This window comes from Marmota flaviventris, chromosome 14 (genome assembly GCF_047511675.1).
Source record: "Marmota flaviventris isolate mMarFla1 chromosome 14, mMarFla1.hap1, whole genome shotgun sequence".
Lineage (NCBI taxonomy): Eukaryota > Metazoa > Chordata > Mammalia > Rodentia > Sciuridae > Marmota > Marmota flaviventris.
Window position 1 is genome coordinate 83,253,673 of NC_092511.1, and position 70,283 is coordinate 83,323,955.

The 70,283-nt window shown below is 47.5% G+C and overlaps 3 protein-coding genes across 3 annotated transcripts in view; 2 read left to right on the top strand and 1 right to left on the bottom strand.

The window, feature by feature from the left end:
• The first annotated feature begins 10,185 nt into the window (after positions 1-10,185).
• Il1a (interleukin 1 alpha) lies at positions 10,186-18,930 on the top strand. Its single transcript, XM_027952103.2, has 7 exons — positions 10,186-10,248; positions 10,805-10,859; positions 12,234-12,282; positions 13,293-13,515; positions 14,656-14,829; positions 16,015-16,139; positions 18,118-18,930. Exons 2-7 carry the CDS (start codon positions 10,813-10,815, stop codon positions 18,304-18,306), a joined length of 807 nt encoding a protein of 268 aa, XP_027807904.1. The 5' UTR covers positions 10,186-10,248; positions 10,805-10,812; the 3' UTR covers positions 18,307-18,930.
• Positions 18,931-30,250: 11,320 nt separating this feature from the next.
• Positions 30,251-52,328, top strand: Ckap2l (cytoskeleton associated protein 2 like). Its single transcript, XM_071601282.1, has 9 exons — positions 30,251-30,333; positions 32,117-32,183; positions 33,874-33,925; positions 35,955-37,156; positions 39,286-39,493; positions 45,825-45,980; positions 48,757-48,820; positions 50,153-50,339; positions 51,542-52,328. The coding sequence occupies exons 1-9, from the start codon at positions 30,291-30,293 to the stop codon at positions 51,765-51,767; spliced, it is 2,205 nt and encodes a 734-aa protein (XP_071457383.1). The 5' UTR covers positions 30,251-30,290; the 3' UTR covers positions 51,768-52,328.
• Positions 52,329-63,596: 11,268 nt separating this feature from the next.
• Nt5dc4 (5'-nucleotidase domain containing 4) overlaps positions 63,597-70,283 on the bottom strand; it is an 8,661-nt gene continuing 1,974 nt past the window's right edge. The window contains 11 exon segments of the mRNA XM_071601261.1: positions 63,597-63,665; positions 64,565-64,642; positions 67,244-67,304; positions 67,375-67,429; positions 67,623-67,697; positions 68,327-68,497; positions 68,603-68,669; positions 68,910-69,035; positions 69,632-69,664; positions 69,845-69,928; positions 70,138-70,182. Of these exon segments, the coding sequence (XP_071457362.1) occupies positions 63,597-63,665; positions 64,565-64,642; positions 67,244-67,304; positions 67,375-67,429; positions 67,623-67,697; positions 68,327-68,497; positions 68,603-68,669; positions 68,910-69,035; positions 69,632-69,664; positions 69,845-69,928; positions 70,138-70,182 (864 nt within the window).

Sequence of the window (70,283 nt, forward strand, 5' to 3'; positions counted from 1 at the left end):
CAGGATGAACTATACACTACTCCCCAAGGTCTCCTCCTGCCCCTGGGGAATCCCTCCCTGTCCCCAACACCAGATCATTACCAATGCATTCTGTCACTCGTGGATTCATTTGATTTTCTAGAATTTCATATAAATGAAATCATATGTACCCTCTTGGGTCTGGCCTCTGTCAGCATACTTATCCTGAGATTCTCCCATGTTGCCGTGTGTCTCTATATCCTGTTCCCTTTTATTGCTGAGTACTATTCCATTGTATGGCCACTCAGTCTCTTGTTCATTCACTTATCAATGGCCCAGCATTGTTTCTGTTTTCAGCAATGATAAATAGCACTGTTATGAACACTCCCTTTGTGTGAGCACATGCTTTCATTTCCCTTGGGTAAAGAGAGATCTAGGAGTGGAAGGGTTGGGTCACATGGTAATTCCTTGTGACTTTTTAAGAAGCTGTCAAATTGTTTCCCAAAGCAGTTGTACCATTTACATCCCTTCAGCGCTGTCTGACTGGTCCAGCTCTTCCCCATGCTCACTAACACTTGATGTGGTGAGTCTTAAATTTTAGATACACTAATAGCTTGTATAATTATGCATTCACATCCTCCTTGGCCCTCAAAACTGCATCATCCCTGAAGGAAATACTATCACTGATTAACCCTGTTTTACAGTTCCACTAGGATACAGTGTGTCATGTGCCAAGGTCATGGGCCCATACCCAGGGTACAGTGAGATATAGGGACAAAGTAAGGGACCCATGAGGAGGTGATTTTGGCCCTGTTTTGGCCCAGGACCTAGTAAAATATTGGTGAAGCAACTCTGGGCAACTCACTCATTTCCCAGGGGCTCAACATTCTTATCTGTATTATGGGAAACTGAGATAGCTCATTTGTCAAAATCACATAGACAGGTGACATTGCTACAAGAACAGCCAATTTCCAGACTTTTTAAGAAATACATCAGACATGTAGGAAAGAAATCTGAGTATTACCAAATCTTTCTTTTTGGCTAAGAAATTTACTTTGTTTGATTTTCACAGCTCTTGTGAGGGAAGGAGGGTTGCCCCCGCCCCCTTCAGGATGATGGAAAACTCCAATCTGTCTGACTCTGAAGTCCAGGTTCCTCTTATTATTGTGAGATGAACAACTAACTCCCTCCAGATGCAGTAACCCCTCAGGGCCCTGCACATGGGAATTCTGTCCCCATAACTGAGTAGAGTGACGGCTTCATGACACCCCCGTCTTCCTTGAGCCAATCTCGAACGTAAATGGTTTAGCCAGGCCTTGCTTCTGCAGACAAAATCGTAGAGCATTTAAATGGAGAAAAATGTGGTTCACTGTGAGAGTTGCCTCTGCTCGGTTGCAGCGTGACTAAAACCCACACCGGGAATCAGAGCCAACACCCAGCGGGGTCTGAGGAACAAGCTCTGGAAGGGGCTGTGGAGAGGGCTTGGGGGCCCAGGGAGAGCCCACCCAATTCCCAAGTGCTCTCCTGAAGCATCAGACCCTGTGCCCATCTTCAAGGGCATACCCAGCATAAACAGCAGGACTCACTGAGCACCTCACCGGCACCGGTGCAGCAGAGGGAAGGACGTCCTAGTAACAGAGCTGTCCACTGCAGAGCAGGCTGATGCCCAAGCGGCAAATGCCCCAGCTCTGGAGTCACCCCCAACTTCATGAGAATGCAGCGGAAGTTCTTCCTCCTCGGCAGAAGAGGTTGGACTAGAGGAACAGCTCCACAAAACCTCAACAGAGGCAACTACAGGCCTGGTCCCTCCATTTTCTCAAGTCTGTGTAATGCAAAGAAAGGTAGATGAAATGGGACCTGATTGGGGGGACTTTCTAAATCTGACAGCTAGGCTTTCATTTACGAGCACCAAGGTCCTCCCTGGGTGTTCAGGCAGAGCAAGAATGTGCTACAGAAGGTTCTGGAGCAGGCTGGCATGGGTGAGTGAGGAGGTGGGGCCAGGGATCAGCAGGGGCCCCTGGGTAGTACAGGAAGCAGGGAGACCAAGGAGGCCATCCCAGTGTGCAGGACCGCTGACCAGGACCCCAGAATGACATGGAGATCTTGAGTCTGGACAACAGAAAGAGAGAAGTCGGGAGAAAGTGCTGATTCTCCTCTGGACATGCTGAGTCACGGTGCAGGGTGGGCTTAGCTCAACAGACAAGCGTTTCCCAGGTTTCTCCACAAGTTAGTTCTGCTTTTTCTGTGGTCTGGGAATTTCTAGAGCTGAGCCAGTGGCTTTACAGGGTATGGAAAGACAGAGTTCGTAGAAACCAAGTGGGGCAAGGGGATGTGACATACTCATTGTGCCTTTAAGGAAGGAAATTGAGCATCTGACTCCCGGTCTCTGATTTCCTCAAAGGTTGCCCGAAAGATAAAGAATTGCGTTGAGATGCCAGACTTTCAGAATTTCCAGAGGGGGAGTGTGTCTCAACCTGTGAGTGGCGTTTGGGAACCAGCAAACCGTTTAAACGAAACAAAAAGTAAGATTCTCTTCCTCCTACCCAATTAAATTCCTAATAAACTAAAGCTTTAATGTTAAAAAAAAAAAAGTTAAACTATAAAATTACCAGAAGAAAATAAAGGTGCCTATTTATATAATCCTGGGGTGAACTCCCTTGGGATGAAGCTCTAAAAGTGAAATTCAGGGTCAAGGTCTGTCCACATGGAAGCATTTGGGTGTTCTGCTGACAAATGGCCACAGGGCCCCTTTAGCCTGTCTCACCTGAGGCTGCCGCCTCCACATAGCAATCCTCCAGGGCTCCACCTGTGTCATTCACACTGCCAGGGACATGAAGCTCTGTCCCTGTCGGTCTACACCTCCATCCTTCCCATTATAGTGCTTCCTTGGGGGCTTTCTTGCTATGGACTGAAGGTTTGCATCCCCCCAAATTCAAATGTTGAAATGAATCCCAAATGTGAGGGTGTCAGGAGATGGGCTTTGGGAGGTGATTGGGTCAGGAGGTAGTGCCCTTGTAGAAGAAACCCCCGGAGAGCTTCTCTGCCCACTTCTGCCACGTGAGATACCATGAGAAGGTGCCCTCTGTGAGCCAGAGGTGGACTCTCAGCAGCCACCGCCTCAGTGAGCACCCTAATCTGGAACTTGCAGCCTCCAGAACTGTGGGAAATAAATCCTGTTGTTCATAAGCCACCAAGTTTGTGGTATTTTGTTATGGCGACGTGAACCGACTGAGATGCCACCGCAACTGAGAATGACAAGGCATCTCTGCTGGCAGACGCCCTCCGTGAGGTGAGGGACCATGAGGGTCTTATTTACCACTGGGTCCTCACCTCAGCAACACTCGTAAAGCGACGACCTCCCCGTCTGTGAATGAAGGAGCGAGTGGGCCAGTGGACGGCTGAACCCATAACTGAAGACCCTCCTGGCCTGCTGCTGTCCCTGCCACAGACAAGTGGCTGTACCTCCAACATCTTCGACTGTGACTGGATGTTTGGCTAGCCACCTTTGACATGCCCTGCAGAAAGCCCGTCCTTCCCCGCCTGTGACAAGGAGCGGCCTGCACTGGGGCCAGTAAGGAAAGATCTAAATCCCACCTGTGAAGGAAGGGGAGGAGGGAAGATGCAGAGATGGGGATGCTGGGCATCCGGAGACAAGGGACAGGAAACCAACACTGCCCAGAACATTCTGGAAAACACATTCTGATGTAATCCCCTGGAGCCCTGTGAGTGAGGCTGGCCGCCCCAGATTCACGGATGAGGCCACCAAAGCCCTAGAAGCCAAGCCACTCGCCCATGGCCACGGGGTGGAGAGGGGAAACGTGAGCCATACGCCTCCCTCATCCTGTTTCCTCAGCCTGGAGTGTCCACTCTCCACGATGCAAATCCAACCCCTCAAGCAAACACCCAGCTGAACGTGGCCTCCGCGACGGCACCCCATGCTAACACCCAGCTCCTGCGACCCCCTCTCCACCGTGCTCTGGTACAGCCTCCTTGCCCTCTGCTTGCGTCTGAGTGGTCTTCACATGACTTCCCCACAAGCTCAACAGCCCTGGGCAGCTGGAGGGCTGGCTCCACCCAGGGCTGCTCTGCAGACAGCTCCCAGAGGCAGGTTGAGGCAGGCTCAGGCCCGTTGCTCCCCTGCCCAGCTCCGCTCCCAAGCCCAGGGCCTCCCATCTGTGGCTTCTCTCCCAGGGGAGTCTCAGCACCTGTCCCAGCCCTGCCGGGGACAGGATAACCATGAAAGGATGAACATCTCCCTAGGATGATCATTTTCCTATCAAAACCCTCCAAAATTTGTTAGACTTTCAGTCTCAGAAAGCTAAACTTCCTTTTCTTGTGGCCAGGAGGGCCCAGATGGTCTTCTGTGGATACCAAACTTTCTAGAAAACAAGGCTGAGTCAGCCTCGCTCCACAGATGTGGCAAAGTGGCCATTTCCTTCTAATTCATCAGCAACGATTACACATTTCTATACTAGAAAAGGAACTTATTTCTATTTATACTCACAGTAACAATCCAAAGTTGCCTTTGAAGTAATGGGAAAAGAAAAGCAGAAAGTTTAGCCTGAATCTATTTGTGACTCAACTATCCAAGACCCAGAGAAAGACTAGAGAAGGACCGGAAGGAATGAGTCTAGTAACCAAACGTAACAGTTCACAGGGAGGCCATGAAGCCGGACATGGTCATAGTTGGGGTGTTCATGAAATCTGGAGAGCCCCGGAAGCCATCCCATCTCCTCCCTCTCTCAATGAGGAAACCCAGAGACAGGTGGAGACTGCCAAGGCCACACCACCAATTAGCATCAGGGCCAGGATGAAGATCTGGTCTCTTTCCTCTCCAGTCACTGCACCACACCTGCCAGTCCCTCCCACACCTCCACTGCTCTGGTCAGGCCTCACCTTCTCCTGCAGCCAGGAGTTCCCAGCAGGAGGAGTAGGGAGAGGACCACAGGCCGGGTGTAGGTATTGATTATCTGTGGGCATCGAATGCTTATGTTAATTTTATAAAATATGCTCTGCAAATTTTGCAAGCACCGTATAAGCACTAGATCACTGATGTAACTATTATGTCAATTCTCTGGCACGTTGACTCAGCCTTACTCTATTACCCGCCATTCCATTTCCATAGCTGATTTTTCTTCGTATCTAGAATCTGAACTGGGCCAAAATGAAAATGTCTGTTTAGGATCTTGATTGGCCTTACTGGAAAATTCCTCTCCCAGAGGGTAGGGAGCATGACAAAGGAACCTAATCTAGACTCAATTCTGTCCAAGAAGAAAGTGATGGCTGAATGAAGAATTGGGAGGCAATGTCCGCCATGTAGGCGGGTAGTGAGGAGGGAGGGGGATGTTGCTCTGAGTTAGATGATGGAGGTGTATGGCTCACGCAGCATGGGTCAGTTGCTCTGAGTGAGTTGGGTACACCACCAACTCTCAAGTCTTGGTGACTTATAATTACAGATGCGTTTCTCACGGGTGCAAAGTCTCAAACGGGTCCCATGCATGGCAGGCCCACCTCACCACTGGCAGCCATCAGGGGAAGTCATTCCTGACCCAGGCCAGGCTGGCCCAGAGTGCACCCACAGAGAAGCATCACGCACAGGTCACTCACTGCTCCCAGTTATTGGCCAGAGCTTACCAGGTCTCCTCAGCTTCACCGCAGGTGAGACCAGAAGACTAAGATGTCATCCTCAAGCCGCCCCACAGATGAGCGCAGATGGGGGCTTGGTGAGCGCTGTCTACCCCATCTATTCCCCAGACAGCAAATTTAAAGAATGCAGAGTATCCTGGTGGTCTGAAAAGAAATCTCTATGGGCCAAGGAGAGTCGTAGTGATTCTCTCTAGTTATTAAATTGCTGGCAGATTTTACGTTCTTCTTTATATTTTTGCATTTCCCCAGCCTAGCAATATTGAATACGTTTTTCAGAATCGAAAAAAGTAATGCAAGTTATTTTTTTGAAGTTGAGAACCAAGTTCAGACCAGAGGTAACCATGACTCCAATGAGGAGAACGACTCCAAAGAAAAGAAGAATTCTTTAAAAATGCACTTCTGACTGGATAACCATAGCTGGGCAGGAAGGCAGGTAAGAGATAGGCCCAGACAGGACGGTTGCCACCCAGGAAGCTCCCGGTAAACTCATTTTTAAAGGGCATCCGCAGAGAGGGCGAAGAGGGGGCCGGGCTCTATGAATCACCATCTCCAGAGAAGAGGGAAAGGGAATTTAGAAGCCAAACGGCTCATAAATTAGGGGACAAAGGAACAAAGGGTGTCGGCTAAGGGGGGATTTGCCATCCACTGCTGCCAGCTTCTGCCACCTTCTAAGTCTCCCCCGCCCCCTGCACAGCCGCCCTCTGAACGCGCAGAGCCCTGAGGTCGTGGTCACTCAAGCTTGAGCCACGGTGGCAGGACTGGTTTCCAAGTACATGTTACGGAAACGGTCTCGTTCTCTATGGAGCCCCCGTCACCATCTACTGCCCTGCATCCTCCAATTTGCTTTTGAAGGCAGAGGTGTCCTTTAAAAGCTCACCTGTGACCCACATGGCTCCCCATGAAGCCCTGGGCAGACGTCCTGCCCATCTGCCCCGCTGTCCTCCCCACCAGCCTTGCTCACCCCGGCCTCAGTGACCTCCATCCACTCATCCCCCACAGTCTTGCTGGGCCTGGAACGTTCCCTCGTCCCTCCCCATTGAATAAGCCTCTGGTCACGACCTCAGTGTTTATCCCTCGCTGTCAGCTCTCAGGAAAGCAGAGAGCACAGCTGTTTGCTCCCTGTCCTTGTGCATCCCACCCCCGTGGAGTGTCCCATGTCCCTTCATGCTCTGTAACCCCTTCTGATCTGAGTGAGAAGTCGTGATGGAGATCATTTCTTCTCCCTCCCTCTTCCTGAGGAGCCTGTGTCCCTTTGCAGTCCCGTGTTTTGAGCAAGAATTCAATAAACAGCTGCAAGTTTTCCCCTCACTCTCTTTTGAATTCTCTGTGTGGTCTTGGGACAGGGCTTCCCTCCAAGCCCTTTCTTCTTGCATAAAGGGAAGTGTTTAAACGACATGGTCTCCGAGGCGCATCCTCCTCTCACCCAGAATTCTAGGACCCTCAAAGACTCCGGCAAAGCACAAGATGTAAAAATGAAGAAAGCAGGTCGGGCCGGGGGAGGCTGCGCTGAGGAAGAGAGCTGGCCCTGTGGTTTGGTGGGGCCCGCCTGGTGTCTGGATCCCATTTCCGCAACTTGGTGGCCTCGAAGCCGCACTGGTTGCTTCATTCCTCTAGACCTTGACTTCCTCTTCTCTAAAGTGAGATAAGAATACCCACCTCGCAGGTCTGATGAGCGGATTAAGTGAGATCATGCGCTCCAACACTGCAACGGAGCAGGCTTCGGTTAAATCCTCTTCTCCTCCCTAACTGTCATGGGATTCAAAAGCAGAAGGTAACGAAATAGGGCAGGAAATAGGGCTTTCAGACGAAAGCCTCAGTTGCCCCAACGTGTGACTGCTCATGTGTGCTCTAGTCCCTGGAGAGGCCACCAGATAAAGAAAATATCCACAGGGAACTCGTTCCAGGACCACCAGCCCATGTGCACACCAACAGCATCCATAGTCACTGAAGTCCCCGCGTGAGATGGCTTAGTATCCCATGGACCCCTGCAATCCTCCTGTAGGCTCTGAACACTCCCTGGATATCGTACCCTACTGGCCACAGGGAAACCACCACGTGACTGCTTGTTGTACTGCTTCGTTTCAGGAATGGCGTGAAGAAGAAGCTATCTGCACGTGCTTGGTACGGAGACTTTTTTCAAATATTTCTCATCATACCTACTTTGGGGGGTCACGGAAGAAAAACACTGGTGCCTGTTAAACCCTGTGGCCCAGAACAAATGCACAACCAACTTTTTCTGAATGATTTTGGTGACAATGAGTCAAGGAGGGGTTTTTGAGGCCTCCTCTGAGAGTCAAAAGGTGCAGACATGAAGCCACCCCAAGTCCCTGTCAGAGGCCAGCCCCACACATAGCCTATCACAGGGAAGCCCCACCCAGTGCCATTCTCTCTCCTTCCCCAGAACAGGTGGTCTGGGCACACTGGCAGAGAAGCTCCTCCCAAGAAAGTGAGGCCCCCCTCACTCCGGCCTTCACCACCCCACCTTTCACTTACAAACTGCTTCTAAGGCCAGGCATAGTGACCTACCCCTGCCATCCCAGCAGCTTGGGAGGCTGAAGCAGGAGGATAGCAAGTTCAAGGCCAGCCTCAGTAACTTAGCGTGGCCCTTAGTAACTTAGTGAGAATTTGTCTCAAAATAAAAAATAAAATGAGCTGTGAATGTGGCTCAATGGTTGAGCACCCTTGGGTTCAATCTCCAGTGCCCCCACCCCCCGCAAAAAAAATAAAACTGCTTATAAGAAGGTCATGTGAAGGGTAAGCTGGGCTCTATGCTACACAAGCCTGCTATTTCTCAACCAGACTCTCCTTGAGAAACTCAACAACCACATCTGGGGAATTCTCAGCAACCGAGGGATGAAGATGGGGCCAGGCTGGGTGTGCCCGCAGATGGCACCTCGGGTATTTTCCTGGATTACCAAAGAGGTGCCTGCTCTGTTCCCGGAAACCAGATAGCTCCTGGGCCTCCATGGCGGCCTCCACTTGACTGTGCCCTCTATGTTATAGTTTTCAAACCGACGTATTTCCAGGAGAACTCTTATCTTCTCCAGCGACCTGAGGCACACCATAATGACTATGCAGGTTCCCCAGTGACAGAAGCCATCATTAGCATTGTTATTATTTTTGTTGTCTTATATCTCCATAGCAGCCCACAGTCACAGTGTGCCCTGCAATCGGTCTTGATCATTGTCCTCAAACGATGCCCGAGGCAGGGGTGACCAGGGTGAGCATCTCTGTGCAGCCCCACGGGGAGACAAGGTAAGGACACGTGTGAAGTCCACAGCCATCGCTGTCCACACGGGGTCCGTCCCTAGCCACCAAGCCTCTGCCCATTACTGTCCTTCTCTCCCTTCCTGTGCCCATCCAAGGTGCCGCTCATCCCTGTGGCTCTGTTCATAACTATCAGGACACAGGTACACTGGCAGCAGAATCAGAGATTTCACACATGGAATAGACCTTGGTATCATCTAAGACCCTCCCCGTCATTTACGGTTGAGCGGGACCAAAAGGGTACCGAATACCACTCGTACCAGCCGCCGGGTCCTGACTCTGTGCTTCGACACCCCATTTCTGTGTCTCCCCTTTCCTTTGCCTTTTCTCTTTACCTTTCTCTCTCCCTTTCCTTCCATCCCCTTCCTTTATTTGAAATGTACGTGGTTTAAACTCCAACGGGAACCTGAGTGTTGATTTGCTAAGTGTCTGATGTTCTGCCACCTGAGCTGGGCTGGCCTTGGGACACTGAAAAAGCCTTTAATAACAAGAACCAGGGAACCCCGAGGTCGAGCCTCCCTTTCCCTGCCCTCCGTCCCACATGGAGCCACTTGTTCAGCCTGGGCCACTCCGCACCTCCCCATCCAGTGGCACACGGCATGGCCTCACCCCAGGGAAAACCAGCCTGTCCCCCGGCTCTGCAAGGGCCACTGTGCCTTCATGTGGCTGGGGCTGAGGGTTCTCTCCCAAAGCTCTGTCACTTCTGTGGGACACATGTTGACAAAATTTACATTGGTATAAGGATCATTACTCTTGTGATAAATATCACTTTCTCTACCCTAACGCAGCCCTGAGGCTGCCCCTCCATACTCAAGAGATTCATGTCTGATTCAAGCAAACCTCCCTCTTCAGAAAAAAAAATGGTTCGTTTTCCCTCAAATGCCACCTTGTAGCTGCCAGTGGCTGCCAGCTCCCCTGCCAGTTCACATTCATCCCGGGGACCCGGAGAACAAATTAAATCAAAACACCAAGTACAGCTACCAAGCTCCCTGCCATTCCAGTTTTCTATATTTGTGATTTGGGGATTTTTTTATTCTTCCTCCCCATGATTTATTTTTAGAAAGTTGATAAGCTTCCTGCCCTCCTTCCCTTTTTCTCAGGCTACTTGTTTATAATCGCAGGGAGCAAGCAATAAATAAAGGAACCAAGTCAACTTCCAGCCTTGGACGTTTTGCAAACTACCATTGGATTCTGGAGCACATCAACTTGAATGAACATGGACACACAAGGCCAGTTGAGTTCCTGTAAATTTCCCATGACGCAATGAGAGGAGTCCACACCTACTCAAAGGAGTCAATTATAAAAGGCCAAGGGAGCCTGACTCAGGACTGAGCTTCCAGGCAGAGAGGGAGTCATTTGGCGTTTGAGTCGGCAAAGGTACTGTCCTTCCTCCACCTCTGGCTTGGGCTGCTGACGCTCAGACTAACTTCTATAAAACTCGGGCCTCTTCCTTCCTTCTTTTCTTGTCCTTCCCTGGTTTGGTATGAGGGCTAGAATCACAGTCAGGTTCCAGGAAAAGACTCTTGTTTTACTGATGGGGAACTGAGGGGCAGCCAAACTGATCCCTGGGAGGGCGTCTGAGACACAGCTGTGTCTTCCTCCAGGAACCTCAGCTCTCAAAAACTATAGGAGAAAACTGGAAAGTTTTCCACTCTGTCTCTGCCCTGGATTTGCATTTCATCCTCAGGGGTTTTTTGTCTTAATCCATCTGAGCACTGAGTGTCTATCCTGGGCCGTGCACTGGGTTGGGGACAATAGGAATACCAAGAGGAATAGGACATTCTCCAGGGAGCTTCCCGTTGAGTAGAGGAGGCAGGGGCGTAGAAAAGGATGCAGGAGACTGAGAAGAACGGGGGAAACCTGGCGGCCAGCTCCCCACCCAGGGCCAGGGCCGGAGGCTGGTTGGCTGACAGCACCCTGTTCTCTGTTGCAGAAGTCAGCATGGCCAAAGTCCCTGACCTGTTCGAAGACCTGAAGGACTGCTACAGGTAAGAAGCAGGTCCCGGGAGCACCACGCTCCCAGGAGATGAGTCGGACTCAGAAGGTCAGGGTTGTGGGTTTTCCCCGATGTGTGGAAGCTAGAGAGGAAAGAGGAAAAGAAAGTGGGTGGAGGATCTCATGAAAATCAAAGGGGGATCAGACAAGCATAGGAAAGAGAATGAGGGAGGAAGGAGGAGAGAAAAAGGAAGCACTGGAGTGATACTGGCCAAATATTATAGTTATATTGTGTGCATTTAAGAATATGTAACAGCAACTCCCGTCATTATACATACCAATAAAAAAACAGGAAAAAAAATATGTCCTACCTCTTGTGATTTAATGAGGGGTTCAAGGCTTACTAGACTCCAGGTAGGTGTTACATGGGGCCAACAGACAGAGGCTATGGAGAGGCACTCTGGCCCTGAACTCAGAGCAGATTCAGAGAAGACCCAGGGAAACTAAGCATCCAGCGTGTTAAACTAAAATTACATGGGCTGGCAGACGGACACTTTAGAAAAGTTATCTTTAGCTGGGTGCCGTGGTGCACACCTGTAATCCCGGAGGCTCAGGAGGCTGAGGCAGGAAGATCTCCAGTTTGAAGCCAGCCTCAGCAATTCAGCGACACTCTAAGCAACTTAGTGAGACCCTGTGTCAAAATATAAAAATACAAAGGGCTAGGGATGTGGCTCAGTGTGGTAAAGTACCCCTGGGTTCCATCCTGGTACCAAAAAAGAAGTCAGCTTTGAGGCACGCTGGGTCCTACTCGGGGTCAGCATCAACTTAGTTCTGGCCTCAGCTGAGCCCTGATACAGTGCACTGTCTGAGAGAGAACCCATTCTCAGGGATTTTGATCTTGATCAGGAGGAGGAGGAAATGGCTGCCCGGCCATTCAAGCACCTGAAGGCACACAGCCAAACCTCATTCCAACACAGAAGAAAGATCTCGGTGATCAGAAAGTTAAAATGACGGAGTGTTTCATGATGTTCCCATTACCCAGGGTAAATACTAACACAAACTGGGCTATCAGGTTGTTGCCTGGATGTTTTGCCAAGTTTACATCGTGGAATCTGTTTTAGCAAATACACCAAAGCAGAGGACCTACCTGCTGTTGCAAAAGTTGCTCTTTTCTCTCCAGGAGCTTAAGTTCAACAAAGCTCTCCAAGTCGTTAGCCGAGCCATGTTCATAGGTGAGGCCTAAATCAAGTACGAGGCCTGTTCTAAAGATGATTAATTCCAAATTAGTAAGTAGGGATTGCTGTGTATAGGAGCCCGTAGAGAACTCCTGATTTTCACGGTAGCGGTCACGGCCGCGTGCGTGTCCTGTTAAAAGAGGATGCCCAGTGAGCACAGTGAAACGACTGACTGCCTCTTTTTCTCGACAGTGAAGATGAAGACTACAGCTCCACCATGGACCATCTGTCTCTGCATCAGGTGAGCCAGGGCTGTGGTCCTTAGAGCCGACTGTCACCCAGCACTTCCTCCACCTCGGGAGCTCAGCCCTTGCCTGGCTCTACTGGTGGTTGCTGGCATTCTTCACTTTCTCCGGCTTTTCCAGAACAGAGCAGAACTATCCTGAAGCCCTGAGCACAAGAGCTCCGGGGCCAGTCTTTAGGCAGTTAGCTGGGCCATCCTGAGATGGCCCCTCTGGCCACTCCACCGGGGGTCTGTCTCCTGACCTGACCTGGTGTGGTCACCCTCTCTCCTGCCAGCTCCAGAGGTGAGGGGCAGCCCCCCGCCTCCCGGCAGCCGGGTGGATAAGCAGACCGACTGAGAGAGAAATCTCAAACCCTCGCCCAGAGGTGCTATTTTGTGTGTTGTGGCACCGGCTTTAAAAGCTGTTCCCAGAGGAGTTTGGCCATCCCTGGGCATCTGCGCAGCATGGGTTCCAGGACCCTGCAATCCCAGCATCTTCAGATGTTCAGGACCCTGACAGGGGACAGCTAGTATTTGCGAATCACCTCCACAAATCATCCTCCTGGGTACTTTAAATCATCTCTAAGTTACTTGAAACCCTGACACAATGCAATTGCTATGTAAATCATTGCTAGAGTGCATAGTTTAGGAAATAAAGACGAGGAGAACGTCTATTTCTTGTCCAAATCTTCTCCACGTGAGGTTGGTTGGCTCTGAGAATACGGAACCCTTGGAAACAGAGGTGACTGTATTTCAAGCACTAACAAGTAGAGGCTTCCCCCCAAGGGGCACCGGCTGGTAAGGCTGCCCCCTACTGAGATCATTTATTAATGTAGCACGTGACAACATCTCGTTTTCAAGCTGTCAGAGGGATGCAAATCTTCCCAAGACACAGAGAAAGGAGGTAGGGAGGGAAAAGTCCGCGTGGCGTCCCAGACCCACCTGGAGAGCCCCCTCACCAAGTCTGCAGAACGTAGCTCTCCACGGCCATCCATAGCCACTCAGTGGCCATTTTTCCTTCTTCAAAGAAATCCTTCTACACCACGAGCTACCACTCACTTGGTGAGACCTGTGTGGACAAGCTGATGTCTCGGAGCACCTCAGAAACCTCAAAGACATCCAAGCTCACCTTCAAGGAGAGCCTGGTGCTGGTGTCTGCCAACGGGAAGACCCTGAAGAAGAGGCGGCTGAGCTTCAATCAGCCCATCTCCGATGACGACCTGGAGGCCATTGCCTACGACCTAGAAGAAGGTAAGGACCCCCCAAAAGGTGTCCTCAGCCTCCAGCTCTTAAGAGGTCTGAGTCAATAACCAGAGGCAGCCAGGGTTCAGCCTGCTGACCTCCAAAGGAGGGGTAACTGGTCATTCTCCAGGGGGAGAGATCAGCAGTGGCCTGAGGCTGGAATCGTCACTCCTGGGCTCCTTTCTTGGCCTGTTGTAAACGTCAGGTGACTTTTAGAGTGTTGGGAGAAAGTAGTTCTGTACTGTTAGTGGGTAACCTCTCCTTACCAGCTCTGCCTCCTTACTCTCTGGTACTTACTCTCCCCTGGAGTTCCTACCTCATTTGATTGTAAAGATTAAGTGAGTCATCACTCTCAAACTTCTGGACTAGAATAACGTGTGGTGTAGAGTAACCACCCAAGAAATGCTAGCAGTTGTTACTGTCACCACTATTACTACTGCTACCTCTATTAATATGACCAACACCACTCATTTATTAATGTTGCACTCTCTCCTTGCCCTGCAACAACCTCACACCCTCCTTTTACATAGGAGAAAACAGCTCACGGAGATGTGTAGTCTGCCCACACACCTGTACACGGGAAGCCCTCACATCTAACTCAGTTGACTAACATCATCCTGGGTTTCCCCCATGCCTTAATGAAACATAAACAGGATATATATGTTTTTAAGATCATTCCTAAGCAATGATACATGTTCACCTTAGAAGGCTTAAAAATACAAGAAAATAGAAGAAAGAACATGAAAATAACTCACTTCTGCTGCTCAGAATTTATAACTTTGATCTCAGAATGCACTCATTTGAAAACATAGATAGGGACACTGGTGGTCTTCCTGGCCACTTAGAAACCTCCCGACAACCAAAAATGAGAAAGTCACACAAATAACCTCTTTAAAAAAAAAAAAAAAACACCACAACTATTGCCTGAGAAATCAGTTTTAAAAAGAAACAAATAAGTAGTCACAAGGCTACTCTTAGAATGAAGTCTAGCGCTGACTGACTTCGCATCTCTCTGTTTCCTCCCCTGGACTCAACTAGGTCTGATGCCCTTCCAGCACCGCTGGCTAGGCTCGTGTTAGCATGTTAAGGTGCATGTGTCCTCTGCGTTCATATGTAGACATTATTCTGAAATTGCACTAATGGTTTCAGAGCCCATCAAGCCCCGGTCCGCATCTCGCCTCCTCCAGAGCAATGTGAGTTACACCTACAAGAGGATCATCCAAAAGGAGTTTGCCCTGAATGACCCCCTCCATCAGAGTATAATCCAAGACCCGACATCTCAGTACCTCAAGGCTACGTCATTAACTGACCAGGACCAGGAAGGTAACAGGCCAACTTGGCTCCTCCCTTCCTCTTCTTTCTTTCAAGCTTTCTGCTTTAAAAAAAAAAAAAAAAACAACTCTCTAGATCCTGGTTGGCACAGATCCTCTAGAACAGGAGAAAGTGTATCACCCTCGTAAAAAGCTTAGGCAGGACCGACGTGCCTTTTCCTCAAGGTCGGGGGTCGAGGAGGGGAGCACACAGCCTTCTGAAGTGCTCTCTTCTTGGTTCTTACAAATATTCTTCCCCCCTGACTTTAAAGATGAGGAAACTGAGTTTCAGAGTTTTAATGACTTACTCAGATTGAGCCAGACACCCGTGAGGCACAGTCATTCTCCACAGAAAGCCTGACCATCGATTAGGACGCGTCCTGCTGTCTTTGATAACACAGTTTTGGGGCAAAACAGCCACTAGGCTGTAACTGTGGTCTCAAGAATGAAATTCAAGTGTCCAAAAATTTTTGTCACACAGATCCAAATTCCATGCTAAGCCTGTTTTTGTCACAGGATGTGTCCTCAGTGTACAAAACTATTTTCAAAGATCCAGAGAGGTGAGTTTGCAATAGACATGCAGGGCTCTTTCTGATTGGAAGCACTTTGGTGAACAAGCTTTGGATCTGTGACATTTACAGAGTATTTTGCATTCTGTTTTTTCTACTTAACATTACTCCAATATTTGCACATTTGGGCGCAGTCTATGTATTTGCCATTTTAGTGGCACCGGGGTATGCAACAGTGCTGCTCTGCGGGGCCAGGGTTGGCTCAGTAGCTCTGTTGCCAGCACCGTCATATCTATTACTGACTTCCCCCACCAGGTTATACCCCAAAGTGGGACGCCCAGACCAGAAGGCACAGTGACAGCCCTTACTACACATTGATCGCAGGAAAACTGGACTGCTTTTCATATGGTCCAGCTTCCTAAACCCCTCCATTGTAGGTCGTGATGAACTCATGAACTCAGAACTTGCAGGGTCTCATTCCACTAATGTAACATCTACACGGGGGCCTACAAATGCTCATGGAGTCCCTGAGCAGTGTGTTGACATAGAAAATTCTAAAAACATTAAATATTGACCTGCCTGGAGACCTAATTTCTCTCCCCACCCCCACCCCCAATAAACACATGATCTTATACAAAAACAATAAATACAATGGATTGATTTTCTGTTTTGGCTCTTTTCTCTACCAGTGAAATTCGACATGGGTGCCTACATTTCAACAAAAGAGGATTCCAAATTTCCAGTGACGCTAAGAATCTCTAAAACGCATCTCTTCGTGAGTGCCCAAGAAGAAGACGAACCTGTGTTGCTCAAGGTCAGTTGTCTTTGTCCGGCTTTGCCCCCTTGACCTCCTGTGGTTTGTAAAGGATCCCAACAGGCAGACACCCCCAGCAGCGTGGCCTGGTCCTCTTTCCTTCCTCCCACAGTTCCTATCTCTCTCGGACTTCTTATCTGTCCTCAGAGGCAACCCCAGCAGCATCTGAGAGAGAGAATAGAGGAGGTCAATTGCCTTCTGGCTTCCTGTTCCTCTGTCTGGCTGACCCTTCTCTGCTCCCAGCCCCGGGCATCCGTTTACTCCATCCACCCTTACTGACAGCCACGGTCCATCCTACATGGTCCTCAGCATAGAGACAGTGGGGTCTGAGGAACTGAAGGAAGCAACTGAGGTCAGGGAGGACCCATCACCTGCTAAGAGCATGAAGCAGACCGTGACCTTCTGAGTCCTCCAGTGCCTCTCTATTCCTGGGTGGCACCATCATCCCTTACCCTATCCCCCTCATCCCTGCCACCCCCCACCCCTAGAGAGAACAGACGTATATACCCAGCCCACTGCAGCCACAGAGCTGCTCTCTACTGATAAGTAGGCAAAGGTCAAATCCAGCACCTCCTATCCCCGGCTAGAACTCCTGCCATAGGATCCATTCTAATGAAAACGGTCTCCACAGCCGAGGGCAGCAGCTTCGTCCTTTTTTGTATTCAACAAGTATTGCTTACGGAGCCTTCTGTTTGTTCAGACATAGCACCAGCAGCTATGGAGACAGGGTGTGTCAGAGTCCTCAGCCTTTTAGACCTTAGTCTTCTGAGGATCCGAAGAAGCTTAGGTCCCTTGGAGCTGGTGCACTGTGAGAAAGAGGAAGGACCTTCAGAAGCCAGCGCTTGTAGAGCTTGGATTTGGATTTCATTTCAGGGACAGCGAAGGGCCACTGGAGGCGGGTTCAGACAGTGCAGTGGCCCGACCTCACTTAGATCTCTTACGTGAAGAAGAGACCGGAAGGCAGGCAGAGGAGAAGGCAAAGAGCCCAGTTTGGAGGCTATGACTGTGGTCAAGCAGTAGAGCGAAAGAGAGGCTGCGAAGAATTAGAATGGGTCCTAGTTAGAGAGATGCCCAACAGGAAATAGAAGAGGAACTCTATTTGCTGAGATGGCAAAAGTAGGAGAGGAATAAGTTTGAGAAATAAAATCTTTGCCTACATTGAAAACCCCAAGGGAACCTCAGAGGAATACTTATTTCTTTTAGATTTAAAAGAGTAGGGAAGCTGGGTGTGGTAATCCCGGCAGCTCAGGAGACTGAGGCAGGAGGATCAAAGCCAGCCACTGCAAAAGCAAGGCGCTAAGCAACTCAGGGAGACCCTGCCTCTAAATAAAATTCAAAACAGGGCTGGGATGTGGCTCAGTGGCCAAGTGCCCCTGAGTTCAATCCCTGGTACCCAATAAATAAATAAGAGAGTAGGGGAAAAGTGTCTCAACTCGAAAAGTGAAATTCATTTTTCCATAAAAGTACTGCCAGTGTCGGTTCACTCACAGGAGGAGCTCAGTCTAAAGAGATCCTTTTCAAAGGATTGTGTTCCTGGAATAACTGGGAAGGTGTTTGTGTATGTTTAACCTTTAATTTTTTGACTTAAATATGGAAATAAATGTCATCTAAATGCTAAATGGCCCCCCTAAGGTGTGACTTACACTATTCGAGGTCACCATGCTCAGAGGGCTAAGAATCCCCGCCGTAGGCTTTTGGTGAAGACAGCAATCAATGCTTCTCCCCAGTTCCCCGGACACAGTGAGACACCGGTGTCATTGGCGGTCATGACTAATTAAAATTTCTTTCCAATTAACTAAGAAAATCAACTCCTGTGAATAAGTGGGGCCAGGCCTCCGAGAGGCATGTGGAAATGCCTGACTCACGAGCAAATGAATGAAGAAACCGCATGGTCACGTTGGAGTCACCGTCCTAGAGGGTTGCTCCCCGGGGAAGCATCTTCCTGTCCTCTAACAGAATTCGGTTCTCTTTATCACAGGAGATGCCAGAGACACCAAAAACCATCACAGGGAGCGACACCAACCTCATCTTCTTCTGGGAAAGTCACAGTGACATGAACTACTTCACTTCGGCCGCCCATCCCGAGCTGCTTATTGCCACAAAGGAGGACAGTGTGGTGCACATGGCCAGGGGCCTCCCCTCGATGACAGAATTCCAGATTTCGTAAAACCAGCCTCCAAGGTGGGGTGCACTCCTCTGTGAGGTGGTGACAGTCCGTATGTACCGTGTACATGAAGGAGTCAAATTCTTTACTCTCAGTCACGTGCTGAGAATGGGCTGAGCCTTTGTAATTCTAAATGAATGTTTACCCTCTTTGTAAGAGAAGCACTGACATAGGAGGCTATTTGTTAGTTAGAGAACACCCTATACTTTGCAGAGTACCAATCATTTTAATTATTCTTCTTCATAACATTCTTAAGGAGAGCCACAGGGCTACTGACTATGGCTACCAAAAAAGATTCTACCCACATTACAGTTGGGTTAACTAAGGCAGAAAAAAACACAGCAGCACTTGGAATTAGAAGCCACAGACCCAGGACTTCATTCCCTCTATGTCCCTTCTGCTTCCAAGTTGTTCTTGGACCCTTAATCAAATAGGATAAGTTTCTGGGACCTCAGTTTTGTTGTTTTCAAGAGAGTGGGAATAGATAGGCACAGGGGCGCACCCCGGTAATCTCAGCCATTCAGGAGGCTGAGGCAGAAGGATCTCTAGTTCAAGGGCAGCCTCAGCAACTTAGCAAGACCCTGTCTCAAAATGAAACACAAAAGGCTGAGCATGTGGCTCAGTAGTTCAATCTCCAGTACCCTCCCCACCAAAAAAATAGTTAATTAATTAAAAGGTTTTTTAAAGGGGAGGAATAATACCTTTATCTTTCTGCCTCAATGGCTTTTTTTAATACGAATCAGTGAGTGAGGTCTTTTTTAGTAAACTACCTCTTGAAGCTGGGCTTAAGAAAGAGAGACCTTGGAATGTTATTTATGAAATATTATTTATATATATGTATGTGTCTATTTATTAACATATTTAAGATAATTATAAGTTATTATTATATTTATGGCCACTCCCTGCTTCCTCGAGGTATCCTCGGCAGCAGCGAAGGTCCTCAGTCTGAGTTAGGTGTGGTTACATCAGGACGCGCTGGTCCCGGCTGTGCTTTTCATAGCCACACAGCCCTGCATTCTAGTACCTGGGAGCCCTGTAATTATGGTAATAAATTTATATTTATTATCCTGTGTGTGTGAGCTAATAATTAGGCCGGTCTTTCACTCCTCTGCCCTTCGCCTTGCCTGAGCATTCTCTATCTTTCAACCTCACCTGTCATCAAGTCTCACTACGTAAAACAGGAGGAACTCAGCTTTGGCAACCACAAACCCAATGTTACCTAAACTTTATTTTCAGGACTACAATTGACATTTCTATTGGATTCTAAAAATTGTCATCAAATTATCACCATGCTACTACACTATTATCCCTAAGGACGATTGATAGCTTATTATCAATCATAATTCAATAAAGCATCAAATTTGATCTGAGACATAGTTGTTATCTTTTTTGTTTTGGTTTTGGGGGACTTTTTTTGGGGGGTTGCTTTATTGTTTTCACTACTGTTTTTCTGCAAGGTAATTAGGGGCAAATAATAAAGTTTCATGTAAATAACTATATGTAGCGTTACATTTAAAAAAACCAAAGCAAGATTCTATAGTTTTTCTCTCCCCTTTGTACATAAATGGCATCAGTCAGGCTAGGGTGTGGCACCGTGGTTGAGCACTTGCCTAGAGTGTAAAAGTCCCTAAATTCAATCCCCAGAACCTCAAAAAAAAGCAACAATAAGGGACTGGGATTGTGATTCAGGGGTACAGCGCTCGCCTAGCACATGCAAGTCGCTGGGTTCGATCCTCAGCACCACATAAAAATAAATGGATAAAATAAAGTTGTGTCCAACTACAACTAAGGAAAAATTATTTTTAAAAAGCCACAATAATACTCCTAGTTTTTTTTTTAAACTCACATTTCACTATGCAAATGTTCATGCCCATACAAACTCATACCTATAGAGCCCTATTTACAATAATTAAAGGATTCATTTGAAAAGCTTGACACAAGGTACATTGAGCTGGAAAGGTTAAAATCAAGGGAACTTGATTTAATGTGGACCATGATGAGGAAGGAGAGTCCAAAAGGGGCGGTCTCTCAGGACTGGACACTGGATGACCACTGCTGTCTTCAGTGATATTTCTGGTGGACGAATGGAGCTCTCCACTCCAGGGTGAAGTAGGATGCAGGTAATCATAGTGTCATTGGAGCCGCTGACGGACACCCAAGTGCAGATGTACAATGGGTGGGTGACAAGCACCCGGAACTCAGGAGAAGTCAGAGCTAGACAGGAATGGGCTGGGAAAATACCATTAGCTGTGAAATAAGCCCATGTGCCCTGCCCTAAAGAATGAATCCAACTGGGTTAGGTCCAGGTTTAGGCTGCCCTCACATGACTAAGCCATGTTGACTTCCTTCTGTGTAGTAAGATGTCAAGCCAGTGGGGCAACTTCCCGGAAAAGATTTTCAACCCAGACAAAAGAGAGAGCCACGTGGAAGAGGTCCTTTTTCCTTCCTGCCTGAGACACCTTCCATGAGGATCCGGAGGTTGGAGTTGCGTAACCAACTTGAAAAAATGCAGAGAAGGCAGAGTGGCAAACTTATCTCCATCTCCACATCATTAGCCTGAGAACCTCCCTCTAGACCTGGAGAAAACTTTTGCATTCTAGGCAAGTGCTCTCCCACGGTGCTACACCCCAGCCTGACTGATGAAAACAAAAATATCCTTGTCCGTAAGCCATTTCACTTGATTTGCTATTGCTGGCAGAGAAAATCAGCAGGCTTGATACAGAGCACCACCAGGACTGGGTCTCTTGTTTGTTTCATTTGTTATTTTATTTTATTTTATTGGAGGTGGGGGTAATTGGAGATTGAATTGAACCTCGGGTTGCTCTACCACAGAGACACATCCCCAGCCCTTTTTATTTTTATTTTTTTTTATTTTGAGAAAGGTCCTCACTAATTTGCAGAGGCTGGACTTGAACTTGTGATCCTTCTGCCTCACCTGGTTCTATCTGGCAGCCACAACTGTCCTCAAGTTTCCTTACCCCAATCTGGCAAGGGTTAAGACTAAGTAAAACCTGCTTTCTTGCTTTCCCTTGGTTTGAAGAAACATTTAAGAACTATTCTAATGTTAACCTCTCTTTAATTTTAAGAAATAGGAAAATTAAAAAAACAGAGCAAGCAACACAAATTCAAGAGGCCTTAGCTGGGCATAGTGGGCACACATCTGTAATCCCAGTGGCTCAGGAGGCTGAAGCAGGAGGATCACAAGTTTGAGACCAGCCTCAGCAACTTAGCGAGGCCCTTGGCAACTTAGCAAGACCCTGTCTCAAAAAATAAAAAAGGGCAAATAAATAAATAAATAAAAATAAAAAATAATGTGGCTCAGTGGTTAAGCACCCCTGGGTTTAATCCCTGCTACGGAGGAGGAGGAGGAGGAGGAGGAAGAGGAGGAGGAGAGCTTAAAAAAAATATAATAGCTGTTGAGTCTCTGATCAATAGTGAAAATCAAACGTTTGTAGGAATGGTCAGAAGCATTTTTCTCCGGGGGCCAGCCCTCTGTAGCCTGTGCCCCACCTCCCTGACCATCTATAGCCAGAGTCACCATGATGAGCTTCAACGTCTTAGCACTAAACGCTCAGTTCCTTTTACTAAGTCTTATACATCAGTTTCCAAATTGATGTAAAGGCAAATCCCTCCATTCAGTTCTAGGCACAGAAGCCAAAAGGCCTCTCTTAACAATTAAAAGTACCTGCCCTTGATCTCTTAGGAGCGACCAACTGAGGGGACTGGGATAGCTCCTACAGTGGGCTTAAGATGTCCTGTGGACCCATGGTTGATCCTCAACTGTGAGGGGGTCTCAGCTGAATGCACTCACCAGTCTTGACTGACTTTGGTGTCAATCTTTCATGAATTTGGTTGCGTCGGATTGAAAATAATACTTGGCATGGTCAGCTCAGCACAGCGCAGAGTGGGATCTTTGTTTAGACGCCTCGGCATTAGTCTTTTGAACACTAAATGACATTGTTTACTGGTAAGGTATTTGTAGACAACTAAGACCTGTGGCTTTCCAACCTAACTTCAGAACTGTAAATGTATCCCAATTACATTTAACCTGGTTAACTTGGCTCCAAGAGGTGTTTAGATTGCTCTGAATTCTGATTCTCTTATCTAATACCCTAGTTCTCCCTCTTAGCTTGTGACATCTACAATTTAAAAAGCATGTTTTAATTTTGCTCAAAGTATATTATAAAGTCAAAAGATAAGTTACAAACATTTTTACCAGGTGGTTCTGTTTTATTTAAAATTATTTATATCTAAAAAGATTATGGAAGGCTATATATACATCAAAATGTTAACAGTTCTTCTTTATGAATGATTGAATAATTTATAAATTTTCTGGGCTTTTGCTTATATATTTTCATGATTTTAAGTGCATGTATGATTACATGACAAAACACCAACAAACAATTTTTGTTGTTTGAAAACATCTCATTGAACTATACATACGATGAATGAATTTCAAGGTATGCAAATTATACCCCAGTAAAGAAGTCTTTTGTAATTTATAAGAAAAAGAGAGGCGTCCCTATTCCATTCCCCACTTAGTGTAATGAGAGTGGTCTTTTCTGGAGTCCTCTCTCAGCAGCCCTGGCATGAGAGGTTTACTTAAGCTCTTATGAGTTAATTTATCTTTCAGGTGATAAATTCCCTTTCCTATCCTCCACTCTCACTGACCAAGAGTACCCATGCTTCCTTTTTTTCAAAAACTTATATCCTGGCCTGGGGATATAGCTCAGTTTGTAGAGCAGCACTTGCCTCATATGCACAAGGCCCCAGGTTCAATCTGCAACATCAAAAAAAAAAAAAAAAATTATCCTTCCTGTTTTTCCATCAGAGTAGCTGATGGATAAACAATAAACGGTCCCATAAGACCTTATGAACAAAGAGGCTGAGCCCCCAGAGTGCGTTAAATGAAGGCCTTAGCGTGTGTAGGCTTCTCTAACACTGACCTTTTCAAAAGTGTCCCTGCCCAGGCCTCTGATTCAGTCGTTCTGGAATGGGGCTTTGAGCAGACCCACCCCTCCTGCTCCCCCGCCTACCCCTCCCTGTGCTCTCTCTTCAGTTCCAAAGGCAACGCTCATGCTTCCCCCTGGCTAGGAACTTCTGGATGAAGGTGTTCCCAGAGTCAAACATAGTCCCATGACCAGGCTAACAGCAGCTTCCACCCGGGCAAGCCAATCCAGGGCTGGGAGAGGTGAGGATGCACATCTTATCAATTCAGCAGAGGCCTTCCAACAGCCACGGGGACACTAGGGCAGCCCATCGGCAAACAGGTTGCTCAGCAGACAGCGCCCCGTTTTACATACATACCTGTGCCTTTCTCAGAAACTGTGGGCCTGGCAGGTGGACACAGTGGGCCTGGCAGGGGGACACTGCCTTGGGATTTCCTCTTCGGACAGATATGTGTTGCACTTCTCAAATGAGAGAGGCCTATGGAAAGGAGAACACAAGTGGGCTGTTTCTGGCTTATCCTCCCATCTTTCCACGCCTCCAAACCAACTCTGGCCACTAGCAAGATAAGAGGCCTTGATTTCCAGAGGAGCCCTCCTCTCTCCTCCCACCAAGAATTGGAACTTGTTTCCTTCCACACAGCCCCTATTCCCTGATTAATAGGTGACAGAGCCATTTCTTCCTCTCATGGAGAAAAATACTGTTGCTAAACTGAAGAGAGGATTTGCGGAGATTACGGTCATTCCTGACATGGGCCTATTGCAATGATTTGGAAGAGACTTTCCACAGATGTCTTTAAAGCACTGCAGGCACAAGGTCTCCGCCTCAGATCAGGAGGGGCAAGTCATGCCAAGACTTGTCTCCATCTTTGCCAGGACTACTTGTTTGGTGCCACGGCAAGGCTATCTCTGTGGTGGCCATGGTGGGTTGTGGGTTGTAAAGTCATGGGCATTCAGATCAGATAGAGGACTCCTCCTGTTCTGACCCATATAGCTAAAGGAACTCCTGACCATCAGCTAGTGTCCGGGAAGAGAACATCCTGGCAAGAGGATGTGACCTGCCACCCCAGCCCTGCTGGAAATTAAAATTCACTATCTCCTAATTCACACTCTTGTGAATCTAGGATAACGTAGAGGGAAAGAACCACCTTGGGAATCACTACTGAGCTCTAATCTCATGGACTGTGTTGCTTTTCGGCTACTCTCTTCCTCTGTCATTCTGTTTTTCTTCGCCCAGAATCCTGAACCCACAGAGCAGAGGCACGGACCCTGGGTGAAGGCAGACATTCTAGAAACCATCAGGTAGATTCTCTTGGCCAGCTGGTCAGCCATCCTTGCTGACTTCAAGCTGACCATGCTTATTGATTTCCAACTTCTACATTATATTGTGTTCTGAAATTTGTCATAGTGTTTAGCAAAGACTCTAACGATAAGTCTAGAGGCAGACAAAACGGAGACACACGTGCTGGAAGAACCAGCGGACATCGTGTGGCCTCATAGCCACTGTACATAGCACAGTTACTGTACTGAAAGAGTCTTCAAAGGGAGAAAGCCTTACTCATTCAATCGATATTTGCTGGGTTTCTATTTCATGCCATGCACAATGGACATATCGCCCTCAGCTCACAGACCAGAAGAGAGAAAGATAAACAATCAAGCTAATCCCAAAGTGGGTCTTGGGAAACCTTCCTTGAGAAAGGATGCCTTGCCTGAGACTGAGGGATGGGTAAGGGCTAATTAAGAATGTTCCATCATAAAAGACAAATGATTGCTGCCCGGCACGGTGGCACACACCTGTCATCCCAGCAGCTCAGGCAGTGAGGCAGGAGGATCATGAGTTCAAAATCAGCCTCAGCAAAAGCGAGGCACTAAACAACTCAGTGAGACCCTGTCTCTGAATAAAATACAAAATAGGGCTGGGGATGTGGCTCAGTGGTAGAGTGCCCCTGAGTTCAATCTCTAATCATCCAGAAAGAGAAAAAGGAAAAGATTATGACTGCTATGATTTGACTGTGTTCACGTGTTGGAAACTTAATTCCCAATGCACCAGGGTTTTGGAGGTGGGACTGGTTATGAGGGGTGGCAAGATCATGAGGGATCTGCCCTCATGAATGGACTAACATTGTTATTTCAGGTGACAAAAGAATGAGTTCAATCCCTCTTCTCTCTTCCTCTTCTCTCTGCTCTTTCTCTCTCTCCTCTCCCCTCCTTTTCTCTTCTCTCCCTCTCCCTCCCTCCTGCATGTGCATGTGCACAACTTTCTCTCACCCTTCCACCTTCTGCCATGGGATGATGCAGCAAGACAGCACTTGTCAGATGTGGGCCCAGGACCTTGAACTTCCCAGCCTCCAGGACTGTAAGAATATGTCTCTGGTTTTTTGTTTGATTGTTTTTACAAGTTACATAGTCTGGAGTAATTCTGTTTCAGCTGCACAAAACAATGACCTATTTTTAAAACAGGCAAAGGAGCAGAATAGACACATTTTCTAAGAAGACATAAAATGACTAATAAGAACAGGAAAAGATATTCAACATTTTTAGCCATCAAGGAAATACAAATGAAATCCACACCAGGAGACCACGCATGTCACACACACCAGGGTGGTTATAATAAAAAAGATGGACAATAGCAAGTTTACTGAGAAGGTGGAGAAGCTGGAACTTTCTTCACTGCTGGTGGGAGTGAAAAACAGCACAGCTGCTTTGGGAAAATGGTCCAGCCGTTCCTCAAAAGGCTACGTATAGACTTACCATAGGTCCTGGTAATCCCACTCAAATGTTTGTCTTGGTCTATTTTCTGTTGCTGTAACAGAATATCTGAGACTGGGAAATTTACAAAGGAAAGAGTTTCATGTTGGCTCAATTCTGGAGGCTGAGAAGTCAAGATGCAGCCGCATCTGGTGGGGATCTCATGCTTCTTCATCAAAATGGCAGAAGTCAGAAGGGGAGGCAGGCGCCTTCAGAAGAGCAGCAAGAGGGCTGGGCTCATTTTATAATGACCACTGTCCTGGTTACTAATCCAGACCCTCAAGAGTTAACCCAGTACCACCAGAAAAAGATGAATCCTTCTCAACTGCCACACTGGCAATTAAACTTCAGTATGAGTTAAAGGGACAAATGATAGCAGGCATGCACCCATGAGCTTTGAAACATGTCCAAGCAAAAACTCGTAGATGAATGTTCAAAGCAGAATTCGTCACAAGAGGCAAAAAGTGGAAGTGAGCTAAATGTCCATCAACTGGTGAAAGGCAAATAAAAGGTGGTATTTCCATACAATGGAATATTATCCAGCCATAATAAAGAATAGAGCACTACATGGAAAAGCCTTGAAAACACTGAGCTAAGTGAAAGAAGCTCATGATGGGTAATATATTATGCAATTTCATGTGTATTAAATGTCCGTAACAAGCAGATCCATAAATAAAAAGTTGATGAGTGGTTTGCTGATGCTGGGAGGAGGCGGGAATGGGGGCTAACTGCTAATGGGGAAAGGGTTTCCTTAGGGGCTGATGAAAATGTTCTAAACTTGAACTTTACATTGTAATTATGGTACATAATATCTCAATAAAGCTGATACAGTAAAAAATAATCATAACCAACTAGGAGAAAGGAGGAACAGGGGTTGAGTTCCCTATAGAAAAGGATGGAAAGGAACTGAAGGAAAAGCCTTGCCTGTACAGCAGCGAGCAGGAGGGGAGTAGTGGGACCCAAGGCTGAAGCAGCAGACCAAGCTGCGGCCCTGCGAGGGCTTGTGCGTCTGTCTCCTGAGAGCAATGGTAAGCTGTTCCACCCACCAGGATTATCTTGAGACCTACTATGGATACTTCACTGGATGCCTTCAGCATTTTTAAACCCTCCTGGCTTTTCCTTCCCATCTTTTCCCCCCACATTTTGTGTCCCACAGATAACTAATGGAAGGGAAAGTGGGTGCGGAGCTGACCTATGGTGCTCTAAAGGAGCACCGATGAGCAAGAAGGTTTATCTCACTTGATGGAACATTTTATAACAGGCAGTGCTCTTCAATAACAAGCCCGGAGGATTGAAACTCCTAGACTGAATCCTGTTTCCTGATGAGACGTTATCTGGCACACACATAGTAGCTCATTTAATACTTTTGTCCCTATGAGGGAGGTCCAGCAATTATCTCCACCTTACATACGAGGACAAGGAAGGACAGAGGATAAAAGGCACTGGCCAGTAGTGTCTCTGAAAAGCTGCCACAGGTGCGTGGGGTCTGGAGGGCACCTGCGCTAGGCAGGGGACTGGCAAGATCACCTGCCCAACCATTAAGATTCCATGAGACCAACAGGGCCCCCCCTCACTCTTCTGAAATTGGCTGTGAAAAGCCCCTCAACCAACAGGCTCAGAGTCATCACTGTGGTGCAGATGTGTGCTGTCCCACAAAGCTCATCTGTGAGACAATGCTTGAAGGTTTAGAGGTGAAGTGCGTGGGCTGTGAGATCCTTGATCCAATCAGTGCTCAATTCACTGACCCGGATAGGGAATACTGAGTGGTGACTGCAGGCAGGCAAGGTGTAGCTGGAGGAGGGGGGTCCCTGGGAGTGTGCCTTTGGAGTATGTATTTTGTGGGCTAAACTTAGCTCTCTTTGCTTCCTGGTGTGAAGTCTTGAGCCACTTTCCTCCATCACACTCTGTGCCATGATGTTCTGCCTCACTCAGTTCCCAAGGAATGGAGCCAACCGTCTATGGACGGAGACCTCTGAAACCATGAGGCCCCAAATAAACTTCTTCTCTTCTAGTTGTTCCTTTGTTCACAGCAGGAAAAAAAAAAAGTTAAGAGTCATAGTTGTAGAGAGAATTCAAAGTTTTCACTAAAATCCTTAACAATTTTACTGATCATTTCCTGATCTTTTATAAAACACATTTTACCTTAAAACCAAAGGCCAAGAGTTCTCCCTGATATGCAGATGCTAACTCACAAAAACGGGGGGGGGGGGGGGGGGTGCAGAACAGAAGCTCATTGGCTTAGACAAAGGTGAAGGAAGGGGGATGGGAATAGGAAAGACAGTAGAACGAATGGGACATCACTTTTCTGTGTTCATATATGAATACACGACCAGTGAAACTCTATGTATGTAGAATATGTCAAAATACACTCTATCATGTATATCTATGTATAGACATAGATATATGTATGTATATACATACTGCCATATATATCTAAAAAGAACAAATTTTTTAAAAGAACAAAATGCACATTATGTACCACTAATGTAAACATCAAAATGCATTGATCTGGAAACCCTAGCATCACTCTCTTCCAAAATCCCCACTCAGGCCAAAGAGGAGAGCGGTGAGTAGCCTCATGCCCTTCTGAGAAGCCAAATGGTGAAGCAACCCAACAAGCAGGAGTCCAGATGTGACTGTCCCCCCGTCCACCACCTCCCCAGAACCTAAGCAGTTTCCCTGACACTCAAGAACATTCCCCAGAGCAGCTGAATGAGAAGCACACTTCAAAGGAAAAACCCCCAGACTGAAACAAGAGGAATGAGGTGCACCTGGGACTCGGGACAACTGGGCCTGCTTGCCCTCTGCCCTCCAGCTGGTGTGGCCAAATCAAAAACATCCATTAAAAAAAGAGCCACCCTGAGAAGAGTATGGCCATCCTCCAAAACCGAAAACTAGAATTAGCACATGACCTGACACTACCACCTCTTGGTGTGCACCCCAAAGGACTGAAAGGAAAGCCTGCAGTGGGCAAGTGGACAACCACTTCAAGCCAGCGTTAGTCACAATAGCCACAGGGTGGAAGCAACACTCTGGACCATCTGGGATGGGCAGATAAGCAAAATGCCCCAGGTGCATTCAATGGAATGTTATTAAGCCTTAGAAGGGAAATTCTAACACGTGTCACAAGAAGGATGAGCCTTGAAGACACTATGCTGAGTGAAAGCATCCAGTGATACCACTCACTCCAGGGACCTAGACTAGTTAAATCAGACGGCAGGTAGAAGTGTCACCAAGGACCGCCAGGAGGCAGGAGTGGGGAGTTGGTGCTTTCTGGGCAGCGAGGGTCAAGTTGGAAAGAAGAGCGCTCTGGGACAGGGGGGTCTGCTGCTCACCAGTGTGGATGTGCTTAATGCCACTGAACTGTGGTCTTCCAGATATGTAACGCTTGCAACTGGTTTAAAAGGTAAAATTTGCAATCCCCAGCACCCCCACCCCACACAAAGGTAAAATTTGCCATGTCTTACCATAACCAAAAATAGAATTTAAAAGGAGCTACCCTTCCCCCAAGAAAGGGTTACAATTTTTTTTTTCTCCTACAGATTCCGTTGGAGTGGTGTATTCTTGGTTATCAAAAGAATTCACGCACTCCGGATTGCGGACAGGTGATTGTCCGCGAGGTGAGGGAACGCGCCACCGCGCTCAGATTTCGGTCTCATACACTGGGAGGCTGCGCACACGCAGGACCTAGGACGCCCAACTGAGCTGCTTGCGACTGGATGCCTTTGTCCTTGCTGTCACCTGCAATGCACATACGAACCTTTTTTAAACTAAAAGCTCCGTTTTAAAACGGAGCGGGAGGCAGCCTGCAGCACCAAGACTTAAGAGCCTGAGACCCATCGCCAGACGGTAGTGACAGGTGCTGGTGGCAGGCGCCTGGCTCGCCCCGGTTTTGCTTTTTATTTCTGCATGGCTCCTGTAAACCGCGGATCTGAGAGAAGGGACTCATGCAGTAGCCCAGCAGCGGGGACTGCTCAGCCGTTTGGGATCCAGGTTTGCAGCGCTACCGACCTACAAGGGCCCGGGGCTAGCCCAAGCCCGAGCGCCCCGGCACACCTCAAAGCCCCGCCTCGAGCGTGCCTCAGACTCGCGACGCACGTTCCTCCAATCACAGGGCCCCGGGGAACTAGATCCAGGGCCAATCGCAAAGAGTCTGCTTCCTAGCGTCCCGCCCTCCCCTTCTTCCGATTGGTGAGTTTTAAACCCGCGGAAGCCAATGGGAGCGCGCGGAAGGCGGAGCGGCGGCCCTGGCTCCGGGCGCGGCTTTTGAAGGAAAACTGTCACCGAGAAGTCATGGTGAGACCGGGGCTTTCCGCTGCCGCCGCCGCCGCAGCGGGTGAGTAGGACGGCGAACCCCCGGTTCCTGCGAGCGTTAGGACACGGGCGGGGAGGAAGGGGGACAGCGAGTGAGCCCCTCGCCGGCCAGCCTCAGTCTCCGAGCCAGGCGACATCTCACCTGCAAGCCCGCAGCAGCCCTCAAAATGGTGTCACTGCCACCACGTTCGGGATAAAGCCACCGAGGCCCACGCGCGGGCTCAGCACGGGTGGGAAGCAGCGCGCTGGGTCCTGCCGTCTGGGCCCCAGACGCAGCCGGGCGCAGTCCTCTGCGCTCCGCCAGGACCTGATCGTGGCCAAGGGGCGGGTCCCACCTGCCTCCGGGACTTGGGCCCAGGGAAGGGCTCTGCACTAAATCTGCCCTGAGGGCCAGGGATCCCGCGGTCCCTGACCTCTTCCTCGTGCCTGGAGCCTTTCCTGCCCACCCCCACCCCCACCCCGCGTATGCCTGCAGGGTCCCGGTGGTTTTCCCAGCCATCCCTGTTGATGACTGCCAGGTTCTGGTCACTGCCCTAGGTGCTTTACACCACAACCCGCTTGTTGGGCTTCTCTGTGCCCAGATCTCTGGGACTCCAACCCCGATGTGTCACATTCTGTAGCTCCTGCCCTCTACACTGCCTGGCGCGGACCTCAGTGCTGTGTTTTCTCACAGCTGTCTGATGAGTCCGCATCCAAGTTGGACAGCAAGAGCAGGGCAAATCAGTTTAGATGAGGTTAAGAATAGTTTTGTACCCCTGTGCTCCCACCCCCTTTTTTTAAAGCAGTAATTTTTGTCTTTTCCAACCATCTATTCTCTCTCTATTCCCCACCTCTGGTGAGGTCGGGGCCTTCCGCTTTCTTGGAACTTTTCATATGGCACCAAAATTTTCCCTTATATTTTAATTATTGTTTTTTGTTTTATCTCTATTACTAGATTGGAACTTCTTGAGGGCAGAAATACTGGTTGAGTCTCCCTTATCTGAAATGCGTGGGACCAGAAGTGTTCAGATGTTTCTCACATTTTGGAACACTTTGCATGTATAATGAGATTATCTTGAATGTGTGATCCAAATCTAACCATGAAATTCATTTACATTTCCTTACACTTGATACACATAGTGCAAGGTGCTTTTATGTAATAGTTTTAACTAAAAGCAGTCATATGAGGTCAGGTATGGAATTTTCTACATTTTGGATTTCAGAGTTTCAGATTAGGGATGTTCAGTCTATATGGACTTTTCATCCCCTCACCATCCCCTGCTTAGAAACTTACTCCGTAGATGTTTTCCATAAGCTCCCCAACCTTGCCTGTTTCTTCTGTAGTCCCACAGGAAACCATGTAAGGGGGTTGTTGATAAAAATCATTGTCTCTATTAGGAAAAAAATAAGACCAAGGCTAGCTCACCAGCTCATGTGGGCCAATAATAGAATTTCTTCATGTAAAGCATAGTGTGTTGTTAACTGAGAACAGTGGATGTGATCAAGCACTCTGGGCTCTAATAAACATATTTTCAAATCCTGGCTTTGCTACAGACTAACTGGATAACTAAGCCTGTCATTTACTTTCTGGATTTCCAACTGCAAATATCTCACAGGATTGTTGTGTGGATTAAAAGAAGTAAAGAGCTTAGTATAGGCCTGGCATTTTAATAATATTATGGATGTTCTTATAGCTTGAAGGCAAACCTGTAGGACTGGGGATTTTGTAACATGTTGCAAACAAAAAAAAGTGTCATCTTTTAGAATATAAATGAACTGGTGAAAATCTCAAACTAAAGATCTGTTGTTGCTCACCTGTTTTGCAGAAGAGCGGCAAAGAAAGCTCCAGGAGTATTTAGCAGCCAAGGGAAAACTGAAGGATCAAAACACCAAGTGAGTTTGTCTACCCACAATTATGCCAGTTTTGTTGCCCTCAGTGCGAATAGTAATTTAAAGCTTTTTCAAAACATAGCCATTTGCTTGTACCTTATTCAACCCACATTAGTATCCGATGATAACTGAAAAAGAACTTCTCAGGCCAGACATGACCAAAACCCCTGGGAAGTTTCTAGTATGCTGGCAAAGACTTAAGCATTGTTATTGTAACAGCCCCCAAAGGAAGGGGGAAAGGGTCACAGCATTGCACACCATGCCGGAAGCATTTCTTGTCCCTTCTTAGTCCTGGGAAAACTGATCCTCGAGATGGCAATCCTTGGTGGAGGAGGTGCACTGTCCTGGTTCTGGCGTTCTTGCTACAGCGGGGGAGCCGGTTATATGTCCCCAATAGTGGCCTGCTGGCATCCTCCCGCCTGAGGGTGCTCTTTGACCATTCTCTTAGCACTTGCTTTTGGGGTGGAAAGAACATAACTGCTTCCCTAATACCTTTTGTCAGCACCTTACCATTTCCATGGTGTTATTTATCCCTCCTGTTTGGCATAGATGTATTTTCTTCCCACTCAGTTTTTGTCTGAAAATTAGATTTTACAAACTTTACTTTCACCCTATGTTTTATCTTGGGTTTTTACAACTCTATTTTCTTTATTAAGTGAACCAAAATCATTTACTCCAAAATATATACTTATTGGGTGTCAGTCACTCTCACTGTGAGAGACATGGTACTTAATGATACAGAGGTCTCTGCCCGCCAGGGCTTATGTTACAGATGATAGAAGCCTCTGTTAGTTTAGCAATTCTTTTGGTTCATGTAGACTGAATCTTTCTGAACTTTGCCCTGATCTCCTTTTTTTTCATTTTTATTTTACTAGCTAGATTTCATGTTATGCCCCTACTTTTTAAATTATATTCATGCCTCAGTATCCACCTGAAATTGGTTCCAGGATTCCCCCACAGGTACCAAATCTGTGGATACTCAAGTTCCTTTATAAAATGATGTAGTATTCCATGTAACCTATGTTTATCCTTCAGTGTACTTTATATCATCTCCAGATTACTTGTAATACCTAATACAAAATAAATGCTCTGTAAATAGTTAGAGTATACTGTTTAAGGAATGCTAACAAGGGGGGAAAGTCTGTACATGTTCACTACAGATGCAGTGTTTTTAGTGGTTTTTTTTTTTTTTTTTCCCTAAATATTTTTGGCCCAAGGTTGGTTAAAACCACAGATGTAGAACCCAGAGATATGAAGAGTCAACTATAAATTATTTTCCCCCTGGAAATTCACTACTTGGAGATACGTATAACAAGGAAGTTTGTTACGGAAGCAATTCTCTTATCTTCAGCTTCCGCCGTGTTGCATTATTCAAGGAACCATGTTTGAATTAATAAGACTGCACAAAAATGAAGAGAACACATATATTTCATTAATACTATTAGAATGCTACATTTAAGCATAGAATATCTCTGAAAGGGTCACAGAAAATGGGTAAGAGCAATTGGGGTCTTCCAGGAGGAGAACAGAGGAAAGAAAGGGACAGTAAGAAGACTTATTATAATTTTTGAATTACTTTACCACACACAGAAGTTATAATAATTTAAAATTCTAATCATAATTTTAATCACTGTGCTTTCAAGGTTTGCTGATCCTCCTGTACTCAGGATTAATTGTGTTTTACCTTTCATAGGCCTTATCTGAAAGCCAAGAATAATTGCCTGAAACCTCCACCTTCTAAACCTGTAAGTAGAAGTTAGTCTTTTAAAAGAAATATCCAGGTGCTGGGATGGTGGCTCAGTGGTAAAGCCCTTGCCTAGAATGTGTGAGGCCCTGGGTTTGATCCTTAGCACAACATAAAAATAAATATTAAAGTAATGTGTCCATCTACAATTTTTTTAAAAATCCACTTTGAAAGTCACCAATAATAAAAATGATAGATGATACCAACAAAAAAACACGGTTTTCAAATATATTATTCATAAATATGAGTAGTTTGATTTAATAAGAAAAACATTTTTTGAAAAAAAAAAACTGGTTCACAAATATTTGTGGCAACATTATTCATAACACCTCTAAAGTGGAAATGACCCAAATGTCCATCAGTTAATGAAGGGGTAACTGAAATACGCACAGCCGTACTTGCAGTGTCACTTGGCTGTGAAAGTGCGATGAAATGCCCGTGTGAGGGTGCTATGTGGGAACCTCTGAGCTTTGTGCTCAGTTTTATTAAGTTATAAAAAGTGACAGCACTGGCACATGCTGTAACATGTCAGTTTTGGGGAACATTCTGGTAAGTGAAAGGAGCCAGGCACCACATGCCTTGTGTTGCATGATCCCATTTATGCAGCATGTTCAGAAGGCACGGCATAGAGAGCAGACCTGGTGCTGAGGGCAGTGGAGAGCGGGCAGTGGGTCGGGGCTACGGACAAGCTCCCAGTTTCTTTCTGGGGCAATGAAAATGTTCTGTTATTTGGCAGTAGTGATCACTGTACAACTCTGTAAATATGCTAAAACACACCAAATTGTATGGTTTAAGTGGTGAATAACATAGTGTGGAAGCTTTCATACCCACATCCCCACTTTTTTCTTAAGTGGTGATATAGAAATCTGAGGCAGGTGTCAATGCTGGGGCCCAAGGCATAACGTGTGGGTACACCCCATCCCTCCGCCTCCCCCATCCCACTCACAGCAACACCACATGCCAGTACCGTTTCAGGGCAGGTAGCTCTTTGCCCTTAATGACAAGCCATCTGGTTACAGACCTCCTTCACACACTCCCCCAGGTTACATAGCAATTCCTCACAGTATTGAAAGTCAAAAACAAGAGAGCCGTAGGTCGCTCTAACACTTGCAGATCTTCTCCTGGAGATGTCCGTGCTTAAGTGTGCCAGGGTCACCTTTTTGAGCAATTGCTTTCACTGGCTTCTACCTTTTTTTACCTTCTTCAGAGTTTATTGTGGTGGTGGTGGTGGTGGTGGTGGGGATTGAAACCAGGGCCTTGTACATGTGAGGCAAGCACTCTACCAACTGAGCTATATCCCCAGCCCCTTTTATTTACCTTCTTAATTCCAAACTCCCCTCCCTAGCTTTCAGTTTTCTTTAACCTGGTTCTTTCTTTCTCATCCAAAATTAAATCTCATGACTAAAACATCTGCTTATTAGTAACAGGGGGTCTGACCTTAAAGTCCTGGCTGACTGACTCCTTCCAGGATACTGGATGCTTGTTGAGAGCTGTTCAAATACAACTCAGGCTTCCCAGCCTGTCATCTGCCACCTGTCTGGCTTCTCGTCACTGGTCTCCGGCAAGATAGAGGGTTTTACCTGAAACTGTGCCATTAATGAAAGCAGGGGGTTTAGCTAAGCTATACAAAGTGCAAGGAGGAATCTGTTGAGAGGCCCTGTATGTAACAGGTCTTCAGGATGTCTTCCCAAGGTCTATGGGAAGACCGGGCGTTGAAATGTAACAAGCATTCAGCAAGCACTGTTTGCTTTAGGAAAAGTCATTGTTGAAACAGCAGTTTTTGTGTATTCACAAAAATTCAAGCTAAAAGAATTCTGATACACTTCTGATAGGAGCTCAAGTTATAAAATCTATTAATGAGGTGAGCCTTTCCCAGGATTCAACTTTCTTAAATTAAATTCTAAATAAAACAACTAATTTTTTCTAGCACATGTTTTAAACAGTTATTTTTTCATTGTTTTAAAAACAGTGAGCTAGTATGAATTTTTTACATGTCTGTTTCTTTGTGTTTTCGGACTGCTGGACCCCAGAGGCATGTTACCCAGCATGCCGTTCTGCCTGGCAAAGCCACGAGACCCATTAGCACTAAACTCCAGCCTAGATCAGCCAACATCAGAGAGTCCCAGAAGCCAAAGCTGGAGCCACCAAATCTTCAGGGAAAAAGACTGACCTCAAAATGTCCTGCTTCTAACCCAAACTGGGAACTTTCCAGCAAGAATCACCAGCAGCATAAAGCTGGGCCATCTGCTGCAGAAGAGCTGTCGAGAAAACCCACCAGGTCACCTGACACACAAGAGCAGCAAGAAGTGGGTCAAGGAAATGCTCCATGTGCAGACCGTGTGGATGGCACCCATGTTGAAAATGAACCTGAGGGTGGCTTTTTAAAAGAGATGAACAAAGAGAACTTGCCACACACCTTATTGGTACCTGAGAAGAAGCCAGACCCCGAACTGTGTTCCATGAGTAAGCCAAAGACCAACTCTCATGATCAAACCAAGAGCAGTTTGGCTCCTAAGCAAGCCCTGGGAAGAAGTTTGGGGAATCATGCGGTTCTGAAAGACAGGGTTAATAAGCAGTTTGTTAGAAAAAAACACATCAATACTGTACCACTGAAGTCACAGCAGCTCTCTAGGGGAGCAAATCTTGCAAGACCAGGAGAAAAACCCTTGAGGACAGTTTCTTCTCACTTTGTGCAGACCCTTAGTCAGACTCAAGCATCAAAGAAGCCAGTGGTCAAGGACATAAAGAGTGTAAAGGCTGAAAGGGCTAAATACATACGGTCATACTCTGTTACTGAACAGGAAGCAAGACATACCAAACCCAGGGCATACCCCGGCTTACACCAGGGAGAACTTCAACACAGACCTGCAAGCACCAAGCAAGACTGGAAGTCCACACAACCTTGTTCTAGACCTCAGGCACCTTGTGGACTGCACAAAACAAGAGCTGTAAGCCAGAAGCCCCACCTGATAACTGGCAGGCTTAATTCAGTTGTTCCAAGCACTCCCAACATAAGAGCAAATGGAACCAATGAAAATAAGTACAAAAACTTTGAACAGAAAGCACGGACTGTGGACTCCAAGTTGAAGAAGGCTTTTCCCCAGAGCCATTTTCTGAACAAGACAGCTCCCAGAACTCAAGCTGGACTCACAGCCATTCGTGGGAGAGAAGTCCTAAGGGGGACCCAAACTAACCCAAACACCCAAAAGAGGGTGACAGCAGAGGACCGAAGGTATGTTGTTTTACTTCCAAAATTTTGCAGCTTAAGTGAGAAAATTAGACAATTGACCATCAAGAATACTTGGTCAGCTGGGCATGGTGGGGCATGTCTATGATTCCAGCAGCTTAGGAGGCTGATGCGGGAAGATCCCAAGTTCAAAGCCAGCCTTAGCAACTCAGTGAGACTCTGTCTGTAAATAAAATATAAAAAAGGGCTGGGGATGTGGCTCAGTGGTTAAACGCCCTTGGGTTCAATCCCCAGTACCAAAAAAAAGAATAAATAATATTTAGTCAGGAAATAGGCCATAAATAATAACTTCTAAGTAATTTGTAGCTACATCCTAAGATGATTTGGAGCAACTATAACAAATATCAAGTCTTGAAAGAACTAGTGATACATACATGTTATTGATTATTCTCTATAATTTTATACATGCTTTAAAATGTTCTTAAAATTGTTGAAACACAGAGATTGGGTAAGAAACAGTTGAAGATGTAGACTCTTCACACAGAAGCACCTGCAGGGACCAAGCAGTTTCAGGCAGCCGGGCTAGTGGGAGCTAGGGTGGCAAGTCCACACAGGCAGAGGGAAGATGGTAGCTCTTTGTTAAATAGACCCTGGTTGAGTTGGTATGGTTATCAGGGAGGCAGGAACGGCAGCGTCCACGGGTCTGAGCAGATCAGGTTTGGAGAGGGAGCTCAAGCCCAGAGGAGCAGCTATCAAGTGGAGTTCAGGGGAAAGCCAGGATCTCGAGTTGCTGGGGCTTGGCACTGACATACACGGATGCTAGAAGCTGAGCCAGAGGATTTTGTGCCTTTGTTGCCTAAGACCAGACAGTCTCAGGATGTGGCTGAACCTCCCAAGAGAGGCAATTATGTATATTGGAGCGGAAAGTGAGTAGATTCCTGGCAAGAATGAAAGGAGTGTGTAAAGTTAGAAGAGGCTCTCACAGGTAGCAGGAGGGTGAAAGCAGGATTTGGTCTTGGGAGACCAGAAGACTCTTTGCCTTCCTGCAAAGACAGAAAATAACACACTTTAGATAGAAGTGTCAGGGGAGGTACTTTCAGTGGTGACATCTGAGCTGAGACCTAAGGCTGGTGACAGGCAAGCTTTCTGAGCAGAAAGCTCAGAAAAGCAAAGATTCTGAGCCAACCAAGGTGCGAGTCAGGGTCCCTGCCCTCAAGCTGCTAGTGCAGATCAGAAAACAGGGACGCAGTCATAAGATTGCATGTGGCATGTTGAATACTTAATCACAAAAGGACCAGAGACTGTGGAAAGTGGGTGAGTCACTCATTGTCTCCCCAAGGGCCTGCAGCGGACTAGGCGCCAGGAGAGCGGAGAGCACCTGACTTTGCCCCTAGGGATTCAGCCTCTATCGCTGAGTCCATGGTCAGTGTGAAGGCATAAGGATCAGCTATGCAGTGGGTTTTACAAAAGGGCTGCAGAGAGAGACCTGGGCTGAAAGGTACATTTGCAAATCACAAATACATGGTCATAATTTAAAGAAGCTAGAGACCCTCCATCTAAACACTAGAGTCTACATATGTTGGCACATCCCCAAAAGTACCATATCACCTGCTTAGAAGCAGGAGGGTAGAATGTGAACAGTGGAGGAGAGCGAGGGTTAGGACTCAATGACATCAGAGAACAGCTGCATATAAAGAGTCCTGAAATCACATATCTAGTTCATAAAAGAAAGGGAACTCCGTAGTCAGGAGGGGGCTGAGGACCTGAGGGAAGTGGGGCACTTTGAGCACCAAGACCCTGTTGAGGTGCAATTGTTGGTTTGGTCTGGGTTGAGTGACAGCTTAGTGGGGAGAAATGGAGTGCAGAGTCAGGCTCTCAGCTGGAGGGTGTCTCAGGAAAGCATGCATCTGAGTTGGTGTGTAGGTAAATGGAAACCTTAGAGAGCAACAATGAGAAGAATCTTAGCATTGAAGACTAAATCCTCATCATCCTGTCATCTGCCTTCTGCTGGCTGGGAGCAGCCAGGTGCTGCCAGTGCTGGGTGTAAACTGTCCCTGACTCCATTCTTCTGACTTTGTAGTTGAAGGCATAGACAAACCTGATCATATACTCTAGAAGCTAGATGACATTTTGTTTAAATGAAATCATCTCTGTCCCCTTCAATTGCGTAACAGGAAACAACTGGAAGAATGGCAGAAATCTAAGGGGAAAATCTATAAGCGGCCTCCTATGGAACTTAAAACAAAAAGAAAAGTAATAGAAGAAATGAATATTTCATTCTGGAAGAACATTGAAAAAGAAGAAGAAGAAAAGAAAGCCCAGTTGGAGCTGTCCAGGAAAATCAACAGCACTCTGACCCAATGCCTGCAGCTCATCGAGGAGGTGAGTGAGCTCCAGATACAGCAGAGACCCCCCCTCACCCAAAAGAAACCGAGCTATTCTCTTTAATACTGAATAGTAATCCTAGTGGTAGTAACAACAATGAAGAGCACTTAAATGGTGGCTCTTGTGTGCCTGGCTCTTGTAAAGCACTTTCCTTATCTTATCTCATAGGATCACCATAAAGACTATTATGATGCCCACTTTGCAAATGACACTGAGGCACAGGAAAGTTAGGATACTAACCCATAACCCAAGCAGCATGGCCCCGGAAGGATCCAAAGGAGTTTCAACTCTGCCTTCTCCAGGTATCAAGGTCCAACAGTAAACATTTAATATTTGGACATGCAGCTGAATCAAAGGGGCCAGTTGTGACTGGAGTGTCCTAAACACCCTTGGTAGCTAGAAATGGCATCTGCATGTGTCTTGGGTTCTACAGAGAAGGGTAAAGTAGGTGGTAGGCAAAGGGTATGAGCCTAGGAGGTTCCCTGAAGGGAAGATGTTAATGAAAAATGACAGGGACTGGGGCTGTGGCTCAGTGGCAGAGGCCCCGGGTTCCATCCCTGGTACCGAGGGTAAGAACATGAATGATGACGAGGCTGACTTGTAAACAAAGGTCCCTACCAAAGCAAAGGGACTCTGTCCATTGGTTGGTAATATTGTTACAGGGAGAGGGCTCAGAAAACACTCTAAGACCAAATTTGAAACAAATTAGAGAGTTTTATTACCTGACCAGGGAGCTTCTATCATGCCCAAATGGCCTTCTGACAGAAGTGCACCAGGCTGTCTGTGGTTCCAGTATTTAAGGAAGAAAATCACATCCTATGGAATCTGCAAATTGCAAACAAGCAGGGTGCAAGGGCTGAGACAATCAGTTAGCAGAGCAGAGTCAGACAGCACATCCTGGGTCCAAGTACATTTGCAGGGTACAAAGTGCAGAAAAATAATATTTTTACATTTGAAGAAACTTATGTAACAATTTTCACATAGGAACCATAAAGATGGAGTCATTATGGCTGTACCTGCTTATGCTCGACTACAATTATTCCTATTTCTTATACTTAACAATTGTCCTACTGGCTTATACTTATTTGTAATTTAACTTATATTTTATTACCTGTACTATTTCATTAGTCTGTATTTTCTTATCTGTAACCTATTTCTTATTGATTAACTCATATCAGCATTTGTAACAGACCATAACAATGTTGGGCATTAATAAAAAAGGAAACCTTAAGGTTAGTGTTCTCACAGCACCAGTTCAGCGTTAGCTATTGCTCTTTGTGGAATTAAACTTCAGTTCTTTTTTGTTGTTGTTGTTTTGCTTTTCCTTTCAATATATTTTTTAAAAAATGAGTACATTATTATAATCATTTCAAACAATACTCAGACAAATGACCAGGCCTCCCTGTCACTCTTACACTTGGCAAGCTGCTCCCTGAGCCACCCCACTCCAGTCACCTGTCTGGGCAGCTGTGTGGGTGTGCTTGGTACGGGCGGAGAAACGAAGCTCTGGTTTCTGCAAGTTGCAGTTGCTTTATTTGATATTTTTGTCTTTGTTCTTCGGTCACCTTTCTTTTTCCTAGTCTTAGTATTAGGCTGACTTTGTTAGATGAGTTGGGCTTTTCCCTTTCTCTCTATGAAAATAGTCTGTACAGGGCTGGAGCGACGGAGTGCTTTCTAGCACATGTGAAGCACTGCGTTCAATTCTTAGCATCACATAAAAATAATTAAAATACAGGTATTGTGTCCATCTACAACTAAAAAAAATTTTAAGAAGAAACAGTTTGTACCTGAGATTTCCTTTGAACTTGCCACAGCATCATCTGGACTGTGCTGCTTTGGGTGATAGTCTTTTTTTTTTTTTTTTTTTTAATGTCTTTACTTTTTTCTGTGGTTATTGGTCTGTTTAGGTTTTGTATTTCTTGAGCCAACTGTAGTAAATTTTGTGCCTTTTTTGAATCAGACTTGCCAAAGATTTCTCTTGATTTTTTTTTAATATTTGTTTTTTAGTTGTAGGTGGACACATTTATTTTATTTTTATGTGGTGCTGAGGATTGAACCCAGTGCCTCACGCATGCCAGGTGAGCACTCTTCCTCTGAGCCACAACCTCAGCTCCTCTGTGATAGTGTGTATTTTGAATTTTTTGATTACTCTTTCTTGTACACCAGTGTTTGCATCTATTGTATTTATTGTCCTTTTTCTGGCTTTTTAAAGTCTAGATAATTAAAGTCAGCCTTTATTATTTTCTTACAAATATGTTTAATGCTATGTATTTGCCTCTAAATTTAACTAATACTCCATCAATCAGGGTCAAGTTTCCAAAGCAGAAAACACACCAGATATCTCAATAAAAAGACGTGGGAATCGGAGATACAATATTATCAGTGCGTTCCCAGGAGCAGAACCTAAAGGAGGATCAATGTGAAAGTAGCTCAGCAGAAAGAGGTTTCCCAGGAAGGGGGCTGAGGGAGCAGGAATGGGAGGGCCACAGTGTGGAATCAGGCTAGCCTGAGGAGGGGAACCTTGGCACTATCTCACAGGAAGCTCTGGCTACAGGGAAAGCCAGGCCTCAGGGTCATCCTGATGGGGTGGAGCAGAGGCTACCCAGGGTCATCCTGATGGGGCAGAGCTGCACTATTAGTACTTGTGTGGCCATCTGTAATGGTAGTCCTGGGGGACACATACAAAAAGGCACAGGGTGGCTGTTGGAAGTAAAACACACTGTGAGCCTGGGTGCCCAGAGCCCTCAGGGCCAGAGGGGACGTGGGTGCTGCCCACAGTGATATCCTCTGCTACACACAGGGCTGGCAGCAACAGGAGCCTGAAGTGACAGTGGAGTGACTGCAGGAAGCAGCTGGCACCCACTGACTCCAGGAGAACAAGGAGGTGGAGAGTGCAGGGGAAACCAGACAAGGTGCTTTCCCTGCTCTCTCACTCAACAGTCAGCAGAGCAATTTGGGGACCGGACATTGGGATATGTCCTCACACAGCTTGCAGGTACTAGCTCTGCAGCCGACATCAGCTGGCTGGCCTCCAGTTCCCTTCTGAGGCCTTCTCCCTGCAGATAGCGACACCTCCCACAGTTGGAGAGCTCAGCACTGCAACACCGCCCACCCTGGGCTAAAGGAAGCCAGCTGAAGTCAGGGTTCTTATCACTTCTGAGTGGACTAATTTGCTAGAGCAGCTCACAGACCTCAGGGAAATACTTTATACTTCAGTATTTATACGTAAATATTTAATTCACAATCCTCCTGCCTCCACCTCCTGCGCTGCTGGGATTACAGGCATGCACCACTGCACCCAGCCCCCATGTGTATTATTCTTGATGGAATTTATTAAAATTTTCTTTGTATTCTCATCATTCTTAGTAAATGTTTTAGAGGTGTTTTAAAAGGATATATAATCTATTTGTTTACTCTATCTGTTGCTTTTTGAAAGAATTGTGCAGAAGTTTCTCTATAATTAGGATTAGTCATTGTCAATTTGTATTTCTGACAACTTTTACTTTCTATTTTTCATGACTATATTGTATGTACATAAAAGATTCATGGCTTGCTTTGATTTCTCTTCTGTCTAATGTCAATCTTGCCATACCTGCTTTTTGCTGCTAGAATTTGTCTAGTAAGTCTTTTTCCACCCCTTTATTTTTAAATCTTTCTGAGTTGATTTATTCTAGAAATGCCTCATGAATGTATACAGCTGAAATGTTTTAACCAGATCAAACACTGTGCTTTTGAAAGCATATTTAGCCCATAAACACCTGTTATGATTACTCACATGTTTAAATTTAGCCTGCCATTTTATTTTGTAATTCAATTTATATGAATCCTTTTTGTTTATTTTTCCCTCGTTTCTGTGTTCAATACGGTTTTATTTCATAAAATAATACATTGAAATCACAAAATAATGTTGTTACCCAAGTCCCAGGCCAGAATCCCAACACTGGGCTCCCCACAAATCAGGTCTGGCTACTCACCCCAGAAACCAAATGGAAAATGTAATGATGAAAAGCAGGAAAGGGACTTCAGTCAAGACAAGGGAGCAGCATTCCCAAGCCCTGTCTTCCTGACAGAGCCTTAGGTCTACCTGGAGGGAGAACTGGGGCAGGAAGAAGAGGCTGTGTAATTGAACAGTCTCATCACACTGGTCTGTTGATCATCACCTCAGTTTTGGTCACACGGAGGCCTGCTGATGTCAAGGAGGTTGCTGCTGCTCAGGGAATCTCTACTTGCTTGCAGGGTGTTTACCAGACCTGAGGTCCTGGGGCTGGGAGTGGGGTTGTAATTTGGTACCTATGAGGCTCTTGCTCCTGCTGGGGCAGGGAGCAGCCTCATCCTGGCTCAATCTACTTACAGGTCTCCCCTGTTCTCAGAAGGTGTAGAGCAATGGCTGAAGATGTCTAGGTGCTGCTGCTGGGGTCTGGACCAGGATCCTGACACAGCTGGCCTGGGCATCTGTTGAAAGTAGCTTAGGTACTGTGACCTTGGTGCCTCCAGTCTCAAGGGAGGATTCCAGCTTTAGCTGAAGGCTCCTCAGGTGGTTAGCATGCCTGCACAGAGCTGAGCAGGAATTTGACCCAGAGTTAAGTCGGTGAAGAAGACTGTTCAAGATGAAGGCAGAGTGCCAGGTTTTATCCTGCTGTTAGTTACTGGTCCTGCATCTGCAGGCCAAAATGCAGGGCCAGTGCTTTCAGCAAGAACCGCCTCTGAGCCCATGTTAGGGCCGGCATGAATTTAAGCGTGGGTGGCGAGTTTTACAGTCCACTCTTCCTGCAGTTTCATTTGTTTCAGGTGTCCCATGTGAATTCTAAACTTTACCCCTTTGTAACTTTTTGGGTCTTTTGAATAGTGAACTTGAGTCCTCATGCTTGTGAAAAATGTCTACTTTGCTCACATGCTGTAATCATAGTTTGGTTGGAAATTTTTCTAATTTCACATTGTTTTCCCTGGAAAATTTGAAAGTGCTTCTCTGTCTTCTTTCCTACATCCAGAGTTGTCAATGTATTAACGTCTTCTGTCAGTTTGAAGCAGGCGGGGGAGGTAGCTAAGCGGTGGAGCCCTCACCTGGCATGTGGGAGGCACTTTCCTAAATATGTTTTTATTTATTTTTTATTTCTTTCTGCTTAACTCTGAGAGCCTTTCAGTCTGAACAAACATTTCTTTGTTCAGGTCATGAATTTTTCTTTTGCAACTGCTTTGAGTTCATGTTCAGATTATTTCTCTCACATTTCCTCCTAGGAGTTCTCTCAGAGCCCTCGGTGTGTCCCCCAGAACTCCCAGGTCTTGCTTCACACTCTCAGCCTGTTTGTCCTGCAGCACCGAGTGCTGGGAGGGTCCGCAGTTGCTCCTCGCTCACTAATTCTGTTCCCCTGCGGTTTCCCACTGTTCCACTCTTCATACTCTAGTTTAATGGAAGCAGCATTCTCTTCTCACTTGAAAACACGACTGCAGTATCCTAAAGTTCATTGCCCTTTGCTGCCTCGGCTGTTTGCTGGTGTTTGTTCCTGTTTGTTGACTCTCTTGTCCCTGCACTCGGTCAGGGTGGCTCTCGGCTGTGTGCTCACCTTTGTGTGTCCCGCAGCTCTGGAGGAGCAGCCACGCTGCAGGGCTGAGTGCATCCTTGGTACGTGGGCTTCTGGGCATGGCCACTCCCGCCGCCTCCCGAACCCTGTCACTGCCCTGCTCTGGGCACACACCAGAAGCCCACCCCAAAGTTCCATTGTATGGAGTTAACCCCACAAATTCCCCTCACACACACATATACAGCCTGCCCTGTGCCGTCCTTCATGCTGCTGTCAAGAATAATACGGAAATTCCGGCCACTGTTCACTGCTCATTCTTAGAACTATGTAGGATTACGAATATGTAAGAAATGCTGATTGCAGGAAGGATTGGTTTGGTTTTTGCACTGCCTAAACATGTAGAACATACTCCTTCTCTTCTGCTGTGATAAAGGTTTTCTGTCCACTTCGTCTCATGTAACTTAAAATTTAATGATCAATGACAAAAATCACTGAAAATACAGTTTATTTTTTTAATGTATTTTCAGTTGTCAATGGACCTTTATTTTACTTATTTATATTGGTGCTGAGAATCAAACCCAGTGCCTCACACATGCTAAGCAAGCGCTCTGCCACTGAGCCACAGCCACAGCCCTAAAAATACATAGATCTCAATGGCTACACATGTATCCAAAGTATCGTACATACATTGTACCTCAGTTAAAAAGTTCAAGAAAATTAGAGATAAAGCCGACATCTGCATACCTTCTGTGGTATTAGGAGATGTGAGAGTAACTGTGAAAATCACCTCAGCATTTTCTGTTTTGCAGGGTGTCTTTTCTAATGAAGTATTTACCATATTGTCCAGCATTCCCGAGGCTGAAAAGTTTGCTAAATTCTGGATCTGCAAAGCAAAGCTACTGGCAAGTAAAGGCACCTTTGATGTCATCGGGCTCTACGAAGAGGCCATTAGAAACGGGGCCACGGTGAGTGTCTGTCTTGGGTGGGTGACAGCCTTCTCCTGTGATTTCTGTTTGCAACATGACAGCCGTATAATGTAGTGTTGAACTTCTAACTCACCTCACAAAGTTATAATTAGGGTATGCAGTATAGTGTGTCCTTGATGGACGCATTAAATAAAGTGTGTATTTCAGAGAATGCAGAGTCACCAATAGAATCAGTTTTCTTATCACGTGACCATGTCTCATTTAATGCTAACTGTAGAAATGAGCAGTTATGGAAACTTAATAGCACAGAAAGTTATAACATCAATATACAAGGCTTACAAAGAACTTGACCAGAAAGAACCTGAAAGTAAACTTAAATCAGCACATTCAGTGTATAGCAATAATTCAGAGCCATTTCATGAAAAAAAAAACTTTTGATTCTAAAACCTAGGAAAAGAAAAAACACTATTATTATTTTTTTTTAAGACTGCTTCTAATAACCTCATTTCTCTTGTCACTCACTGTCATTTTCCATTTCCTGCCCAGTCTGTAGTTCTTATTTCCATGCTGGTTTGGTGTTTCATATGCTCACAGTGTAAACAGTCAAGTAGTTCAGTAAGTTTCGTACAAGACTTCTGCCTCCCTCCCTTCCCGGTTCCTACCTCCCAGGACAAACTGATTATCTTTCTGTTTTTACCTGTGAAGCTTCAGAATCGTGGTTTTCAGGGTTAGGCTTGTGTACTTGTGGCTGTGTGGGACAAGGAACTGGGCACTCTTCACACACCCAGGGCTCTTTGCCGTCCTTCACACTTCCACGAGAGCAGTGTGCAAGCCTCAGGCACTTTAGCGATCACACTGTGGTGCACATGTAAGAAGTACCTGACTGTGTGCACCCTGGTTGCTTTGACTTTCAAGCACGACTTCTAGTTTTCCTAGCATTAGTTTTGCTTTTGCTTAGTTTTCAAAGTATTTATTATGTAATTAGTTTTCACACTTCTAATTTTCTAAATTCCTAAATACTTGGAAAATACTGGTTAGTCTGTTGGTCTCTTTTCTTAGCGAGCTTCTGTCTCCTCCAGGCTGGATGCATTGCTCCTCACTCCTGCCTTCACCTGCATCCACTCAGGATCCTCTTCACCGTCCCCTTATCCTGCCTGCACTGGGCAGAGCTTGTCCTGCCCGCACTGGGAGGAGGAAGGGAATCTGATGTTCCCCTCCTCCTCCCTACCCACCTCTTCTCCAGGGCTTTGCTTTCTCTCTTATGAGTGAGTTTTATTCTCTCTTGTTCTCAAAGGTCTATTCGGACCCTGCTGCAGTGGGGCTGTTTGCACATGTAAGGGCCAGGTTTCACGAGGCAGGGCAGAGTTCTGGATACTTCACCACAGGGTGGTGGCTGCATTGATTGGTCAGAGAACCTCTGTATCAGTACCTTAGGTCTTTCTGTTTAAACAGGTCAGATTCTCTAAAGAGGGCTCTTTGTTCTCCTCCCCCAGAGGTAGAAACCTTGTGCCGGTTTTGGGGAGAGTAGAGCCAGGACCCTCAACTCTCAACCTGAAAGCTCCCTTTGTCCCTTGTTCAGTGGTCAGGCACCCTGAACCTTGCGTGAAGTCCTTCAGGGACTTGGAAGCTAGATCCCCAGTTTGCTGTCAGGATGAGGTGGTGGTGCAGTCACTAACTTCTTGGAACTCAGGGGGTGCAGGGTAGACTTGAGTGGAAGCTCCATGATCCTCCTGGTCGCCCCACCCCCACCCCCACCCCCACTCCTGACCTTTCAGAGGCCTGTGGTGTGAATCGTGTTCCCAAAGCTAGCCGCTGGCCCAGGACAGACTCTTAAGGTGGTCAGGGCTCCTTCTCTTCCTTCCTTCTCCAGCTTCCAGAACCTGGTTACCACTGACTCTTTCCTATTCCTTGTATCAGTTGGCTCTTTTTAACCCCTTTGTTATCATTTTAGCAGTTTCAAAAGAGATTAGAAGTAAATGTGCATCCAGTGTACCACCCTAATCCAAATCCTGCATTCAACGAGTACCATACAACTCAGACTCCTTGCAGTGTATTCTGCATGTTTATTCCCACCTCATTAAGCTTGGTTTACTTCTATTTAGATTTTGTAAAAATGTACAGAAAGCTTACTTTCATGCTCTGTTGTAGTATTTTACTTATTATTAATTTGATACACAGTCCCATGTTCCTGTGAAAAAGTACAGTTCATTTTATGACTTTCTGCTTCGTGGAAAAATGTTTTCATTTGAAAAAAAAATTAAGGCTATCCCAGGAAGTCACTTTTCTATAAAGGTTTTTTGGTTTTTATTTTTTTATTTTTTTTAAGTATGTTGTTTTGCCAAATTTAAAAAAAAGAAAACAAAGGCTGGGGAAAGTTGCCCAAAATGCTAGCAAACACTGTCTTTGGGTGACGGGAGCAGGAGTGGGCTCACCCTTAGCTCCAGTTCTCTGGAATGAGGCGTGGGATTTCATGAGGAAGATGAGCCTCAAGCCAAGGCAGCACTAGGAATGTGCGCTGCATTTTCTCTGTCTGTGGTCAGAGTCTTCAGTTGTGTGATGCAAGCTCAGGGGAAAATAGCACTTGGTTCACAGAGAAAGTCAAGTGTGCCAGCACTTAACCAGCATTCTCTCCATTCCTTCATTTTTCTCAGGAAGTTTTAAAACAAACTTTGTAGGTGTTATCTATAGCTAGACAAAAAGACTTTAAAGGAAACATTTTGATTATAGAAAGTTTATTTGATGTTGTCTAAAGTTCCTTAGCTCATTTTTTCTGAGTATGTTTGACAGTATTCATTTATTTTCTTCTTCCTTTCAGCCAATACAAGAGTTGCGGGAAGTTGTTCTTAATATTTTACAAGAATCAGCCAGAACCACAGAAGGTACTGTTACTTCTGCATTTAAATTCATTTCCTCTAGCTGTACAATAACCATCCAGGAGCACATAGGAATAGAGCTTCGTGGCCCCCTGAAACCTCTCCCTTCTGCCTCTGCACGGCCTGCCCTTCTCAGCATCGTCATCAGCTGGTTGGTTTCTGTTTTCACAAGCAGATGCTTGCCTCATACTGAGCAAAGTTGGTTTCCACCAGAGAACCAAGATGAACTGCCCTGCTTCCTGAGGTCCCAGGTGGGGGAGACAGAGGGCAAAAGGGAGAAGGCCCTGGGTTTCAGTCATAGGGTCAGTGCTAATGAACCCACCACCGCTCAGTCATCCAAATTCATGTTATCTCTTCAAAAATGGCCATCTCAACATCTCTTCACTTAGCTGTCCATTCACAGGACCTTCTGTGCGAACCATTGTGCCAAACACAGTGAATATAATTGCTTATAATACTTGTTATGTGAATGGAAAGAAAAAGCAAGCTATATTTAGAAAACAAAGCATATCTTATTATCTCAGAAGGTAAAAAAATTTTCTTTAAGAGTGGATTTTTTTTTTTTTTTTGATGGTGCTGGGGATTGGACCCAGGGCCTTGTGCATGCGAGGCAAGCTCTCTACCAGCTGAGCCATATCCCCAGCCCTGTGAGTGGATTGAACTGGGGATCACCAAGTGGAATGACAGTGAAGTAGCCTACTACTTTAGGAAATAGAGTAAATACACTCAGTAGGAGCCCAGGAGGGACGCTGGGCAGCGTCCTCCCAAGTAGTAGAAAGAGAGAGCAGGACTCAGTGCCCCCGTTGCCTGCGACTTCTCTCCAGGCTCAGCCAGGCTCAGAATCTGCTGTCCCAGGCTGAGGGACCTCTCTGTGTTGATCGTGGTGACTGGGTATCTGAGAATTCCACTGAGACAAGACAGTTCTTGCTCACTGTCTAAGGTAACAGCCTTGTGGCAGTCCTGGGTAGGAGAGGTCAGGGGCTGAGAGAGCTAGCACCAGTGAATCGAGAAAATTGATCTGGGGTGGTGTCAGGTGGAAAAGCAGGAGCAGTCCCGAGAGAGCTCTCCTAGAGTGGCTAAGAGGTTGGAGATATATGTGGTCAGGGTTGAAAAGGTCTCGAAGACCCATCCTCAAGTGGCAGAAACCCACAGCTGTCTGGGGGGCTAGGTGTCACAGGGTATGGCTGTGGGGCTCAGCAGGAAAAACTAGTCAGAAGACCTCTTCGGATCAATCACAGCTTGTTGAACACACGGAGTCCACGAGGACCAGGGGGCATTGTCGTATATGTTAGTGTCCAGTTGCCAAGTCTCACTTTCCTCCCTGACCCTCATACACAGGTGTTAGCTCTGATGCTTTAGTTGCTGAAACTAATATCACTTCAGTGGAAGAGCTGGTCAACAAGATGGATCCTGGACAGCCCTGTCCTGCAGAAGAGAGGGACCAGGCCACAGCAGCACCCCCAATACCCCAGGCAGAACAGCATGGTCACACTGGCATCAAATTACAGATTGCCCCCATCCCAAGGTATGCCCCTGCCAGGGGGTCACAGACCCCACCACCTGGGTCACTTCACCTCCACCAGGCTGGATACCTCTGTCTCACCTGAGGTCCAGCCACCCACTGATGGAGGGTCTGTTCTTTCTCTGCACATACCATGCCCCCACCCCTGCTGAGATGCACCTTGCACAGGGGAGCGCACTGCTGGTCAGGAGGGTACAGGAATGGACTCTCCCCTTCCCGGGACAAGCCTACCTCTTCTCTCCTCTGCCCAGCATTTGGGGGTCCTTCCTACCTTCCCACCAGCCTGGTGCAATTGTGGGGAGGTGGGTGGCCCAGGGTCCAGGCAGAAGCAACTCTAGAGCCATATAAGAGGCGCTGAATAGCCCACTGAGAACCGGAGGGCAATTGAGTGGCCCCACTGGAGCCCGCCAGAGCAGTCTGCTGTTTTAACAAGTCTGTGAAGGGTCCGTGTCGGGGTGTCGACTTCACTTCCTAAAGAGAAAGCCCAGCATCACTCCTTTCCTCACAGTCTTGAGAAAATCCCAAGTAAGAGCACCAGGGCCACAGTGCTTGCCTTAGTTCCCTGGAAAGCATCACTGGGCCTCCACCCGGCCTAACCTACTCTCCTGGACACAGTCTCCCCACCGCTGCCCATTCATGGTGGATGGCAGCAGGCAGATGATCTGAAAGTCACCCGTTGCTGGTTCAGAACTCACTATGAAAACCTAAGATAATGTGATCAGTCGCTGTGAAAGGACCTCCACTCCCTGTCCTCGGGTGCTGCTCACTAGAGCACACTCACAGGAGTACGAGAAAGATGCCCGTTTGTTTCCCTTTCAGTTTGTAGTTTGGCCACCATCCTAAAAATTGTTTTTTTGAATAATTTACTATCAAAGCTAGAAAGAATCTTAAAATATATCAGACCAACCGAGTTTGGTGTTAAGCCCTTTCCTTGAAACCTGGTGACTCTTTTGAAAGTTCATGGGGTAAACAACAGCCCCTGCAGAGTGGCTCCCATCAGCCAGGCCACACTGCACCCTTAGTCCCCTAACGCCCAGTGCTCACTCCACCCAAGAGCAGGTGGCATCCAGGAGGCCCTGGAAGTCAGGAAGAGCCCCTGTAGGAGGAGAGCTGCTCTGGAAGCATCTGTTTTGTTATGGAGCAGGAAGCACAGGAGAGCAGCAGGGTTCTTTTGAAGGTTTTGACAACATCTCTTGCTCTCACAGAATAAATGGGATGCCCGAAGTACAGGACATGAAGCTCATCACTCCCGTGCGACGGTCGGCCAGGATCGAGCGCGCCATCTCCCGCTACCCAGAGATGCTGCAGGACCATGACCTGGTGGTGGCTTCTCTGGACGAGCTGCTGGACATGGAAGAAACAGAGTGCTTTATATTCCGTAAAAATGAGGCTTTGCCTGTGACGTTAGGGTTCGAGATGCTTGACTCATAATTTCTTGACTTTTTTTTAAAAAAGGTGTGTCAGAACCTCCATGAGATAAGAAATGTCCTTGTCCAGATGACCTGAAAAAAATGTATGATGGTGCAGATCATGGCCTCTCGGAGCCGGGAGTAGCACCTGCCTTACTCTCAACTTCATATCCCCCAGGGAGGTCTGGGGTGTTAGGTGCTCTGAAGCACGTGAGTTTTAACTCTATTTGCCACCATTTTGCAGCATACATAAGGTTCACAATGTTGAATGCTGGTTACTCTACAAGTGTTGAGAGCCACAGGGAGTCGGAATGACCCCTGGCATTTTGCCAGAAGTAATGGTTGAGAGGCGAGCCATTAAGATGATGCTGAATTGAAACAAGCTGTGTATTCAATTGTATATAGACCCCTGCTGTCCGCCTCGGGCGCCCGCTACATTGGAGTTTTCGTGGGGATTCCTGGGGAGTTCACGTTGGTTCGTGAGGTTCCAGTGGAGGGAGTTCCAGTTGGTGTGTGGTGTCACTGGAAGGACCGCGTGGGTGGCGTTCAGGGGAGTTCGGAAATAAAGTTTGTTCCTGCTTGAGTGGCTCGTGATTTGTGCCCAGCCAGACTGCGGCAATTGGAGGCCCGTGCGGGGAACGCCTGAGGGCAAGTGATAAGGTAAACTGCTCACTCCTGAGGACAGTGCAAGAGGATGGGTGACCATTTAAATATTCTTCTGTCGTTTTGTTTCGCTTTTGTTTTAAGTTGCCTGTCCCTGGAGATGGGTGGGACAGAAGAAAAACCGCTCACATCTGAGGAAAAACTATTTGTGTCTGAGGAACAGATAGGGAGAAAGGATGGATGGACATTTCAGGAGGATAGAATGGCAGATATAATGAATTTTTGTTCCATTTTTGTTTCATTTTGTCTTAGTGAGGGGTATCTTCGTCACGGAAATATGGAATTAAAAATTAGTAAAAAAAAAACGAAAAAATGTTAAGTAAATTATTAGAGGAAGGAGGCACCCCAGTAAAATCAAGAACAGTTAGGGCATACGTTGAAGATTTAAAAAGGATAGAAAAGGAAAGCCCAGGAACTCTGCCAGTTGGCACATTACTGTTATGGACTTTGGTACAATCTTGTTTGCTTAGTCAAGGAGAAGACATTTTAGATCAAGTAAAAGAGGAGGCCTCTCAAGATAGTCAGAAAGGGGAAGAAAGTTTAGAGCAGAAAAAGCCATCAAGGGAAAAGTTACAACAGGAGACTGCTACTAACACCTTTCTATCACCAGAGGACGTAAGTGTCCAACCAGTAGCTCCACCTATGGAGACAACATATGCTGGGGGGCCCCCAACCCCCGTAGTTGATAGATGGGATCCTGAGACAGGACCTCAAAGATTGGCATGCCCTGTACTTGAGCAGGCAGGAGGGCAGCGAATTCACCGTGCTCTAGATTTCAAAACAGTGAAGCAGCTAAAAGAGGCTGTAACAACTTATGGCCCTCAACACTTCACTGTAAGCTTGGTCGAAACCATTACCAACTTGGACATGACGCCGGCAGATTGGGCTAGTATGTGTAAAGCTGTGCTAAATGGAGGACAATACCTGTTATGGGAGGTTGCCAATGAGGAATTTTGCACGGAGATGGCTAGGCGAAATGCAGCAGCCGGGTATCCTCAGAGAAATCTAGATATGTTGTGAGGAAAAGGACCTTATGAGGGTCAGCTGCAACAAATTGAATATGATCCTGCCATATACTCACAAATTGCTGCAGATGCGGTTAGGGCATGAAAGACTTTACAAGGACATGGAGATTTACAAAGTCAGTTATCTAAGGTAATACAAGGAGCTAATGAACCTTACCCTGAATTTGTAGATAGGCTTATTCAAACAGCTACCAGAGTTTTTGGGGATACAGAGCAAGCAATGCCATTAATTAAACAGCTAGCCTATGAGCAAGCAAACAAATGGTGCAAGGAGGTCATTAGACCATGGAAACATGAAGATTTAAACACATATATTAAATTATGTAGAGACATTAATGAACAAGGGCAAGTCTTGGCAGCTGCAGTAAAACAGGCTTTAGATGCCAGGCCAAAAACATGCTACAATTGTGAACAAACAGGACATTTTAAAGGGAGTTGCCTCATAGGAGGAGGGTTTAACAAAACTAGGTATCAAAGGGGTAGAATGCCGGGTATTTGCCCACGATGCCATAGAGGGAGACATTGGGCTAATGAATGCCGTTCTCAAACCACCATAGAGGGTACTCTGTTATCAAAAAACGGACAAGGACCAGATATTTACCCACAATATCGTGGAGAAAGGCATGGGGCTCCATTGCCAAAAAATGGACAGGGGGGCCCAATGCTCCGGGGCCCACGACCACAAATATATGGGGCACTAGAGGAACCCAGCAACACCATCAGGGTAGTGCCCAGGACACATTATCCATTAGATCCCTCATTAGACAAACCAGAGGGAGCGCAGGGTTGGACATCTGAGCCTCCACCAGAGCAGTACTAACTCCAGAGATGGGAGTTCAAATCATTCCCACAGGGGTAAAAGGATCTTTTCCCCAAGGAACAGTAGGCATATTATTGGGACGCAGTTCTTCTACTCTAAAAGGACTTATGATAAGTCCTGGGGTAATTGATCCCGATTATGAAGGTGAAATAAAAATTATAGCCAGTTCTCCAAGGGGTATATCAGTAATTTCACCAGGAGATAGAATAGCACAGTTATTAATAATACCCAGCCTACATGATAAATTTTCCAGTCGTACTGTAGAAAGAGGTTCCAGGGGATTAGGCTCCACAGGTGTAGATTGGGCTATGCTTTCTTTAAATTTAGATCCTCACCCCATGCTAAAACTAAATATTCAAGGACATGAATTTAATAGGCTACTGGATACAGGTGCAGACCTTAGCATCATCTCTCGTCAAGAATGGCCAAAACATTGGCCGTTACAACAAGCCACTCAAACACTTCGAGGCCTAGGAGTGGCGACTAATCCCCATAGAAGTGCAATGGTATTAGATTGGAAGGATCCTGAAGGATGTGAAGGAACTATACAGCCATATGTATTGGGTCATCTTCCTATAAATTTATGGGGACAAGATGTCCTAGATCAATTAGGACTAACATTAACAAATAACATCAATCCAAATGCGCCTACTATTATGGCTAGACAAGGTTTTAGGAAAGGAAAAAGATTAGGAGAACAAGAACAAGGTATAGCAGCACCAATACAAATAGATCAAGGAACAGACAGACATGGATTGGGTTTTCAGGAGGGGTCACTGAGACAATAAAAAGTACTTGGAAATCAGAAAGACCAGTATGGGTTCCTCAGTGGCCCCTGACTAAAGAAAAGATACAAGCAGCCCATGACCTGATCAAACAAAATTAGCAGAGGGACATATACAACCTTCCATATCTCCCCATAATACTCCCATTTTTGTCATCAAAAAGAAATCTGGTAAATGGAGATTATTGCAAGAATTAAGAGCCATTAATAATGAGATGGTTATTATGGGACCTGCTCAATCGGGGATTCCTCAATTGTCTGCTTTGCCAAAAACCTGGTATGTTTTAGTTATAGATATTAAAGATTGTTTTTTTTTTTCAATTCCAATTCATCCTGAGGATAGTCCACGTTTTGCATTTACTGTCCCTGCACTAAATCATGAAGGTCCTGATCAGAGATATGAATGGAAAGTACTCCCTCAAGGGATGGCTAACAGCCCAACTATGTGTCAAATTTATGTTAACAAAACAATCCAGCCACTTAGAAATCAAAATCCTGAACTACAAATATTTCACTATATGGACGATGTATTATTAGTACACAAAGATAAAAACACATTGCTAGAATGTTATGCCACACTTACAAACTTATTAAAAAATTATAATCTAGAGATAGCAATAGATAAAGTACAATTAAATTTTCCAATTATTTAGGGATTCTATTATCCTCGACCATGGTCCGTCCACCAAAAATTCAAATACGAGTAGATCAACTCAAATCACTTAACGACTTTCAAAAGTTATTAGGAGACATAAATTGGATAAGGCCTTATCTAGGCATACCAACCGGACTGAGTTGGGACCTTTATTTGATATCCTAAAAGGTCCATCAGATCCAAATTCACCCCGAATGTTAATGCCTGAAGCAAGAAAGGCATTAAAAATCATTGAAACATATATGGAAAATATGCATTTGGATAGAATTGATATAAGTTTGCCTTTATTATTTATTGTACTACCAACAAAAAATATTCCTACAGGAGTATTTTGGCAAGAAGGTCCATTATTGTGGATACATTTATCTTATTCTCCTAACACTATTCTTACTAGGTATCCTGAGGCTGTAGGACAATTAATACTCAAAGGAATAAAAGTAGCAAAGGGAGTGTTTGGAATTTCTCCCAATAAAATTATTACTCCATATACAATGGATCAAATTGATGAGTTAGCTAATGAGTTAAATACTTGAGCAATAATCATGTGTAAATCTAATGTTTCATTTGATAACCACTTACAATCCAATCCTTTGTTGTCTTTTTGGTCTTCTCATCCTGTAGTTTTTCCCAAAATGACAAGAAAACCACCTATCATGAATGCTCCAAATATATTCACTGATGGGTCAAATAATGGTACAGCAGCAGTAGTTACCCCTAACCAAACTTTTACATTTTTAGTACCCAAACAATCAGCTCAAAAGGTAGAGCTTAATGCAGCATTATAAGCTTTTGTGATGTTTAAAGATTCTGCATTTAATTTATTTTCTGATAGTCAGTATATAGTTAATGCTATAGTATCCCTTGAAGATGCTGGTAGGATTTCCCCTTCCTCTACTGTTTTCTCTTTGTTTTCCACTATACAAAGTCTAATCTGGGACAGAAAAGATCCATTCTTTATAGGACATATCAGGGCACATGCAGGATTGCCTGGAGCCCTTAGTTTGGGCAATGATTTAGCAGATAAAACTACACATGACATACATATTTTTTCTACACTAGAAGAAGCTACAAATTTTCATAAATCCTTCCATGTCAATGCAAATACTTTTAAAAAGCATTTTAAAATAACTAAGGAACAAGCTAGACAAATAATAAAACAATGTCAAAATTGTGTGACCTTTTTACCACAAGTTAATCTTGGAGTCAATCCTAGAGGACTGATACCTAACCATATTTGGCAGATGGATGTCACACACTTGCCAGAATTTGGAAAATTAAAATATTTGCATGTTACAGTTGATACTTCTTCCAGATTTTTGATGGGCTCCCTTCATGCCGGAGAAAAAACTAAAGATTATAGCTCATTGCTTACAAAATTTTGCCACTGTGGGCGTTCCAAAACAGTTAAAAACAGATAATGGCCCTGGTTATACTTCTACCTCTTTTAAACAATTTTGCTCATCATTTGGCATTACTCATATAACAGGAATCCCATACAATCCACAGGGACAAAGCATAGTTGAAAGAGCTCATCAAACTATTAAAATGTACTTATTAAAGCAAAAAGAGGGAATTGGGAAGGGGTATATATCCCCCAAAGATAAACTTAAAATAACCCTTTTTACTCTAAACTTTTTAAATTTGGATTCATCAGGGCTTAGTGCTATGGAAAGGCATATGTGTCCAAAAAATGTACATAAGCCCAAGGTACTTTGGAAGGATATTCTAACAGGACAATGGAAAGGTCCTGACCCAGTGATTGTCTGGAGTCGGGGGTCTGTTTGTGTGTTTCCACAGGGAAAACAGCAGCCGATTTGGATTCCAGAGAGATTAACTAAAGCGATTTCTACAGACCAAAAAGAAGATGACTTGGCTCAAATCCATAACAGCTGATATCCTTACATCTGCAACAGTGGTTCTCCCACACCTGGAGGCTAATGAATAATAAACACCATTAAAGCCTATTTCAAATGTAAAAAACCATGGGCTTGCTTGTGGGAATACCTTCAGACCCATTATGCAAGTTACAGGAAAAAGGATGGAATATCAAAAGAAGAGTCAAACCCAGGTGGTAACCAGGATGCCTTTTTTTCAATATCTATTTTATTATTGCCCTTTCCCACATCATAAAGTTCTATTTTATTTTTTGAGCTCATACAGACCTAGGTTAATGTTTTTCTGATCAGTTCTATATTTTGACTGTGGAGATTTTAAACATTGCATGAAGATTTCACCTGTGAAAAGCTACAAGGCCTTTACTATTGTCTTATGTGTTGTATGTTATGTGTGCACACTTGTGTTTTGTGTTGTATGTCTGTGTGTGTGTGTATGTCCATATATCATATATGAGGAGTGCTTGTGAAAAAATGGATCCAAATATTTTTTTATTATTCACGTGATTTAAATGGTTTAATTTAAATTGAGTAAACAGCTGTTGAGGATTGTTTTAATATGTGAACAAAAAAGGAGGTTAACAGATCTGTTTGTTTACTTTCACCTTTCCTTTTCATTATATTTAATAGTTCTGTTCAGGATAATGTAAATTGTTCAGAAAATTGTTTTCTTAGTGCCTGCTGGAATGTTACATAATTTTTTTTTAGCCATCATTGCCAGAATTCCTATCTTCATCCCAGTGCTGGTGAAGACAAAGATAAAACCAAACTACAGCTTCTGCAATAGCTATCACAACAAACAGTATAAACTGATACATCAATGAATAATGTAACTCAACAAGTGATGCTCAATCAAGGAGTCGATTTACTTTGGTAGGAAATGGACATATTAATAGATTCCTCTGCTTTTAACTGCTTACAGAACTTGCCTGGACTATGTATCACTTGTATGCATTGTGAACTATCTGTTGGTGCAGCAAATTGTGGTAGTGCTGGGGTATCTTTGCTGATGATGTCATCGATGGTATAATTTTTCCAAAAGGAGCCGTCAATTGGCTTGGTGTCGTGGCATTGTGCATCCTCCTCCCTTTTGCTGGTGCAAAGACCAAATTTGGGGGCCAACAGAGGTGAGGCAAAGAACCTCACCCCCCTACTGGTGCAAAGGCCAAATTTGGGGGCCAACAGAGGTAAGGCAAAGAACCTCACCCCCCCACTGGTGCAAAGGCCAAATTTGGGGGCCAACAGAGGTGAGGCAAAGAACCTCGCCCCCCCTCCACTGGTGCAAAGGCCTATCCACAAGTATGGCTGTATGCTGGACCAGTAGTCAATGATGGGTAAGATCCAATTGCAATGGTACCAACCTAAGACAGGAGGCTGACACCTTGAGGTCAGCTCATCCGATGATGGGTAAGGACCATATGTAGTATTGGACAACCTAAGACAGGCATGGTCCCTAAGCCACATGCTTGTTGTTTAATTAAACAGAAGGGGGGAGATGTTGAGAGCCACAGCCGAGTCGGAATGGCCCCTGGCATTTTGCCAGAAGTAATGGTTGAGAGGGGAGCCATTAAGATGATGCTGGATTGAAACAGGCTGTGTATTCAATTGTATATAGACCCCTGCTGTCTGCCTCTGGCACCCGCTACTTTGGAGTTCTCGGGAGGATTTCTAGGGAGTTCACGTTGGTTGGTGAGGTTCCAGTGGAGGGAGTTCCGGTTGGTGTGTGGTGTCGCTGGAAGGACCGCGTAGGTGGCGTTTGGGGGAGTTCGGAAATAAAGTTTGTTCCTGCTTGAGTGGCTCGTGATTTGTGCCCAGCCAGACTGAGGAATACAAGTGTGGAAAAAGTTTGCACTTTACCAGTCTACTTTAACCCTTGTAGTTACTTTTATCTCAAAGGTCAATGCCACAGTGTGGTGGACTTGCCCTTTGGCGTCCACCTTAGCAGGGAGGGCAAGTTCTTGCAGGTGGAAACTGAGCTTTGAAGCTTGCTGGCCAGGCTGGACAGCCGGGTCCCCTGATGCTGCAGATGAATTTAACACAGGACGCTGTACCTGTGCTTAGAGACCCTGAGAGGCCTCTGTGAGTGAGCCTCCACTTCCCCACCTGTTCCTGCGGCTGAGGGCAGTTCTTGTCCTTTCTGTGCCAGGTCTCCTCAAAGAAAGCACAGTCCTGGGTGAGTGGACATCTAGCTTTTTATACCCAAACCTAATTTTGCATTTGTTCTTCAGATGCTTCAGGTGAAAACGGTGGGGTGGGGGGCACTTATTTCTGCACTCAGCTTTTGCTCTGCCGTGGACAGCTGGCTGGAGGAGGCAGTGTACAATTCCAGAGAGACTGTACAATTCGCTTTTTCTTCCCCTGGGCAACTGACCTGGGGAAAGTAGAATCAGAGTCATTATGTAAATATAATGTATAGAAAAACCTATCGGCGCGTTTTAAATTTTAGCTTTCTTGATATTTAATTATCTCTAACAAAAAAATGAAATTGTTTGTTCTTGCTTATTTATTAATCTTATTTATTGTAGAAAACAGATGGAGGCTTGGGAGGAAGACTGGAGGTGATCTGGGGAACACCCACTCAGCTGGCCTGGGCGGGGAGGTGGACATTTGCTGCCCTGGAGAACCTGCCCTGACCAAGGGGCTGACCGTCAGCCTCAGCAGGACTGGGTTTCTTCATTGGAGGGAAGCAGACCTCTCTCTGAGGTCAGGTGTGTAAACTGGGCCGTGAAACCCCATGCCATCAGACTGGCTTTCAGTGAGAGGTGGATCGTCACCACCACTGAGGTTCAGGAACCCCGCGGCCTGGCCTGGCTGACCTCACGACATGTGGCTGTGCCTGTGAGGCCAGGAACGCTCAGCGGGTGTCCAGGCACACAGACCTGCACAGGGCCCAGAGGAGTGGAATGCCCCAAGCCTCTGGGCTCTCGGAGTCTGAGGAGCCTGCTTGCTGGTGCCATTCTTCATGTGTGGCTCCTAGAAGGGTTGTCCTCGCTGCCAGGGACCCGCTGCCTGCCTGCTGGTTTCGCGTCTCCTCAGAAGCACAGTCTTGCTATTAAAGCTCATTTCAGAAAAGCGGCTCCCTCTTCACTGCCAGCTCCTCGCAAGATGTCCCTTACCCCTCCCTGGTGCTCACTGGCAGTGTAGGTGGAACTGTTGGCATCTAATAGGGTCCAGATCCCAACGTGACAGGTTGGAGACTGAACAGCCTGACCAGACAGGGTCGTCTTCTACCAAAGGATGTGGAGATGGCTGGTGCCTCAGCAGCCGCAGGGGACGGCACCTTGCTCTCGGCTGCTCATTGGGGAGGGTCATGGGGAGTGGCTCATGGGAATGTGTGCCTGTGCTGAGTGCCAGTCTCGTGTTGTCTAGGGTGGTAGTTTAGAAGAGATGAGTGTAAAGTGAATTCTAAAAGGTGATGATCAGGATGGTTATGGGCAGCACTGCCATTCAGAGTGACCACGAAGACACGAGGAGGTGTGCGGCAGCCCTCCTGTTAGCACCCTGCACGGCGGGCACTGAGTCTACCCACCCTAAGCTGCTCCTCATGAGAGCACTGGCTCCCTCAGGACCATCTCCCACACAGGCCAGGCATTTTCAGAGGAAGGGGCTGTGGTCACGGGGGGCATGTGACCGAGCCTGGACAGCCAGAGCCCACATCTCCCCAGCCAGGAGCATGGACTGGAGGTCGGCAGGTCTAGAGAGAACCCGTGAGGCCTCATGTCCCTGGCATTCGGTGGAAAGGATCCTTGGTAGAGGTGCCGACAAGATGATAGCCTTAAATTGGGATTAGCCATCTGACGACCACATGACGGGACAAAACCTGCCGGAAAATAACTAGCTTCCACACAGGGTCAACGGCGAGCTTGTCAATGACATAAATTGGCTGACTGTTCCTGGAACTGGGGACCCTGCATTTTTCTTTTACACAAGCCAATAAATCCCCTTTTTTCTTAAGACCATTCCATTTAGTCTAATTTTTCATTAGGTGACAATGAAAACTCCTGACTAAAGACCACACATACACACACCTTACACACTCCACGGATGTCTCCACATTCTCTCAACACCTTGGTGACAGAGAGGGAAACTAGCCAGACACTGAACGCCAGGGTGATGACTTCAAACTTGAGGCTGCTAAGTCCAGAGCTTTTAGCTCCTGGGTAAGGACGTGAGAATGGGCAATGGGGCATGGAGATCTGAGAGACTGTCACTACTCCCCTTTGGCCAAGCAGGAGTCATGCAGTGGCCCGGTCACCTCCTACCATGGGATCATGACCCAGAGTCACTCCCAGACTCCTGGGAACTTGAGGTTGGAATTGTACACTGGTTCGGCTGCTAAAGCCGGCCCCCTGTGGAAATGCACCTCCCAGCAGCAGCAGGAGTGATGCAGTCAAGGCTGCAGTGCCAGGCTGGGTCATATGTCCTGTGGCTCTGCCCTCCCTAGGATGCAACCAGTCCATATGGCCAGAAGTGGCTGCCTACCAGCTCCACTCTCAGGCATGGAGTGGGGAGAAAGGAGGGGGAAGATGCACCTCTCCTAAGGCCACAACTTGGAAGCCAGACACATCATTTCTGCTGCAATGGAGGGGCCAACACTTGGTCACATGTCCCCAGTCATCTTAAAATATAGCTTGGAATTGTGTATCAGGTGGCCTGTTAAAAATCCTTCCAGAAATGGGGAAGCCACACACACCTTATTAACTAAGGGATAGAAAAACGGGATATAGATGTGACATCAGATTTCATAAAGAAAACCTCCATTAAATGAGTGGCCCCACATGGAAGTGACTGTCCCACTCTCCCGCCCTCTCTTGTCCCAGACAGGTTCCCAGGAGCTGAGAATTCTAAGCCAGAGCTCCTTGAACTTCCCCCACCCCTTCCCACAGTTCTCCAAGCAGACTCCTAGTGGTTAACTAGGTACTTCTTCATTCAAGAAAATGTGCAGCACCCTATGGGTGCCAGTGATAAGTGGTGAGCCAGAAGGGCCTGACCCCAGGAGTCTAGTGGGGACTCAAATTCACAAATGTAAACAGTCAAGTCCTGAGAAAGAGGTTACTGGGCCAGGGGAGAGCAGGTATAGCCCAAGAGAGGCAGGGACCCTCCCCTCCTCTAGCCTCCTCCCTCAGTTCTCCTTCTTTCTCCTCCTCTCCTCTCCCCCTCCTCCTCCTTATTCCTTCTCTTCCCTTCTCTCTCCCCCTCCCTCCCTGTCCCCCAAGTCTCATCTGCTGACTATCCCTCAGTCCTCTTCTGTATTCCCTCTACTCAGGGCAGGAATTCTAAGGGTGGATTTTCGTAGTATTGGCTCCTGGACGACACTTCAGCAAAGACCTGAACTGGGAGCTGTGCAATGTTCCTGCTCAAATGCCCTCCTCCAGCCCCCCAAGAGGATCTAGTGTTTGAAGACACAAGGCCAGAGCCGTCTGGTCCTGGCCACAGAACCTTGGCCCGCCAGACCTGCACCCCTCTTAATGCACAGGACCTGCTCAGAGGGGACACCCGGCGCTGGCCTGCTCTCCTCAGACATGCCAGCGCACCCGCTGCTGCCGACCGCAGCAAGAGAGACTAGGGAACAGCAGCACGAGACGCACCCCCCCGCCCCCGCCTCGAGGTGCGCCCTGCCGTTCCCAACAGAGGTCCATGCTGAGCCTCAGGGGACGCAGCCCACAGCACCGGGGACAGAGCCACAGTAGGAGCGAAGTGAACCGGTGAAGGGCACAGAGCAGTGAAGCAGTCAGGGCTCCTCCGCGTTTCCAGACGCAGGCACCGCGAACTGGCCGTCTGGACCGGGGCTGGGGGAAGGTCACGGAGGCAATCTTCAGCCAGTCCGGTTTTATTCTCATTATGTGACAATCGAAGTGATAGAGACAGTATTTTTAAAAAGAAATAAAGACGCTGGCCGGGCCCCGCAGCTCAGGGCTGAGCCAGACAGGTCTCCACGGTCTAAAACTGCCCGTGGGGAGGCTTCGACCAACTGCCCCTCCCGCTGTGACTCCCGGCTATCTGGACAGCAGCTCAAGCCCTAGTCCAGGACGGGGTCGCCGTCGCCGCCCGCCGGTCCGCGGCGCCCTCTTGGCCTGCAGCCTGGCAGGAGGAAGAGAGCGGCCGTGGACCTTTCCGCCCAGTGGCCCCAGCCAGGGCTAAGGGGCCGGAGGGACCGCAGCCCGCGCTCCCACCGCCCGAGAGCTCGGGACTGGCAGCCGGGAGCGGGTCTGGAGAGCTTTTGACACCCTGATTACAGAGCGCATGCGCTGGGCTGGGCTTGGGCTGGGCTTGGGCCGGGCAGGATACCGCTCCCCAGACCTCTCTCCATGCCTCTCTGCCTTCTGGCCAGCAGGGGGCGATCGAAACACGCGGGTGAGAGAACACATTTTTTAAGATGTCACCTTTAAGCCGGGTACCGCCCAGCTTAAAGGTGACATCTTAAAAATCAAGCTGGACAGCTGGGCTGGCAGCAAGGACCCTGCACATGGTTCGGGACCACGACTGCCCCTCATGATAGCGGTTGTCTCGGCCCATACATCAAATGATCTGAAATACGGGTCCTCCCTGTCCCCAAAGGCCGCCTGGAGCACCTGAGGGAAAGGTTTGTGAGGGGATGGGCCAGCAGCTGTCTGCAGAGGTGCAGGGCACCAATAGCAGCTCGGCCCTGTTGGGCAGAACCTGTGGCCTGTCGTCCTGATGCCCCATTTTGAAAGTCAATATTTAAATTTCCCCCTTTTCTAGTCTAAATTGAAATTCATAAATAATTATCTCCACAATTTCAAATTATCAATTTAATGCTCTAACTATAATAAATGAAATGAAAAGAAAATCCATTTATAATAATATGTATTTCTACACAAGTATTCAAGAATGACTCCAGTTGAAAACCAAAAAAAAAGCCCCTGTAGATTTCTCAATGATCCAGCCCTTGGTAGCCCCAGGCCTCTGAGGTCCTCAGCCCAGCAAGGCAGCTCCCCCCACCACTCCCGGCCACTCACCCTCTGCCTACAGGAGAGCAAGCAGGAGGCCGGGTCCAGACTGGCCTGTTCTTGCTCCATGATGGTCTCATGAGGCATCTGTAGGGACAAACACAGGTGGAGATGGAGCAACTCCCTTGGTGGGAAGGTGCCCAGGATTCCTCAGGTATGCAGAGTCCCCAGCCCACAGCTGCAGAAGGAGCCCAGGAGGGTCAGCAGGGGGAGGAGGGTTCTGACCACTGAACCTGACTATTTCAAGCCAGCACCATCAAGGTCAGAGTTCTTTAGATGACTCACCTGGCCACTTGGGGCGCCCTTTCTTCTCTCTGGTCTCTACTTATGCTAACAGCACAGGTGGTTACACCTGGGAACCCCCAACCCTGTGTTGCCAGTGGGAGCCCTCCAGCCCAGCCCTTCTGGGAGACACAGCCCAGTGCAGGGGACAGAAGAGTTGGACAGCCCTGGGTTCAAATCCAAGCCCTGTGGTCTCTCTGGGTGATAGCAAGTGTTGTAGATCTTCTGCTCTTTGATTTCACCAGTGGTATAATGAGGATGATAAGACTCTCTTTGCCGGGATTTGGGGGCAGGAGGTGCTATGGATTGAACTCAGAGGCACTCAGCCACAGAGCCACATCCCCAGCCCTATTTTGTATTGTATTTAGAGATAGGGTCTCATAGTTGCTTAGCGCCTCCCTTTTGCTGAGGCTGGCTTTGAACTCATGATCCTCCTGTCTCAGACTCCCAGGCCGCTGGGATTACAGGTGTGCTCCACTGCATCCAGCTGCTGGGATATATTGAGCAGAATCTTTGAAGAGTACCCAGCCCAGGGCAGGAAATATAGCCAATTGCCAGTAAATGGTCCCCTCTTAAACATCTGGAAGGCAACTGGGGAAAGAAGGGATAGGAAATCCTGAAGACCACTCTGCAGTCCAGATCCTTAGCCACAGACTCTGCATCTCAGAAGAGGGAAGCATGATGGCTGGTTGGGAGACTGACATGTGTGCGCTCCAGGGAAGCCCCTCACTGCTCAGCTCCTGCCCGCTGCCGCTAGCCACCCGGAGTTTAGCCCAGGGGCATGCTTGGTCTGGGGGTGGTCGGGGGAGTTGCAGCCTCTACTGTACCACCTGCTGCCTGCTCCTTGGAGGCCACCCTGTGCTTCCGGAGGTGGAAGCAGATCTTCCTCCCTGTGACTGGCCGCATTACTACCAAGGGACTGGTGAGGAGGTGGGTCTCCATTTAAAGCAGGGGTTGAGGTTGGGCCTGAGGAGGAGTGTCCCCAGCAGAGTCAACTTCTAGGCAAACTTAAATCTTGTGTTTTGTTTTGTTTTTTGCTTTTTTAGTTGCAAACAGATATCTGCAAGGTTTTGAACCCCTTATGTCTGGAAGATGGGGACTGAATCTGGGGAAACTTGCACATTCATGGCAGGGCTGGGGACCAATGGGTTCTTCCCAGGAGGACCAGGAAGATTCGGCAGAGACCTACCAGTTCCAGGACGGCCCTAAACAGCAAGTTGAGTGGGAACCGCAGGACATTGAGGCACGTAGCAGTGTAGAGGTCCGCGTAGCGCATCAGCTGGCTGGAGAAGAGGGTTGGGCGGAAGCCAGAGCAGAACAGGCTGCCCATGGTGCCCTAGCACAGGTCCAGCTCCCGGGTGAACCTCTGGCCAGAGGCAGCACATGAATGAAGACCCCAGCCCACCTTGACCTGCACCCCCATGGCACTGGGTGCCCACCCTCAGGGCAAGCACCCCTGCTCAGACCAGGCCCTCTCTCACCCTCTCCTCCTTGAGGACCCAGGCCTGTGTCCACCTGCAGAGAAAGAGCTCAAGGCTGTAATCCCACAGACAGCACATTTTTGGAATGGGGAGCTCCGTACTTTGCGACTGGCCTCACTCTAGGCTTCCCTCTCAGTGACCTGCCTGGTCCCGGAAAGTGGTCACCCAGGACTGAACCCACAGCCAGACAATAAGAACTTGGGCAGGCCCCCCTGTCCAGCCCCAGGGCCCCCCAGCAGCCCCCCACTGCACAACTGGGCCCCGCTTTCGGGGCCTGGAGAACTAGCTGGGACATTGCCTCCCAGGCCCCAAGGTCACCTATCTCCCCCTCCCTGTGCCCTGATTCCTCATCTGTGAAGGAAGGATGACAGTCCCTGCCAGCCCACCTCCTAAGACTGTGGGGTGAGCAGACGGCTATGCTTCGTGTGTCTCGTGCCTGCAAAACCCCTCATTGTTGGTCCCAGCTGGGCCTGGGATTGCCGGGCCGCATGACTCCTTTGCCTGAGCTGTGAGGACCACCCAGCTCTAGTGACGAGTAAGTCAATGAAGCCATGGCAATGTCCTCCCTTCTCTTCCCAGGACCCATCAGCTCACTGGTACTAAATCACGTTTTCTCACACCCCATCTCTGGCCAACAGCAGACTTGGATCATAACTGGGGAGGTGGCCACATGAAGACCCAGCCCAGCAGGCAGGCCCTCCTAGAGAAGGGGCTGAGAAAACGGCAGGACAGAGGGCAGAAACAAGCCTGTGGACTGAGCCCTCCTCAAGAGCACGCCACTGCCGTTTCAGTATTGGCCAGCAGGGGACGCGCTGGACAGCAAGGCCAGATGGCACTGGACAAGGTTGAGGAGACTCAGACAATTGGGCTCCTGGGACTCCTCCCCTACTGGGCTGGTCCCCCTCACTCACCACCCAGCGCTTACTTGAATCTCCTTCTTGATGGAGTTGATGTTTTGCAGCCCACAGATGCTTCCATACATATGCCTGGTACATACATGTGACCCGTGGAGGAGGGGAACATACCTCCCTGGCTGCTGTGGAGGGGCAAGGATACCCACAGGCATCCAGTGGGGGTGCAGGGATGGGGTGTGCACATTTGTGGGTCCATGCTGGGTGGGTTGGGAAAGGCCTAGAGGTCTCAGAAGATGAGTATCTCAAGGGGTCAGCAGGTCCCATAGTCCAGTCTACTAGGGAAGCCCAGCCTGAAACACAGTTGGTTTTCCAGAGCCCTTGGCTCACTTCACTGCCAGGCCTGGGCATGGGACCCTAGCTCTCCACCCCTCTCCTCCCAGCCTCCCGCACCCCCAGAGAGGCCAGAGCTCTTATTGGTACAGATCAGCAGGTGTGTGTCCAGGCTCTTCAGCCGCTCTGACCTCTCTGAAAACCAGACAGGGAGCAATAGGGTGAGTGACAGCGGGGTCTGCCAGGCCCCAGCCAGGGGTCTCTGCTCCCCCACCTGTAATATCATGACCCCTTAAGTCAGATTAAGACTTTGCCCAGAGCAAAATAGGGATGACACAGGCTCCGTAGGACAGGTGATCAAGACATCCAGGGAGTCAGGTGAACTTCATGAAGTCACAGGGCAATGACTCAAACCCAGCAACGCTCAGAACAACAGAACAAACATTGTCTTGCTCACAGCACCCCTGCCCCAGGGTGACTTCAAGTACTTCCTGGGTGGGAAAGCCTGTACCTTCTAAACCCAAAGGCCTCGGGCAGAGGGAGGGCCATGTGAGGAAGGAAGTCCCAGCCCCGGAAAAGCCTCACGGATCTGGAGCAAGAAGATGAGGAATGAATCTCAGCTTGGCACCCAGCACCTGGCTGACCTTGAGCAACCGGCTTTACCTCTCTGGTCTGTTTCCTTGTTTTTAAATAGATTCACCTTCAAAAACCACAGAGTGGACAAGATTCCTGGTCGCCACCAACCCCCCAGAGGAAAAGGGGGAAGGAGGTTGGGCAGCGTGGATGACCAGCACCCTCTGCTGGTACTGGTCTCTGTGGCTCACCCTTCTCTCGGGCCCAGATGCCCAGCTCTCGGGACAGCTCAGGAACCACCAGGCAAGTCCGCCAGCCCTGCTGCTTCTTGGATTTGATGATGTCCCCAGAGATGTGGTCCCCAATGTACAGGATGTCCTTCCCCCGCACCCCAAGTAGCTCGCACACCACGTCTCACGAGCCTGCCCCACAGAGGGAGGACACAACTCCTTCCCTGCTGAGGCAGCTTGGGAGATGGACCCTGGCCAAGGTGTGCCTGCGGGACATGGGCACCGCGAGAGCTGTACCTCCAGAGTGGGCAGCACAGTGCTGGGGGGGCCCAGTATAAGTGCCCACGTGGAGCTTCCCCGAGTCCTAGAGGGCAGAGGTGGGCCTGAGCCAAGGAACCACAGCCCCTGTGCCGGTCAAGAGGACTGGGCAGAGCTGGCAGGAGCAGCCTCGGGGGCAAGGTCGAGGGAGGAAGGATACTGTGGGGCCCTGAAGTACTTCCGTGCCTTCAGGGACAGACAGGGTAGCAGAGGGCAGTGGACACATACAGGTCACATCTAAGAGTGGGCAGTCTCCCCTCCAACCACCTGTCAAGGTAGACAGGACCTCAGCACCTGCCATTATCGTGTTGACCTGTCTCAGGACCATCCCCTCTGCAAAGAAGCAGGGCTTCTGTGTGTCCACCACAATCTGGTCGAAGCAGGACCTCCAGGGCCTGGCTGTGTCCTCAGCCTGTGGGGCAGGGCAGGGGGCAAGGCATGTGCAGACACAGGGGACACACACAGCCTGGGAAACTGGACCCTGCCAATCCCCCGTGGCAGCCTCAGGCAAGATGAGACATCTGTGGGCCCAGGAACCAGGAGATCTCCCCTTACTCAGCACCCCCAACCAAGCTGGGCTTCAGGAGGGGGCCCAACAGGTGCCCTTGGAGGTGGGCATTGGGCATTGTGGGGGTCTTAGATTAGCCTCCAGGGCTCCTCACAGAGCAAAAAGAGAGGCCCAGGGACATGTCACACACAGAGACACATACACAGCAAGGCCCAGCCACACCTGTGTCCAGGGTTTGAACTGGTTCCCCTCCCCTGGCCCTCCTTACTCTCACCTCACTTGCCCTACCCCCCCAAGACCTCCCCAAACACCTGACTGCCTCTTTATGACCCCCAGGAAGCTGAGAGTAATCCTGCCCTCACCCACCAGGAAGCTCCAGCAAGGCCAGCCATGGAGATGACCACTCACTTGTCTGCCCCTACTCGGAGGAGGCTGGACAGAGGGGAGGCCTGGCCCCTCCTCCCTCGCCCAGCCCCCCCAGCCCAGCCCAGGATACTCACCTCACCAGCAGCAAACAGGTAAGTCGTGATGGCCTGGCAGGGGCAGGCCATGGTCAGGGCACAAGCTTGGGCGGAGCCAGGGGGCTACACCTGCCTCTGCCCTCACCCCACTGTGGCCTCCTGGGGCCACGGGTGAGAGACGGTGGGATTGTTCATTCCTCCGAGGCCGTGACTCGGGCCCGAGGTGCCAGCGGGAGTGGGACAGACACTCACATCCGTGTACTGGTAGCTGCCGTTGGTGGCCAAAAACACCTTCCCAACCTCCTTTATCTTGCCGAGCAGGACAGGGATCCGCGCCTGGCAAAGACGGACACCATTCTAGGGTTTCAGCCCCCCTGGGAGCTGAACAGCCCACTCTCCCAGAGCAGGTGGGCTCCAGGCCAGGGGACCCAGAGCAGCAGCAGATCAGAGCTCCGTGTAACCTCTAGGGAGATGACCAGGGTTGGGCAGCCTGCGCCCTGGAAAAGCAGGGGGACAGCCGCAGCCCCAGACCTGTGGCCACTCACGTCCTGCGCCACGTATTTCTCCAGGGTCCTCTCTTTGAGACAGCCCTGCAGGAGGCGCAGAGCTTCCATACAGCCTGCCCGTCTCCACCCCGGGCAGGAGGGGCTGGGACCAGGCCACCGTCCTCAGTGGGAGGAGGGCAAAGGCG

What these genes read in the sequence shown, in the direction of transcription:
- Il1a (XM_027952103.2), top strand. Translation starts at nt 10,813, where the DNA reads ATGGCCAAAGTCCCTGACCTGTTCGAAGACCTGAAGGACTGCTACAG. An exon ending in GACCTGAAGGACTGCTACAG is followed by an intron (nt 10,860 to 12,233) that starts GTAAGAAGCAGG and finishes TTTTCTCGACAG; the next exon opens with TGAAGATGAAGACTACAGCT. An exon ending in ACCATCTGTCTCTGCATCAG is followed by an intron (nt 12,283 to 13,292) that starts GTGAGCCAGGGC and finishes CCTTCTTCAAAG; the next exon opens with AAATCCTTCTACACCACGAG.
- Ckap2l (XM_071601282.1), top strand. Translation starts at nt 30,291, where the DNA reads ATGGTGAGACCGGGGCTTTCCGCTGCCGCCGCCGCCGCAGCGG. An exon ending in TGCCGCCGCCGCCGCAGCGG is followed by an intron (nt 30,334 to 32,116) that starts GTGAGTAGGACG and finishes CCTGTTTTGCAG; the next exon opens with AAGAGCGGCAAAGAAAGCTC. An exon ending in CCATTAGAAACGGGGCCACG is followed by an intron (nt 45,981 to 48,756) that starts GTGAGTGTCTGT and finishes TCTTCCTTTCAG; the next exon opens with CCAATACAAGAGTTGCGGGA.